The sequence below is a fragment of the Anser anser genome (assembly GCF_964211835.1).
Source record: "Anser anser genome assembly, chromosome: 1".
Classification (NCBI taxonomy): Eukaryota; Metazoa; Chordata; class Aves; order Anseriformes; family Anatidae; genus Anser; species Anser anser.
In genome coordinates, this window is record NC_139720.1 from 107,416,934 (window position 1) to 107,489,022 (window position 72,089).

The 72,089-nt window shown below is 38.0% G+C and overlaps 2 long non-coding RNA genes across 3 annotated transcripts; both read left to right on the forward strand.

Annotated features, from left to right (window-relative positions):
- The first annotated feature begins 23,416 nt into the window (after nucleotides 1–23,416).
- Nucleotides 23,417–50,573, forward strand: LOC310883688. The gene is made up of 3 exons (XR_014573650.1): nucleotides 23,417–23,561; nucleotides 46,346–46,410; nucleotides 50,233–50,573. It is a non-coding gene; the product is annotated as an uncharacterized lncRNA (long non-coding RNA).
- On the forward strand, nucleotides 30,119–40,285 carry LOC310883678. 2 transcript variants are annotated; one of them, XR_014573642.1, is made up of 4 exons: nucleotides 30,119–30,459; nucleotides 33,402–33,575; nucleotides 37,736–37,897; nucleotides 38,869–40,285. It is a non-coding gene; the product is annotated as an uncharacterized lncRNA (long non-coding RNA). The 2 variants fall into 2 exon arrangements; XR_014573643.1 differs by lacking the exon at nucleotides 30,119–30,459 and having other exon boundaries at nucleotides 32,856–33,575.
- Nucleotides 50,574–72,089: the final 21,516 nt, after the last annotated feature.

Here is a 72,089-nt window from a genome sequence, read left to right on the forward strand (position 1 = left end):
GCAGTTATAAAAATTTCAGCTTTAGGTACTTTATAAGCTGATCATATAAAATCTTATGCATCTTGGCATACCAACATAGACTAACTTTATTATCTATTATATAAAAATTTATAGAAATTTAATGCTTCTATGACTGGCTTGATTTTTATGCAGTAATATTAAATCTTCAAGTAAATGTAGGTTTCACTGTCATTTATGGTATAGGCATTACATAGAATTTTCAACCTCAGAGGCTCACACCTGGTCCTGATCATTTCTGTGCTATGGTCTGAAGAATCTGTGCAGACACCAGTGATATCAAATACCGCTAAACTCTGAAAATAATCTACTGTGACTCTAAAAGGTTTAAATTCATATGTAGGGGCTACTTAAAAGTACGCAGGTAATTCTTCACATTATGTGTGGGCTGAGCATGCTTTCTGTAGATTTTGCACACATTGGTGCCCTTAAATAAGTTTCCTTTTGGGGGGGGGGGGAGGAATTCTGTAAATTTGAGTTTTAACAAATCTTTTGCTAAATTCACCAGCACTAAAGTTACAGTGTCGTTTCCCCCCTGTCTGTACTTGATATTATTCACTAAAGTTTTATGAAGGTCTTTGAAACTGAAACTGGAACCAAGGTCTCCTTCTTTCTAAGTGATTGGTATGATATCTTTTCTAGTCTGTTTGTCCTTTCTGGTTCAATGAACCATTGATTCCTTTATGCAAAATGAATTAGGACAGGAGTAATGATACCTTGTTATAAGAATTTATAATCTGTTGGCTGGGGTATCCACATCGAATAGGAAGTTTTCAGTAATCCCCTCTGGTAGGAGTGGAGAAGAGGGAGGAATAAAAAGTCTTGGTGTGTATTAGCAATTGATTTGTCAGATAAGAAGGGATTGAGGAGGTGATAACGAGGAGAAAGGGAAGTAGCAGAACTTCTTAGAAAGGCTGAGAAAGCTGGGGATGTTCAGCCTGGAGAAGAGAAGGCTCTGGGGAGACCTCATTGCGACCTTTCAATTCTTCAAGGGGTGTTAAAAAAGGATGGAGAGCGACTCTTTACTTGGGTAGATAATGATAGGACAAGGGGGAATGGTCTTTAACTAGAAGAGGATAGATTTAGACTAGACATTAGAAGGAAATTCTTCACTGCAAGGGTAGTGAGGCACTGAAACAGGTTGTCCAGAGAAGCTGGGATGCCCCATCCCTGGAGGTGTTCAAGGCCAGGCTGGATGGGGCCTTAGCCAACCCGATCTAGTGGGTGGCATCCCTGCCCATGGCAGGGTGGTTGAAACTAGACAATCTTTAAGGTCCCTTCCAACCTGAGCCATTCTATCATTCTATGATTCTATGATTCTTTTCCTGGCTCTGTATTTTCAGGCAAGTTTTTTGTTTTGTTTTGTTTTGTTTTGTTTTGTTTTGTTTTGTTTTTCCACTGGGGTTGGGATACCTGCATATAATATATGTTGACTATTAACAAGAAGTTTGAGATTTTTTTTAACCCTTCAATCTTCATGTTTTCAAAACAAAGTTGAAATTGTAAGAGTCTTTTGTAGAAAGAGCAGAAAAAGAAGGGAGAATAGTCTACATCTGGCTCACTCACCTCATTCATGCCATAATTCCATTAAAAGCTCTACAGAGTTCAGGGATGCTGCATTTTGCACAAGACCCTAGCAAACATTAGAAATACCTCATTCAGAAGAGGATTCTTGGATCTTTCTATGAAGGGAAGAGGGATGCCTTGTGTGAACTTGACTCACAGAAAAAAAAGTCTTTTCCTGTCCCTTGAATTTATGGTACACAGTGCCCTTCACTGAGTAGGTTCACTCAGAATGCTGGCTTCTGTGGCTTGTTTCCCAAGATTCTTAATATTCACCAGATGTCTTACATGTAGCTTGGTGCTTATCTCAGGACTGTAGATTTTGCTGCAGAGATCATTTTTTTAACAACCTAAGAGTTGCCACACACTCACAGTTCTAGTGTGCAGTTTCTTTTGCAGATGTGAGCCTTTGTCATCCTTATTAAAGATTACTCAAGACTTACAATCTGGCACATATATATCCCACCTATTGACTGCACATTACAAAGCCTGTTTTCATGGAGTTGTAGATTTACAACAATATACTGACTGATGTCCTTCCATCTCACTAAGAAAGTCCATACAATGACAATACAGTCAGACCCTAACTGACCATTAAAATAGGGTTCTTAGCTAAGTGTTGTTATTGCAAGTTACATTGCTACACCACTGTATCTTTTAAAGACAGAGTATGTTAATGTTGTTAAAAATAATTTTCCCAGCCTGCGTAGAAATAGTCTTAGTTAATAAAATAGTTTAATCTTTAAACATGCAGAAGTATTACTAATGTGTTCCTGGTACCACATTTACCTTCTTTCTCTCTTTCCATGAGTCTCAACACGTTTCTACTTGAGTTGAGGTTCACAGATGCTTTAAGTTGGTGCTGCTGTAGAAAGAGTCCATGTTTGTGTGACCACTATGCCAGCCTGGGCTGCTGCTAGGTATAGCTGCATGCAGGATGAAGATCATCTACCTTAAAATAAAGCTTTTTCTAGGTTTTAAGACAGGTGAGTCCACAGAAGTTTGTGATGGCAAAAAAGGGACATTACAGAGAAGAGAAAAAATAACTAGGAAGGGGGAGACAGAAGTTTTGTTCACGTGTTTGGTTTTGGTATTGCATCATTGATAATTGACAATTACTTCTAATTTACAGGTCTTGTCCCAAAAGTGGGAAACAGGAATTTTGGATGAGGATGAGATCCCCTCTCAGTCTTCTTTTTTCTCCAGGCTGAACAGACCCAGGTCTCTCAGCCTTTCCTCACAGGAAAGATGCTCCAGGCCCCGTATCATCTTTGTGGCCCTCCACTGGACTCTTCCAGGAGATCCCTGTCTTTTTTGTACCGGGGAGCCCAGAACTGGACACAGTACTCCAGGTGAGGCCTGACCAGGGCAGAGCAGAGGGGGAGGATCACCTCCCTTGACCTGCTGGCCACGCTCCTTTTAATGCACACCAGGATCCCATTGGCCCTCTTGGCCACGAGGGCACACTGCTGGCTCATGGTCAACCTGTCATCCACCAGGACCCCCAGGTCCTTCTCCTCAGAGCTCCTCTCCAGCAGGTCGTCCCCCAGCCTGTACTGATACGTCTGGTTGTTCCTTCCCAGGTGCAGGACTCTACACTTGCTCTTATTAAACCTCATTTGGTTTCTTCCTGCCCATCTCTCCAGCCGGTCCTGGTCTTGCTGAATGGCAGCACAGCCTTCTGGCGCGTCGGCCACTCCTCTCAGCTTTGTGTCATCGGCGTACTTGCTGAGGGCAGACACTATTCCCTCATCAAGGTCGTCGATGAAGATGTTGAACAAGAGCGGACCCGGCACCGACCCCTGGGGAACGCCGCTAGTCACAGGTCTCCAGCCGGACTCTGTGCCGCCAATCACCACCCTCTGGGCTCGTCCAGTCAGCCAGTTCTCAACCCACCTTACTGTCCACTCCTCTATCCCACACTTTCTCAGCTTTGCTATCAGGATGTTATGGGAGACAGTATCGAAAGCCTTGCTAAAGTCAAGGTAGATGACATCCACTGCTCTGCCCGCATCTACCCAGCTGGTGATGCCATCATAGAAGGCAACGAGGTTGGTTGAGCACGACTTCCCCTTGGTGAGTCCATGCTGACTACTCATCATAACATTCTTCCCTTCCAATTGCTTGGAGATGGCATCCAGAACAAGCTGTTCCAACACCTTTCCAGGGACAGAGGTGAGACTGACTGGCCTGTAGTTTCCCGGATCCTCCTTCTTGCCCTTCTCGAAGACTGGAGTGACACTGGCTATCCTCCAGTCTTCAGGCACCTCTCCTGTTCTCCAGGACCTTTCAAAGATGATAGAGAGCGGTTCGGCGATCACCTCTGCCAACTCGGTTAGCGCACGTGGATGCATCCCATTGGGACCCATGGATTTGTGTGCGTTGAGCCCACTCAGACGCTTCTGAACCACTCTCTTGTCAACCAGGGGGGAGCCCTCCATTTCCCATCCCCTTTCTCCCCCCACCAGGGGGGACTTCATTATCTTTTGGCTTTTTTCCTCCCAAAATGTTTTTACTCATAAGCACAGGATATAATATTTGTAGCTCATAATAATCACAGCATTCTTTCCTTTTTCCATTTCTACCACCCTAAATTAATTCATTAATTCCTACAGTCACAAAGAAAATAAACTCATAGACACAACCCATTAACATTATTTGAAAATCTATTGAAAATTTTGGATATGTTTTGGAAAAATGAACTAAATACAATAGCATGCATTTTTCTTTTTAAGAGTGCATTTCTACTGCAACAGATACTTTGTCAGTGTTTATTAGACAAAGCAAACAAAAGTTAATTACAACTATTTTTTTCTCAAGTCAAAGTTATCATGACATATTTCACTTTGCAAGTATTTTTTCATAACCATTATCTTCTTCTCTGTCAAAATAAACAAACAACAATAAACATTTACAATGTTGATGTGGAAACCTTTTTTTATTATTTTACGCATTTATGTGTTTCCAGCACTGTAAGGTTTTTATTGTACCTCCTATCTGATGTCTGTATAGCAAGTTTTTTTTTGTTTTAATTTTATTGTAATTTCCTTCTCCTGCCTCTGCTCTGCATGATATCATGCATAGTTTTCAATCAGAATGGTAAGAGTGTTTTTTGTTTGTTTGTTTGTTTTACAAATGGAATATCCCTCTTTCTGTTTATATAAAATATGAAACAATTAAAACATTTTTTTTCTTGTTCAGGACATCTCCTTCCTGACTAGCTTCACTTACACATAATTCATCCTGCTGACTAAAGAAAAGCAGTAAAATCATTTCTTTCATCAGAGAATCACGTTGTTGTTGGTAAAATTATGCAATGCCCCTGAAGAACCAAGAATACTAACAATGAGAGAAAAAAAAAAAAAGGAATAAAATAAATTAAAAAACAAAAACAAAAACAAAAACCACTCTTCAGTATTTGGCATACATGGCAATGTGGTGCATGTGATAAGCTGCTCCCTGTGAGGCGATGCTGGGGCTGCCCCATGCCGGCCCCAGCCACCCCCAATGGCCCCAACGCAGGTCACAGCTGGGCACCGCAGGCAAGATGGCAGCGCCTTGCCTCGGGGGCAGCCTGGGGAAGGGAGGGCAAACACTGCATGGCAGGGGGCGGTGAGGGAAATGGTGTGAGGAGTGGCCCTACACAGACAGGAAGGGGAGACGAAGAGAAGGTCAAGGGGTGCTCCAGGTACCCAAGCAGAGATGCCCCTGAAGCCTCGAGTGGAGACCATGGTGGAGCAGAGAAAACTGTGCAGAGGAATGGTCTGCAGAGAGGAGGTAAGAAGCACTGACCTCAGCCCCCATTAGCCTGGGAGGGGTTTGGAGGTAATCAAGAATGAACGAGTGAAGTTGAGACTTGGAAGAAGGGGGGTGGGTGGGAGGGAAAGTGTTTTTCATTTTTGTCTTTGCTAACCGCTCTACTGTGTGTTTTAATTGGCAATAAATTACATTAGTTTTCCCCAAGTCAAGTCTGTTTTGCCTATGACAGTAATTGGTAATTGATCTCTTTTATCATGACCCAGGAGTGTTTTTCCAAATTATATCACCCCCTCCGCACCCCATCCCCATACTCTTGAGTTGTTGATGCTATATTCAAAGTGTCATGATCTCAGACTCTGAAGACATTGCAGAGGTGTACAAAAACAAACAAACAAACAAAAAACATTCAGTGAAATTCAGGCCCCATTGAAGACATTTGCTTTTTATTTTTCTTGTCTGGATTTAGTAGGGCTAATCCACATGAACACCTTCAGCTAGTGCGGTATTCGTACAATGGCATACATTCAGGCTATGGCAGTAAGGGTTCAGTACTGGAAAGAAGGAGCAAAGCTTGTGGCTCCAAAAATAAAAGCATTTATGCTATTGTTTTTGTGTAAATTGAAGAATTTTTATTTATGGTCAAATTCTAGGCTAATTGCAATTTTTTTTTTTTTTCCACAACCAAAAAGGTTTTTGCCAAACAGTCTTGTCCAGTCAGCCTTATCAAATCTCAGTTACAGTAGGATAGTACAGTTTGCTAGAAGACTGGAGCTTCATCACATACGTAAAACATCCCAGAGTTTGATATATTAAATGAAGCTTAATCAAGGATGACCTGGAAAATAGATTTAAGCTGCATACCACTCAGATCCTGAAGCCTTAATAGCTGAGACTTTGTAAATCGTAATAATAATAAAAATAAAATCCCGATACATCTTTTGAAATGAATGGCAGGTAATCAGTCTAGTGTCCAGTAATTTTTATTTATTTATTTATTTTGCATTTAGTTAATTGCTAAAGTGTAAAATAGTATCAGGATAGGCAGATGCATCAGAAAAAGCAGTAATATTTTTAAAACACCAGAGGTGTCTCCAACTTATTAATGAAGAAGCTATGCCAAGTTATCTCCTACTTCAGTGAAGATTTTCATATATTGGAAAGATTTTCAACTTTCAAATGAATTCTCTGCATAAGTAATTTTTCTGCACAGCTAATATGTATGACAGTTTCTGTGTTATATTGCCAGTAAGTCATTGATGTTTATTACATAACTGAAATTATCAACAGAATTAAAAGAGAAGTATTAAATGTCAGAATTACATGCCAGCAGTTTCTCAAATAAATTACCAGGACATAATGGCATAGCTCTGTGTTCTAAAGTTCAACAAACTGAAATGTTATTGAATTATGCATGCATTAACAGAATTGTGCATGTCGTAGACAAATTCATAGAAAACACAGGAACACCATAAAGAAGATGAAGGAGGAGGAAAAGTATAGCAGAGCTAGAAATTAACCTCAGCTGAAATTAAGTCCTCCAACTCATCCCTGAATAAAAGCAGATACCTAAAACTAATAATAATAAAAAAGCAACAGATAACAGTCAAAACTGTCTGTAGTTTACGTTTCTGAAATATAAATTATGACAGTCTTTCCCAGGTACTTTCTATATTCTCATGTGTTCACTTAACAAAGTATGAGTAGCGTATTTGTAACTCTGGTGGTCTTTTTTCTTTCTCTTTCCTTGACTGTTTGTCTGTCAGGAACTGGACTTCCCACTTAACATTTCAGAATGGCCACAGCTCATTCTGACAAGATAATTAGTTTGTCCTGTATAAGCGGCATAATTTTGGTAATAATTTCTCTGTGAAGTTTAATGTTAATTTAAGGAATTTAAGCTTCAGTGTAAAATTCAATCTTAACTCTAAAACAATTATTTCCTTCTGAAGTCTGTTAGTATTGGGGACCACTTTGTTATAGGCAGTAATGCTGTTTGAATTCACTGTCTATTTTCTTCCTCTAACTCATTGGAAAGAAGGCTTGATGCTTGCTCTGATTTCTTTTATTTCAGAGGGTATCTTTTTTTACTGTTGGATTTAATTTTGGTGAGACCTTAATGGATTAGTTCACAAAGCTGCTATAAAGAGTATTATTACTCTCAGTTTGAATATTTGCAGTATGTGGGTTTGGAGGTGGAAAGGCAGAGGTAAAAAATGCACTTACTTTTTAGAAAATTTTAGCTTTTGAGCATTTTCTGTATTTCCATGGGCTGCAAATGATGTTTAAAAAAAAAAAAAAGTTGATAATATTTCTTTTTCTGAATTTCTTAGCAATTTCATTATCTCTGCTTGTATTTGTTCGTCCATTTTTTTTTTTTTTCATTCCGTACTTTTGCAGCTGGGTAGATTTGGAAAGTAAGCCAGTAATTTAGCGTCCAAGAGCTCAAATCCCTAAAAGTCCTGTAGGAGATTTGGAGTGACTCAGCTACAGATAGATGCTTCAGTGAGCCACTTCGATAGCTGCTATCCCACACCGTACAAAACGTACATGGAAATGAAATACTGAGGGCAATAATGTCGAAATGAATTGGTAAGTTAAAGAATATTCAATTAATATTTTTGTGTTCTGATCTCTACTCAGTTATCCTTGGGAAAAGGAAAAGAAGAAGAAGAACAACAACAACAAACCACTACCTAACACGTGAATGGAAAATAGGTTGGTAAGTTTGTTTTTAAAAGGGATGGAGTAATGTAAAAAACTGACCTGTAGAGGATTATTTATTGTACATTAAAATACTAATTATATTCAGTTTGTGTTAATGATGATGCCGAAAGGGCTCAAGTCTGAATTAAACTAATTAAATATAACCTAAAGGAACGATGAAAAAAAGAAATCAAGCTTCTTTAAAGCTGAATATATATAATTAAAATGAGAAATAATGATAGAATGTAAATAGAACATTATACAAATCTGGAATGGAGAGATTGAACTGTAACACATTTAAGTATTAGATTTATATTTGACAAGGCATAATAATCTATTATATAATGCTAGGAGCATGGATTTACATACATTGGCACTTAAATACAAAAACTTAAGTGAACACTGTTAATGTAGAAAGTAAATGTAGCTACACTACACAAAATTTTAGAAAAGCAATTATTTTCCTTCTCTTGTACCCTGTTGAGAGACCCTCAGGAATAATCCTTTGTATCCTTGTTACGGGCAAACCAAAGCTAATCTCAGTTTAAACAAAACTCTCCACAGAAAACTGTACTTGTTCAAAAGGAACTGTGATTAATTCTTTGTGATAATGCTTGCCAATGATAAGACACAGTGAAGAAATTGCATGGCTGTCAAAAAGTTAAAATACTGAATATAATTTTTTTTTTTTTTTTTTTTACCTTTTAGGAAGTGCACTATATGCTATACACATGATAAGTACTACATAACTTCTAATAAATGCTAAACAGATACCAATAACGACCTTGTTTTCAACTACTGTCTTAATTTGCAGAACTTTGCAACGGAGATATGGTTCACTTCTTCTCAAAAACGTATGAAATGAAACACCAAAGAAACAGAGTAAAAATCAAATTGGAAGAAAACCACCCAACAGTAGTTTGAGGAAAATAAGATTCACAACTAGCCAAGAAAAAGAAAATAAAGCAAAGCTTGCTTTGAATGTTGGTAGTGTTCGAGTTTCATTTTTTTCACAAACGAAAGCCTGCAAAGTTTTGCTAACTGATACTTTGTGAGATGCTCTCTTTGGGGAAGAAATAATCCAAAGGCAAACACTCTCTTTGACTTCAGAGGAATTTGGTATTTCATGCTCTCTGTGCTTGCAAGTTACTATGCACCATGAGGGGCCCAAAGTGTTATCAGGCTTTGTTACAACATGGACAATTTGAGCTCAAGGGTCAGGCAGAAATATTTCAGGAAGATGCGTCCTTTTTTGTAATACTGCAGGTCCAGATGTTGCACACAGTTGGTACAACTAGGTCAGATCTGCTTTTATTTTATACACAACATTGTTAAAGGATTTCTACATTATTATATATTGTTCTGTTTGCATGCTTGGTTCAATATTTTGGGCTTAGGTTTGGGTGTTTCTTTTGGAAGAAACTATAGTTTGGTTCTTGAAAGTTTTATGCATCTGTGTGTGTAGTGAAGTAGCAAGGCAGAGAAGAGGAAAACATAGTCTTTCTATTAGAGAGTCCAACATTTTAGTTTTTAGTTTCAGAGTGTTTTTCAATTGAAGGAAGAAGAAACCCACTTCTGTTGTATACAGTTTCCAGCAACGCAGAATTGCAGTAGACACAAATCTCAGAAAGACTTGCATGCAGGAAGTCATTTGAAACTGAGAAATAATGCAGGACTTGAGTTAGGCTTTAGTTCAGACTGGAAAAAAATATATATGCTGTTCTGCTGGAATAAAACATTATTTTTATTAAAAAAAAAATTACAGCTAGACATTTGGACCTCGCATGTGCTTATATATCTGAAAATTCACCATGAAGTAATACTCTGTTGTAATATTCTGTTGTAATTGTGTGTTGCTTTTACAGTGAATATTTAACAAATAGCCTCATATTTTAAAAAACATAGAGGAAAAACAAAGCACGGCATGTGGAAAAGGTCAAATGAATTTCTAAATAACCTTGTAAAAACTCTATTAACTCTATAACCTTGTAAAAACTCTCTCTACTCTCCAAAGATTTTGGACAGTACTGTACTAAGCTTGTTAAAAGAGCCCGTAGTAAGTTTTAAGATCTTGGGATCAGGATGGACTCTCAGGATTCGCTGCCCTTACTACACGTATTTTATTGTCCTTGCCCAGCTTGTGACAGCAATGGTGATACATTAGCTGCAAAGAGGAACATTTGTCTTATTACTGAAGATTTAAGTGTTCCCACTTGCTTAATATCTGTGAAACTTTTTATGTAGAGGAATCAACAGCAGGATGAGACCATAAAAAGGGTTCCTAAGCTCTAGGACATTTACCCTCAGGATATCATGAATGGATATCTTTTTTTTACTTAAGTTTTTTTACTTTAGTTTTTTTTTACTTTACTGTTTACTTAAGTTTTCTTCTATGTGTATACTCTTATTTATAGAACTCAGAAGAAATTATTCTGAAAAAAAAAAAGATTATTTTAAAGTAAACTGCTTCAAATGAAACACTCCAAGAATAAATCACTGTATTAAATGTTTTTAAGAGTTACATGATTACTGTTTCCACATATGTCCATGCCATTTTAAGAAAAATAAGTGTAGTGCCCCCTCAGATAAGTGAGATACAGCCCATTTACACATCTTTAGGGTGTGGGAAGATGAGGAACAAGTGAATAGGGGAGAGGTAGAGAACTGGAAAACACTGAAGCAGTTGAAATACATAACAGCAGAAGCTGCCTGGAGGAAACAGTAGGGGATGTAATAAAAACTCCTTACAGGTCTATAAGTTTTCTTAAGCAGTCTTACAGCATTAGGAGGGCACATTTTGGGGGTAAAGTGGAGAAGTGATTCCTGAAGCAGGACTACAGGAAGCTCAGCTTTGTTGTATAATGTTAATTTGCTGATCATGTCCTCCTGGAGAGCCTGAACTTGAAGGAACAGCAGAGAAACATCAGCATTTGGCAGTAGGTGGTTGAGAGCCAGGAAGAACTGATCCAGAGCAGTATTTGAACATGTTTTTGTAAGTGGAGAAATGAGAAGGGGCAGTGGGAGGACTAAAGAGTCTGTTCCACAGGCAAAGGGCTAGTGTGTGTGGGGGGAACCTGTGGAGTTGCAGTTAGCTAAATCTGTCCTTTCTCTCTCCTTCCACGGATTTTTCTAATTTTAAAAAAGGCTATGTGAGTGACAGAGATTGTTCCAACAAATATTATTTTTGCTCCAAAATGAAAGAGCCAAGTGGGTTCTAGAATTGTTAAGAACAGCATCTGCAACTGTTTGTCTGCTGGTGATAGAAGCAAAAATCACCCATCTGTGTACAAATCCAGACCACAGCTAACATGGAGTTTTTAAGCAAAAATTAAGTAAACTACAGACATCATGTTGCATATCCCTAGTTCTGTGTGTCCTGCAGGCTGAGATACTTGCTTTTGTATGGTACTGCAGAGAGGAAGACGTGACAAATAATTTGATGGTCTCACTCCAGAAACAGTTGCAACAGAGTACATGGATCCTACTTTTAAGAAATAAAACGTTCTAGGAACGTTAGTATATGGCCCTAGTAATGTTGAGCCTTGGATGAACTTGACTATTGTGAAAACTGTTTCTGTCAACTGATGTGCATGTTTCTGTAATTTACACATATTTTCCACTTTATAACATTATAAAACTGGATAGAAGGATTTGTTAGGTACTGCCTTCATACCCGCTTCCACCAACCAGCAATGGCCAGCCCAGGCAGTAACATCAATTTCAGAGATTACAGCACTGTCTGCAGCAAGGGTGTCGGACTAGTGTACTCAAAATCTTGCTGTAAGCAAGGAGCACACTGTCTATGTGGAGTTAGGAATTTTGTTTTTAACCCGTTTAATGTTTTAACAGTTTAAGAGGACAAATTATTAGTCCAATTTAAGTAACATTAGCACTCACAGACTAAATTAATGCAGGAAAGCCTCATTAATAATACCTTTGAAAGTGCTGGCAAATAATACAAAATAATTTACTATTTTCTGCTCCCTTTTCTCTGGTGTTATGTTCACCATTCCAAAGTTCCTCCAAATCCCAAAGAAAGGGAGAGTGGGAAGTTATAATCAGATGGCAGCATCCTGAGGTCTTTGTGAGCAGAATGCAGAGCTTCACAGTGGGAATTTAAGTTTTTCCTCCCCTTGCTCCCCAGGCAGGGCTGAAAGCTGCCCAGCAGCCCCTCATACTGTGTGCCCCACAGGGATGGCCTGGGGCTGTCAGCCTCTTCCCCCTGGGGCACTCACAGAGCTGAAGCTCAGCCAGGCTGGACAATGGGCACTGGGCCACGGGGCGCCAGGGAAACCCAGCTCAGCCCCACGCAGGCCCAGAGCAGCACGGCCGCCCCTGGGGCCTGGCACGGCCTCCACCCTGCCTCTCCAATGCCAAATACAAGCACAGTGACTGGGTTACAAGACAGTGAGGTGCATTCACTGATGCATGAGGAAAATGGTATTTGTCTGATCCTGCCTCTCATTTTTCCAGGTCACAGTGAAAAGTGCCTAGGGCTTTTTTTAAAGATTGTTATGGCATAGATAAAGTCATTTATAACTGTTAATACTGTGCAGTGCACAAAAGAGTTTGCCCAGACCAGAAGCAAGGCGTATGAGGTAACGCATTCCTGTCATGTCTACACTGCGTTTTCAGCAAAGCACTCCAGGATTATTGCCTAAGGACCTGCAGTATGGATACAGATGGGGTTGTCAAGGTTTGAATAACAGTGTGGGGTTTCTCTAACACGGGCTTAAGTGCTTAGTAGTTGTGAATGCAACTATCCCTGCTTTTATGAATTTTCTGAATAAAGATGTTGGATAAAATGAGACCACAAGGGCATCCATGGGGGACAGTGCTGGACATTATTTCCTTATCTAGATGGAACTACTATTTATAATTACCCTCTCCTGAGTTAGGCAGACAGCTTGTGATCCATTTAATTGTATTTCTCTCTGAACCAATTTGATTTAATTTCCCCATAGGATATGGTGTGACATAGCATCAAATAAGTAATGTGAAATCCAGATAGATCTCCTGCATGCGTTTCTCATAGTTCTGCAATTGTATCAACACCAGAAGAGTGATCAAGATGGCTTGGGAAATTTGCTCTTTATGAATCCATTATTGTTTCTATTTAGCAACTGATTCCAGTCTTTTCCAATTATCAGGTCCATTCATTAACAAATAATGTTGTACACAAGATATTAGGTGATTACATCACTTTCTCATTTCTCTGTTCTATAATTGCAAGTTATTAATGCTAATGGCCCAAAAAGTTATTCCATACTCTGCAGCTAGCTCACATTAGGTTTCTGTGTTTCCTTCTCGGTTCACATACATCAGATATAACAAACAAGTCTTGATCTAAGCTAACATTTATGGCAGGGTTTTCATTTTTTGCTTTTAATCTAAATTGTGCTTTGTTCAATTCTGGTTGAGTTTCACAGCTGTGGTGGTTTCACACTGATGGGCTGCTAAGCTCCACCACACTACTCTCTAATTCACCCTCCTCAAAAGAACAGGGGGAGAAAATATGATGAAAAAAGGCTCATGGGTTGAGATAAGGACAGCGAGATCACTCAACAGTTACTGTCATGGGCAAAACAGACTCAGCACAGGGGGATAAAAATAATTTACTTACTGATAGCAGACTACAGCAGTGAGAACCAAAAGCAAACTAAAAACATCTCCCCCTACATCCACCATCTTCTATGTCCTTCTCCCAAGTGGCGCAGGGGAACAGGGAGCGGGGGCTGTGGACAGTTCCCAATGTTTCATCTCCACCGCTCCTTCACGGTCACTCTCTGCCCCTGCTCCACATGGGGTCCCTCCCACAGGATGCCGTCCTTCCCGAACCAATCCAGAGTGGGCTGCCCACAGGCAGCAGCTCTTCAAGAACTGCTCCCACATGGCTCCATACCACGGGGTCCATCCCCCAGGAGCAAACTGCTCCAGCACAGGTCCCCCATGGGCGGCAGCCCTGCTTCTGCATGGGCTCCTCTCCACGGGCTGCAGCTCCAGCCCAGGGCTTGCTCCTGAGGGGGGTCCACAGGCTCCTCCAGGCCACATCCACCTGCTCCACTGTGGGTGCCTCCATGGGCTGCAGCATGGAGATCTGCTCCGTGTGGGACCCATGGGCTGCAGGGGGACAGCCTGCTCCACCAGGGTCCTCTCCACAGGCTGCAGGGGAACTGCTGCTCCATGCCTGGAGCACCTCCTGCCCTCCTGCTGCACTGACCTTGGGGGCTGCGGGGCTGCTTCTCACCCCTCTCTCCAAGCTGCTGTTGGGCAGCAGTTTTTCCCCTTCCTTAACTCTGCTCTCCCAGAGGCCCACCCAGTGTCGCTCCCTGGCTCTGGCCAGCAGCGGGAGCTGGCTCTGATCTGACATGGGGCAGCTCACAGATGCCAACCCTGCAGCCCCTTCCCAGCTGCCAAAACCTTGCCACATAAATCCTGTACAAAAGCTAATAATTTTTACTTGGATTTTGGAATACTCAAGTGACCTCCTTGTAGTCTGACTTTCCCACTTAAGAAATCGTAACTGAAAGATGTACTGTTCAATTATCTTGCCCTTGAATGTCTTTGTATATGGTTCTTTTGTTAGTGTACTCTGTTCTGCCACATAACCCAGTTGCTTTCCTCTTTTTTCTTATTTTTTTTTTCTGTATGCTTCTTAGAGCCTTTAATAAATTCAATGTCTACCGTAAGCACTAGGAACATAAAAAATAGTTCTTACGTTAAATCAAACTGGAGATTCATCTTGTCTGGCCTACTCTTTTTGACAGAGACCAATATCTGAAACTTCAAAGAAAAATGCAAAATGATGAACCAAATTCTGCTTCCAGGAAAGCAAAATTTGAAGGATTATGAAACCGCTAATAAAATCAGCAGAAAGTAAAAATCCTTTATAATCTATCTCAGGTATTTCTCTCTCTTAAAGAAGAAGGATGAAACTGTCTTATGACTTAGAATAATGCTTCTTTCTAATAATTGATTATGCCAGGCAGATGAAGCAGTGGATTTTTAATTGACCTTTGAAAAACTTTCAGCTTTGAATTTCTGAAGAGTCAGAGGTTTTAAAAGGCAAATAATTTATCACCTGAAACAGGTATGAACATAAATGTATTTGTCGTATGCCAGAAGTTGTCAAGTTTAGGCTTAAAAACATTTAAACAACTTGTTAAGTATATATGTACATCTTTTGTGTAAGTTTGCCACTAGTTTGTCAGATTTTGAAACTGTTAAAGCAAGTATTTTGTCTATCCTTTAAATTGCTTTTATAGTACAGGAGTTGTCTAGTTTGTAATATCTATTTAAAAAAAAATAACTAAAAGTTTAACAGCATTATAAATTTTTGCTGTTCAGCAAAATTTTGGAGAACAATAGATAGGTATGTACATAAGAATAAAATTTCATGCAGCAGACTCCATCAAGTGTTTATTGTTTCTAACTCTAAAAAAAAAAAAAAAGTTTAATATCTTTTATCTTTATTACTTATTTTGGAGATAAAGATTCCTTTTCTGAAAAATTTAACCATTGTAAGATTTGGAATTGCTTATTTATGAAGAAAATTAAATTATGGGCTTTTCTGTTTTTTCAGCCACAAGCTGTGCCCTCAGAGAAATTTTAGTAATAATAATGTGTCATTTTTCAGCTTTTCATCTATAACCTAGAAACAAAATAATTTCATTTTGTAAAATATTGTTTATAGCAACCTTAAAACCTATAATGACCATTGTGTTGGGAGCAGCGTATGCCTCCCTGTACACAGTATCTAATATCTTGCATTGCAGGATTGAAGGAATAGCTGGTAAAACATCAGAGTTTTTGTCTCTATTTTATGAATTTTCTGTTCTGCAGCAGAAGCATATAAATCCAGTATTGGTCAAGAGTCTGTTCTAGGGTTAAGTCTTTTCATCAGTATACATAATGGCTCGGAATTGTTCTTAATTGTTGAAAACTTCTCTTTAGATCAGTGGGGAAGTAGTAAAAAAAAAAAAAAAAAGAAAAAAAGAAAATACCAACATTTGTTCAGATCTGAATAAAATATTCCACTTGATAGACACTTGTACTTTCAGACACTTGCAGTAGGATTAACTTTGAATTTAGAAAGGTCAACCTGGATTTATATTGCTATGGTCAGTGGCATAGTGGCTAACTGAAATTTGAAAAGTATGTTTTGTTTTTCTCTCAATCTGTAATCTGCAAGCCTTTATATTTAAAAATGGCTATATAAAACAATACAGTCTTCAGGGATTTTTTGATGTCTAGAATTGGAAAAGGACTTTACATGGTGGGATATTTACACATTCAGGTGACCTAATTAAGGCCACTTTAACTCATATGTGTATATAAAGTGATCATTCAATAATTTCACTTTTGGTAATAAAGTCCTAAAGAGTTTAATATGCTATCATAATCTACATTTCACATATTTTTAATATTAAATTAATTCATATTTTTGTATGTTTACATCTGAGTAGTAGATAAATGTCTTCTTAGAGGTGTATGAAAAATCAGACAAATCTAATACAAGTTCATTTTAGCACTGAATAACAGTTCTGGGTGGCTAATAGTAATTGTAATGATTTCTGTTCTGAAGAAAAGGGCCATTTCGCCACATTTCATTTTGCCACATTTCGTTATTCTGCAAGTATGTGTTTAATTTCATTGTGCAAGATACAAAAAAAATTACCTTTTCTCCTCCACAAACAGAGCCCTAAGGAGCAATAAAATCAAGGGCACACTTGAATAGTATATATGTAGAAATACTTTTGTGAACAATGGAGGAGATAATAAGACCTAAACTAAACAAACAAACAAAAAGCATACACAAATATATGTACAACAAAGATGTGGGCATTGGAAAAGAAGTATCAAACCATTTTAATTCTTAGTTTAAAGAATGGAAATGTAATTTGGGGGATACTTGTTACAACAGCTAGGGAGATAAGAATTAGACTAAAAATTATTTGAGATATATATAACAGTTCTTCAGGCCCAACAGTAAGAAAAAATACTAATGGTATATCAAAAGCAGCTTTATAACCGTAACATTATTGTGGCTATAAATAGAGTGACAGTTGACATGCATACAGCTCATCAGTACTTACTGCTAATCATAATTATGAAAAACTGTGCTCTTTACATAGTTTAGGGGGTTAGTTTTGCTTGTTTTTGGTGTGTGCATGTATGTGCGTGTTTTGTTGTGGTTACTTTTGCTGCTTTTGTGTTTTTTCTTTTGTTTTGTTTTGCTTGTTTGTTTTATCCTACTACATTTTCCCATTTATTTAGGCTTTTACATAAGCTGTTTTTTGTCCATAATAACGAAACAGAAAACTTCCACCTTACAGAGCTGCTGTTGCCATGGTAGAACCTACTGAAACAAAACAAAATGCAGAAACAAAAGCTTCTAGACATGGTTTAGAAGTTGTTGGAGAGATCTGACTTGCTGAAGGGTCTGCTGAATACAAAAAAGCCCCCACAAAAAAACACAACTGCGTGAGGTCAGGGGAAGTGAGAACCAAGTACATGAGGGAGCTTGTGCGAACTAGTTCTGTAATCCTCTTAAATAGTACAGTATAGCTGTCTGTGAGGGTAAAGTACAAACTCTTTTGTAAGGACACTGGGAAGAGGTTTGACTTTGGGACTAACAATGTGATTTTATGTTAATGGATTTGGAAGCCTAAGTTAATAGCTGGGAATTGCAATTATTTTTTTCTGAAACAATCTGAGCTAGTTAAATATAGTCAGTGACAGCAGGGAGATAATGTTTAAGTCCCAAGACTAGAATTCAATAATTCTTGTGTATCCAAAGCATTACCAGGTGAAAAGCAAGAATGATAAATATTTACCATTTGTTCAATAGAATAAGGACATAAACAAATAACTATTTCAAATTACGTATAGGAAATGAATAGAGGAAACTAATGAGAGGGGGAAAAAAAAAGGAGAGAATAAATACAAAAATAAAAAGGTCTTTTTCAAAATAAGAAGACTCATAAACGTAATCTCCCATTTGGGAAGATGACTAATCCACTATTGTCAAGTTCCCCCACTGTGTTTCAACCTTGCTAAATTTGATAATGATCCTGTGAAATGACTTGGAGCTCTAGCTGACAAATGTTACTGTTATAAGTGACTTTGTGACTTTCCTAGATGGCTTTCCAAATAGCTGCAAAACAAAGAATCCGGATATATTATTGTTTCTCACAGTCACATTTTAGAGACAATTTTTGCAGCTGTGATTGACTTCAGCAGCTTCAGTTCACTCACTGATTTCAGTTGAATTGTTGACTTTTTAGTTATGTCCTGAGATAATATGGCATACTAAACATATATACAGACTTTTCTCAGGGGAGGAATAATAACATTTTGCAATTCTGCTGAAGTCTTTTGTCTTTTAATCTCAGCCTTGCTTTACAACTAAAATATATGTGATTTTGCACATCTGTTTTATAACTAGAGATTTGTCACTGACGATAATCTCTTTTTCTGCTATGTCACAACTTTGTGCCTTATGTCTTCCTGGGCATTCTTTCTGTTAGATCACGATCTGAGAAGAGACAGAACAGAGCATATGTTCAGATTAGCTTCCTCTGAGGACTAAATTCCTCATTCTGACAATGTCTGTTTCTTAATCTGTATTCTTATAGTTAGACATATAAACAAGTGTTTTTCCAAGCCCCAAACTCCATTATCTTGAACATCAAAGGTGAAGACACAAGAAATACAAAAGGGTTGCATAGCTTGTGATAACTGAAGCAATTCTTTTTTTTTTTTTTCAAGTGACCTTGTGTCAACATAACCTCATAAAATTATCCAAACACCTTGCTGACATTAGAAGAAGAATTTTTTTTTTTTTTTTTCACGTAAAAGCCTTCTGGAGGGGTTTTGACATTGTTGGAAAAAAGTTTTGGAGATTACAGATGGAAAAGTTTTCCCTCTTTTAAGCTTTCACCTAAAACTATGCAAAAATATATTTTGTTGAGTTACTGTACTTGACATCATTCTAGTATTTTTAAACAAATGAAACTTTAAAGTTTTTCTCTAAATGTGGTTGCTTTGAATAACCCAGATAATCACTTTTGCATCGCACCTCCTGCAAAATCAGAAACATTTATAGGTACCTTGAGAATCATTCATCAAAACAATTACATTTTTACATGGTACATGAAAAATATGAATAGGATTGCTCCCATTAAGTTATGATGGACTACTCTATATAAAGTATAATAAATTAGGGGTTTCCATTTTATTTAGTAATGACATTAATATGTCTGACCTTACTCCAATCAGTCACAATTAGAAATATTTTTAGTAACACAGTACTTTAGTATTTTAATATTTTAGATTTTTTAGGCTAGATATTCTTTAACAGCTGTGTAAAAACATCTAGCACCTTTACTGTGTAGGATGAGTATTTTTAGCATGTCAACTTACTAAAGAGTGTAACTGTTCTGTTAGTTTAATATGGATGGATTTTTCCTTGTGCCAGTTAAAAACTCAGCACACTAATTGAAAATCTGTTAAGACTGTATGGAGTCACTTTACTGCAAAATAAAACTTCAACAAACAAAGGTTCATTAATTAACCCTATAGCAATTCAAAACAGTAATAATGAATACAGTCTTTTCCATGACCAAGGTTTTTGAAATGAATTTGTGTTTATTAATCTCATGCTTCAGGTAGTCTGCTGTCTGTTTTCAGGGACCAAAAAAGAATAATCCATGTTAAGAGGAAAAATAGTTTGACTGATGTCCTTTCATATGCTTCTGAATATAAATTAACCATACTTGAACATGAGCAGTAGAGCAGATTATACTCCTGTTTTTCTTATTGTTATTTAAGAAAAATCCACTTTTTGAGTGTAAATTTCCCCTGTCTAGCGAATACCTTGGATTGACTGATTTATTTTTCTGTAGTACACACTCTGTAGTGTACACTGATCTTTCCTACAGTACATTTTTTTTTTCCCTGTAGGATATTCAAAAAGATTGTTCTGATCTGTGTGGTGAATGAGAGTAGGTGGATGGAGTAGGTGTTCTAGAAACCTTTCCAAACTGGGCATCTGTTGAGTTCTCTGAGATGCTGAGGGTTTCAATTTGATTGCTCAAGGTTACTAAATCTTGATCTGGGCTTTTTCAGACAGGAAAAAGGCAGGACCTAGTTTTCTGCCTTTCACTATCTAACAAATGGATAAAGGAGATGTAGTCAGACAGTTCTCAGTGGTGAACAGTGAAAGGATATAATCCAACAGTCATAAACAGCTGCAAGGGAAGCCCAAAGGTAACAAAAGCTATAACAAGGGTCATTAGGCATTAGAACAGACTGGAGGTGCTGGGGAATATCAGTGTTTGGAGGTATTGAAAGCTTAAGTGGACATAGGCATGAGCACGACTAACTGCTGCTGATGAGGTGACTTCCACAAATCCCTTCCAAATAAAATTATTCTATGAATCTATTATAAAGAAATATCTAGTGAGATATACGGATTCTGCTGGAGGTTTGTTTTATTATTTGTTTGCTTTTTACAAATAATGTACTACTGTGAAATGTATTGCCTGTGTGTAGTGTTCAAACTGATATTTTTTTTTCTTGCTATGGTTGTGCAAAATTGCATGTATAATCCTAATCACATTGGATTCACTCAGAAATGTCTGGCTCAATTAATTACCTCTTTATCAGAGCTCTGATAAAGTTATAGTCACAGTGTGTTAAGCACAAAATAATTCCAGTGTAGATTGTGTTTCTGTTGTGGCTACTGTCACTGACATGCATTGACCGGTGTGCATGTATGTGTCCTAGCAGCAGGGTGAGCATTTTGATCTATGTTCAGATCACAAAATCTACTTTTTTTCTAAGCCATGTTGAAGGTGTCCATTGATGCTGAATCTCAGTTTCTTACATAGGTGCTTGTTCCATCATAGATAGTAAGCAAGAAATTTGAAATGCACATGTTTTTGTATGGGAGTCTGATGCTTATTTTCTGCAATTATTCATGTACAACAAGCTTCCAATGACAGCAGTATGATCTCAGTCTAAGTATTTGTTTTATCTGTATTTTGTAATTTGTTTTATACCTTTCAGTTGTACCCTTATCTAGAATCTAATTTTAATTACTGTTGATGACAAATGAAAATATTTTTCTAATCACATTTTATATGTGGCTTTTCCCCATTCCATAAACATGAAATCTCCAGGAATATAGAACCAAAGTAATGTTTATGGGCAAGAATGAATAGGAAATAGTGAACGAGCTAGCTATAATAATCTATTTCTCCTTTGACGTCCAGAACCCTCAGTTACACCATATATGTATGACCTCTAAACACTCACTCTCAAATTTCATTTGTCTTTTAGTAAGTAGTTTTGTCTCTTCCTTTTCAGCCTGCTTTGATATATATAAATGCTGTACTTCCAAATTCTTCTGTGATTTATGTGTATCTGTCCAGGTTTTCAGATTTCAATTTTGCTGCTGCAGGTCTGATTTGAACCTCTGAAATCAGTTCTAAAATAGATAGGTATAGCTCTATCGAGGCAGATGCAGAAATCGGTAGATAAAATTATATAAGTGGTAGACAGGTATACATTAATTTTTTTTTTCTTCATTATGCTACATGAAATATTTTCAGTTTAGCAATCAGACACTCCCAAATCTATCTAAATCCACTGTCTTCTTCTCCTACTGTTTTTGAATAGCTACTGCACACCACTCAAATTTATTTTGTGCTGCCTTGGCACTTACCTTGCCCTCTGGGCCAGGCTTCTGGAGAAGATATCATGTAAACTTGTTTCACAGTTAGTGCCATGAAACACCATGTATGCAGAAAGATAGTTTTTAAAAGCAGAAGATACTTATTTGTGAGATTGTGACCTTTAACTGTTTCTTTACAAATTTGTCCTAGAGAATACTACATAATTTAATGTCTACAGACACTGGGTGCTTGTGCTTGCAGTTTAAAAGGTTCTGATACCACAGCCGACCTGGTGCTTTGGTGCTACAAACACGTTCTTGAGTAGATTTAAGTAAGAAATGGTTGAAAGTTATGGATTAGTTTTCTGTTTTGTGTTTTAATGAATTAAATCGGATTATGGAGTGGTCTCGTGTACAACCATTCTGGCACAAGAAAGCATATCCTGGAAGTGCAGTGTTGAGGGAGTTAAAACAAGGATTCAGTAGCAGTGAACTGTTAAATTGGCTCACTTGGTGTAGTCATTATCTCATAAGTCTTATTGAACTGGTTCCTCTAAATTCCCAGCTATTGTCACCATTAGGTGAGAAAACTCATTGTCCAATGACTTGTACATACAGGCAAAGAAAATTTCAAACATTAGTATTTCATATCCTGTGTTCCAGATATATAGCATCAGCCTGTCAAGAGTAACGTTAGTAACTCTGGACTTTTGTCTGAACATTGTGCTTAATACCTTACCAGTTAAGTTTGACTCAAATTTATTCTCCTCCTGTTCTCAGTCTTAACTAAGCTACTTAATGAAATCTTCCCTGGTTATTTTCTAATGTCATGGTTTCATTAGTGCTCTCTTGCTTTCTTGCAAGCAGGCTGACAAGAACACAAAGATCAGAAAGCCTTCTATTAGAACCTCCTAGCTCTCAAATCTCAGTCTTATTCTTTTATATACTTCCCAATCATAATTAAATAAAAACACAGTATTAACTTATTCATTTTTTAAATTGATATTAAAAAAAAAAGAATAGGTAACAGTCTGCTGTTTAAATATTTTATGTGCATGCACTTTCCAGAACCACTAACGAGAAATGAATGACATGTATGATACCACAGAAGACAGAAAAAATAAAAAATAAAAAGAGGAAAAGAGGTTTTGTAAGCAATTTCTTTTCCCTTGTTGACTGTGATTGGTCAGTGTGCCCTTTGTAATCTTTTTTTTTTTTTTTAATAATGGATAATATTCAATGTCAATTGTTCGTGACTTTTGCATGACACATTTTGGTGCAAATATGCTTTTGGTATATTTTCAAAATTTGCAGGATGGAAATCTTAGGCAGTTATCATTATCATATCAGTGGCATATGTAGTCCAATCACTCATTTCCAGCAGTGGCTGATACTAGTCAGATCTGGCTCAACTCTTCTCAACAGAGTAGGCAAAACTATTCAGTGGATTCTGGAAAGATAAGAGCAAAAAGACAAGGAAATATCAACTGTAGTTTTGGAAAGCCAGAAGCTGAGAATAGGTGTAGCTTCAGCTCTGAGCAGCACAGGTTCCAGGGCTCCATGGAGTACAAGGGAGCTGTAAGTAGGCTACAAGTCATTTTCTCTGCTAAGTGAAAAGTTCAGAGGTATTGCAGAAGCACTGCTCTGTTTATAGTCACTGGTGCCTTTGTGTTTGTTTTGTGACTGGACAGGGAGGGGAGGTAGAACAAGAGAGCAGTGACAGCAGCTGACCCTGGGGAGAACAGTCTCCTTTCTACAGACCCTGGCCTTGCCTCAGGTAGCAGCAATTGAGAGCATCACTCTAAAAGGACTCCAGGCGAGACTGAAGTGAACTATTCTGGTAAAAAAATGACTCTTTTTTCTTCTTTTTTTTTCAGGTGTGAGGGGTAGGGTTATTTGATTTCCCTTTTTAATTTCCTTTGGATTTTAATCGTTTCTGGAACTCCACATTTATTAACCTATTGATTTATTGGGGATAAGCACAGGGACATGGGAAAAGGAGTTTAATTAGTCTGCAAATTTCCAAATGCATATATAGTGCATATATAGTGCACCTTCACATTTCAGGTGTTCCAGTTCTTTGGAGTTAAAATCCAAAAAGATCAGCTCTTGGTGCAGATTCCTTAAGTGTACTAGAACTATAATATTGTATACATTTTCTGAACCCATATTCACCATTCTGTTATCTGAGCTTATTTCTCCCAACTTCTTTATTTCCTGTTTCCTCCTAACCTGCTCCTTACACCATGTATCACTGATGTGAGAAACAGTTCAGTATAGAGCATGGTCCTGGCAATGGCTGAATTTCTGGAGAAATCACTAACTGGAATACTGTGGAGTAGCCATAGACATGTGTCAGCTGGCAAGTGGTAGCTTGCTCCTGTGCAAGGCAAAAACTTTTGTACTTACTTGCTTTTATATGCATGTACATTACTGTTGAACTCAAAACAGGATTGTTTCAGACTGCAGTCTGTATAACTGGTAAGTGAGCTTTACTGTGTGTGAGTTACAACTTGGCTATCTCTGTACAGAATGGTTTTCTGAGAAGTCTTCGAGCATTTTCATGAGCATCTGAAGCAAGCCCTTTTGTTCTTTGTCATCCTTTGCATAGCTCTTCCCATCAACTGAGCAGCTCTCTCTAAAATAAACTGGGCAAATCAGTCTTTTTTTTTTTTTTTTTTTTTCCTTTTTCCCTTTTGAAGTCAGTATTAGAAAGCAGAGCATGTACAGAACTGTCGTTTCAGTTGTCATTAAATAGGGTAGATTTGCTGACAAGATCTCTTCAGGCTGTTTTGTGAGTGGTTTACTGGTCAGCTGAGATAGTTTTAAGGCTATGAGCCTTGAACATGAACAATGAGAGCAGAACTGACGCTACTGATGTACTTATTTTAAACTTGGGAATTTCATTAAAGTAAGGAGTTTCATTAGGTGAATGCGTGTGTCTATGTTTGTGTGAGAAACAAATTGTTATATGAGAATTTTGAGTTCATCATTCAAAGCAATTGGAGAGGAAAAGAAACGTTGTGAAACCTTTTATTACTTCATGGCAGCAGCTTGGTTGCAGACATGCACATTAAATATTATTTCAAAAGTTGCTACTTTTATGACCTTTGTGACAGACTGGGGTCTAATTAACTCCTAAGGATTAGTTCTCTGATCATAGTTGAAGGAGAGTTGTCTTTTTTTATACCTCAGACTGACTTGTGATTTTATGAAGCACTGCATCTGGTTCTTAATAGTTGTGTCATATTGTATTAAGTCATACAATAATATCCTGAAAAGATTGATGCAATGATTTATGGCATGTCATATCTTGCTGTGTCAGCCAAGGAAGTAGAGCACATACAGATGGTTCTTATCTGTAAGTGGTTTGAATGTATGGAGTTTTAAGAAAAATGAAAATGCATTTCATGAAAAACACACAGCATAAGAAAATCGGTTTTTATACTGAACTATAATTGTTAGAATTACCTTTGTCTTACATACTTCATAACTATGAATACTGGCAAACCTGGGAGGAAGAAAAAAATAAAAAAGGTAGTAGGATATGCAGTACAAATAAAGAATCCCTGCTGTAGAAAGAACTATTACGGATCCATTTTCAGCAATGCACGACAGGAGTCTTCTTCGTAGTAACATTTGAAGCACTAATGGAGTCTAAAATCTTCAAATTCAAGAGATAAATGCAGTGATGGCACAGATGAGACTTTGAAAACTGTACTTAAGCATATTTCTTCCTATATAGTATTCCTGGTGTCAATGTCAAAAAAAAAAAAAAAAAAATCACAGATATGCGTTGAACATGACAGCAAAACCTGAAAGTTTCTTTAAAATATTCACCTATAAAAAGAGCAGACAGCCAAGTTGTCTGGCCACAAATCAGTTAACAACCACCTGTTAGGTACTAACTTCCTTAAATGCACAAAAGAATGTTTTTATAAGCAGATCATAAATGTATATGGCTAAGGACTGATTTCTTCAGTGTCCCTAAGCGTGTGAAGAACAAACAGCAGGCAATGTAGGTAAGGATATTTCGGAACTGATAGATTTGTCTTCTACTCCTTGGACGTTTTATAGTAAGTAACTCTTCAACCATATAGGTTGTGCATAATGTTCAATAGTATCCATCGCTTCCACCTCCCTTCAGAGTTTTTAAGACCAGGAGAAACAGTAACTAAATGTGTAATGCAAATATCTAAAACTGTATTTAAAACAAGAATGGATATAAGACAGAAAATCTACAATTAGCTGTTAACTTTAATGCCATGTCCTAGTTTTTTGAAGGACACTGCTCAGAATGAACTCTGATTTCTATCTTCTAGTACCATTCTTTCCAATTACACTTTAGATTTTCTGTCATATTACTGCCCTTCTTAGAGAAATAAAATAGCTGCTTGTGTTCAAGGCAAAAATATTCTCAACTGTATGGGTTTTTAGGAGATATTCTGAAGATAATAGTGGTTTTAAGGCAATGAGGATGATGGATCTCATGGCTAATGTGTCATTCTTCTAATTAATTTAACTAAATCACAGTAATTTACAATGAACTTGTTATAAATATATTAAAGATAGAATTCCTGGAATTATGAAGCAGAGACTCTTAGCAGGGTTTTAATCTTTTCTAAGAAAACAAACCGTCCTTGATGATTAGGGAAAAATTTGCACATAATGAGTGTTAATTTCTATGTACCTATGTTGGAGTAATGTGGTAGTACTACATTTTAGTATCTTCTTTTCCATCTATTTTTCTGCTCTGGATTTTATGGATATGACACAATTAGAAGATGATTACTCTTGATTCCATGTGCTATTTTTACATGAAATGGTAGGCCATTTCTTTTACTGAAGGAAATCTTAGAAGCAATGTTTTTAGAACATCTTAGCTACATTAAGAAATGTGCTTTTAAAATACATGTGTTTTTGATTTATTAATAAGTGACTGAGGTTGATTTCTTGTAGAAAAAGCACGTCCTTTTCCTATCCTCTTATATCTGCAATTTCTAATTTTTCTCAGTCTATTACAGTCAGAAAATATTAGGCAGATAAGCATGTTTAATTCAAAATAACCAATTTGTTCTGATTAATGTGTATGTTCCTGTGGTATTTCCAGAGTTAGATATATGTTTGCATTGTATTAAGATGTCCCTTCTAAAATGACCATTACATGAGATTGTTCTGAAGGGCCCTAAAGTCAAGATGCCTCCAACACAGTGGTCACTAGATAACATTAAGACCAAAAGGTCTAATAAATACTAAAATAAACTAGCACTAAACTTTTCATTTCAAGATATGCAGGTTTACAAATGCTGAATTTTAGGCTAAAATCAATTGGGGACCTTCTTAAAAATTATAGGTCCCACACATTCAGTGAAAATGGATTTAGTGTTCAAGTCAGTTAAGAATCCTGAAAACTCAGGGATCAACTTGAACAGATATAAACAGAACAAAACTTCCCTTAAGTTGTTGTGATGGTTCCACACCAACAGGCAGTTAAGCTCTACCATGCCGCTTTCTCAATCCCTGTCCTCAACAGAACAGCAGGAGAAAAATACGATGAGAAAAAAAAAGAGAAAAAAACTCATCAATTACTGTCAGAGGCAAAACAGACAGCATAGGGAAATCAAAGTAATTTCTTACTTATTGATAGCAGACTACAGCAGTAAGAACTAAAAGCAAACACCTTCTCCCCATCCACCCTCATCTACCTCCTCCCCTTAGGCAGCACAGGGCAATGGGGAATGGGTATCATGGTCAGTCCATAACACTTCATTTCTGAGCAATCTCCCCCATCATTATCTAAACACTTCAGCCCTTTGTTTATAGCAATTTCTCCTGTGGGATCCTCTCCACAGGCTGCAGCTCTGGCCTGGGGCCTGCTCCTGCGGGGGCTCTCCATGGGCCGCAGCCTCCTCCAGGCCACATCCACCTGCTCCACCGGGGGCTCCTCCACGGGCTGCAGCGTGGAGATCTGCTCCGTGTGGGACCCACGGGCTGCAGGAGGACAGCCTGCTCCACCAGGGGCCTCTCCACAGGCCTCAGGGGAACTGCTGCTCCATACCTAGAGCACCTCCTGCCCTCCTTCTTCACTGACCTTGAGGGCTGCAGGGCTAGTTCTCACTTCTCTCTCAACTTCTGTGTCTCAGCAGTTTTTTCCTTCCTTCAATCTGCTCTCCCAGAGGCCCACCCAGCATGACTCAGTGGCTCGGCTTGGCCGGCAGCAGGTCCCTTTCGGAGCCAGCTGGAGCTGGCTCTGATCTGACATGGGGCAGCTCACAGAGACCACCTGTGTTGGCTCCCAGCTGCCAAAACATTGCCATGTAAGCCCAGTACAGCTGTTCATCTTGTTCGGTATCAGAATGATGATACTAAAAATGAAGTAACTTCTCAAATTTGAATAAAAATTGTAATGATCTGTTCTGGCTTTCTGGGCCTTTATGTTTTCACACAATAAGCTTGCAAAACTTAATAAAATTATTACCACATACAGTCATTTGTCAAGTTTGTAATAACAAAATCCTAATACAGATTATCCTTATGAAATGTTATTTCTCCTTTTGACTATATGGCATGGTTTTGATAATGGAGTTTATGAACTTTATTGTCTTTTGAGATTCCTAGTTGGATAAGTCTTACTGTCATTTAGGTATATCTTATATTCTACCTTACAAGTTGTTACACGATCTAATATATATTTTTAAACAAAGATCTCAAAAAAAAAATTGATTTTGCATTTGATTTTCCATTAACCCTGCGTTATAGTTTCCTGGCCTTTACCTCAGAAGTTGTAATGTTTTATAGCTCCCTAAGTTAACCTTTTCTGACTTTGTACTTAAATACAAATATATTACAGAAGCCTATTAATTATCCACGTATCATAGACCTTTATTTATTTTTATTTTTATTTTCTATTGCATCAGTTTTCATTCCATTTCTGTCTCCCCTTTTGATAACATAGAAACAGTACCATTAGATGTGGAAAGCTGATGTTTCATAGCTTGTGGTCAATTGCACTACTTCATTTTTTAATTGCCCTTGAATGACCTTTTGGCAGCTGGTCCCTTTGATGTTTCTGCACTTTGAAACTACAGGAGGAAAAAAAAAAAAAAAAAAGGAAGAAAATACTTAGATGACTTCCACTCCTGCTCTTGCAAACCACAAGTGCTTACCCCTGCTTATGTCAGCGAGGCTAAGAAAGTTCACATACTTTCAGAACTGCATTCTGGTTCAAAAAATGGATTTTCAGAAGCTGTATGTCTCCTAGGAACTTATGTCATCATCTAGGTATTCAGAATTGACTTAAAAAACACAGGAAGCTATGATGAAAAAGACTTTTTAGAGAAAGAGAACCTTGTGACAATAGGATTCTTTCTGGAAGAATGTCAGCATAGGTTGTGGAGAACTGAAATAGCTAACTATACTGTGAAAACAGCAGCTCAACTTAAGTTCAACTTTAATGTGAAAGTTAAGCAAAATTGCAGTGGGATGCTTAAACTCATTGTCATAAGCAAGTATATCAATTAGTATCAGGAGAAAGGATTTTTATTTTATTTTATTTTTTAATAAATAGAGCAGATTTAAGAGCAATGATATAACGTATAGAAGGAAGAATAGTATGCAAAGGCAAAAGGTCTATTAGGTTGGTCATAAAGACCTCAGAAGCTGTTGCTTCCAATCAGATTATCTAAACTCAGCACAGTACTGTCAGACTAATAAAAGTGGTGTGAACATTAGAAAATTGTGAGTTGTGTGGGTGAGTTTCACAATTTAAGTTGTATGGTTATGAGTTTAAATGTGACATACATGGAAAATAAGGAATATCGGCTTAAACCTTACAGTATGTCCATGGAGAGAGACAGCCATTAGTAACTCATTAATGTAAAGTAGTCCTAAATTTAATGTTTGATGACTTATGTGGAAGGTACTACTTTATAGTTTGCTTAATTACAAAGGAAATATTTTGGAAGAAACGGAGTGTCATGGAAAGACCAAACACAGCTTTTATGCTTCTTCTTGTTTCAGTCAGTAATTCAAGTTAAGAGCAGAATTTGACCCTGCAATTGGCACTAAAATATGCTTTGATTCAGTACAGTTCAGAGTCTCTAATCTCTGAAAATACCTGATATTCACAGAGTTGTAAGCCTTTTAAGTCTGTTAGGCTAATTTATCCTGTACAAAGACAAATACATCAGAGTATTAAACTTCCTCACCTCTTTGGCATCAACAGTTGCATTATCTGGTTATTGTATTTTTACCTGACATCGCTTGAAGTTAATATTTAGGCATAGAAACCCAAATCCATCATCATTTTTATGTAATATGAACGTCAGATTAAGCCAATAGGAAGTAACCTAGATCTGAATTCTCAAAACTTTTTTTTTCACTTTTTTTTTGGGGGGGGGGGGTTGGGAAGGGTGGTGGTGGTGGTGGTGAATGTATTCAAGTGGAATAAATAGGCATCAAAGAGATAAAGATACACAAGAATTGCCTACAGGCATCCCTTAAGGCTTTTAGGTGTTATATTTAGATTTATAATGCAATCTGACTAAAATGCTAGCCAGCTTGTTTCCTGCATTATGTTAAATTTAGCCTGAAACCTCTCTGGTAAAATCTTGAAGCCATATGGTCTGGTTAGTATTTAAATAAGAGACTTCCCAAGAAAACTCAGATGCTACTGATTAAGTCTGTTTCAGCTTCCTTCCCTTCTGTTTTTCTCAGATTAATCCATCTTTTGAACAAAGGTACTGGCAGTACTTCCTTCAATAACATTCCAACAGAGCTTCAAATTTGAGATTTAGACCCACAGTAGTATTCTTAATATTATTCTTTTCTCTTCTTGAAATTTGACTGCTTTTAATAGACTGTATTTCTTAATTCTGTGAATATTTGTTTGCTAGAGACCTTATATCCATATTGATAACTGCTATATGTAGTTGTTGATAAAGAATTTCACTTTTCTGAGATAATTAGGGTTCTCTAGCAAAATATTCATCAGAACATGGAGCAGAGGAGGAAATAGAGAAGAAACTTGTATGAATTGGGTAGAAATCCAAGTAATTTTCTATAAAATAGAATAAAATGTGCTTATATTTTACAGGCCATCTTTTGTAAAAGATTAACAATTTCTTATTTATATTTAAAAGATAGAAGCTGTCCTTAACAAAATCCTAGTTCCCAACAAATTCTATATTTATTAAATATATTTTAGTAGCTTTTAGCACACTGTGGTGTGATGAAAAAAAACATATCAAAGCAGACTATGAAGTATTGGGGAGAAGGAATGAAAAGGGAGATTGCTGTGTATGTGAAATCTGTATCCAGTCTAATCTTTTGTTGATATTTATTGATAAAAGACTGGTTTGGATGTCATTTGTCTTGGAGGATTTGAGATTTGGCTTTGGGTGTGGCTTGATGTATCACTGATGATACCCCAAGAGAAGCTAAACACCTGCTCAGAGTAAAGCTGCCAAGTCCCATAGCTCCTGTAGGTTTAAGGCTCTTTTGAAATGTAGCTGAGCTGCTTGCTTCTTCAATATCTACACAAGTATTCAAAAACTGGTTTGGTTTTGTTTTAAAGTCTTTCACAGAATTATCTAGCTATAGTGGAAAAAATAACATGAGCTTTCAAAGAAGTACTAGAAATATGAAGCTTATGTAGGGGGTTTAATACTTTGCATTTTAGATACCAAGATAATAAATCAATCAAACATTAATTATTTCAGGGCATAGAAAGAAACCTGAAGGACGTGTTTTGAGCCTCCAGTTCAAAGATTTCAGATTCCTGTATGCTGATGATATTAAATATCTTAATCCCATTTTAAAATAGAAATGTATTTTTCATTCACATTGTAATCAGATTAACGGAGACTTTTTTTTTCTTTGCCAATTTCTGATGAACAAAATAGGTATTAAATGTGATCTCTAAGATTTATACTGAATATTTGCACACTGTGCAAAGAATTGAAAAATCACTGGACTTTTAAGGGATCCATTTAAAACAGTAGGTGATTCAACTTCTCAACAAGGTAAAATGAGTCTTTTTCCCTAAAAGTCAAAACACTTACGTAATCTGTCTCACTTTTATTGCCTGTATGGGATCAGATTCTTCTACACTGATTGCATTTAACAGAAGTCAACTAAATGAATAAAAGTATGTATGCATTTTTTTTAATTATTGTTACAGTATTTTTTTATTAGTACCTGTTTACTATTAGGCACAGTTATTTAACTATATTATTGAAGGTACTTTCAAAATGGACTGGAAAGGGAAGAAGGTAGTGTTCTTATGAGTCTTTAGAAGGGGTAAAAGTCATGAAGAAAGAATGGTAGTTGGAGGCAGTACTAGTATGGGGAGCAGCGGCAAGAGACAGCAGAAGTAAAACTGTCTGCTGATTACAAGGTGTAGTGGGTGACTACCCAACTCCTCTACTTCCTCACTGTCAACCCCGAGCAGTGCAGTGGCATGGAGAGTTGGGGTTGCAGTCAGTCCATTAAAGCTCCCCTCTGCCGCTCCTTTCTCCTCATCACACTGTTCCCCTGCTCCAGCATGGGTACTTCCTATGGGGTGCAGTCCTTCTGGATAAACCCATTCTAGTGTGGATCCTCTCCATGGCCTGCTGTTTCCTTAAGGATATATGCCCCTGCATCAGTGTAGGATCCTCCATGGGCTGCAGTGTGGTTGCCCGCTCCTCCCTGATCTCCACAGGCTGTAGGGGAACCTCTGCTCCAGTGCCTGGAGCACCTCTTTCTCCTTCTCCTGCTCTCCCCTTGCTGTCTGTGCAGGGCTGCTCCTCACACCATTCCCCTCACCGCCCCCTGCCATGCGGTGTTTGCCCTCCCTTCCCCAGGCTGCCCCTGAGGTGAGGCGCCGCCATCTTGGCTGCGGGGCTCGGCCGTGCCCTGTGGTGGGGCCGTTGGGAGCAGCTGGGGCTGGCACAGGGCAGCCCCGGCATCGCCTCACACAGCAGACCCCAGACCCCTGACACCACCTGGGCACCTGTACCCAGCATACAAGTTATAGTGACGCACAAATTAGAGTGAAATTTTTATTGTGACCTTGATACAGTTTTTGTGTTCTAGTTAGGCTGAGAAGTAATGCACGCTAAATGAAATAAATACGCTTAGTACATATTTTACCCTACCAAAATCCATATAGCTATATCACCAGGGAGAGATTTCATAATTTCCCATACATGTTTTTCACAACGAGCAAACAATTTCGTTGCTTTCTTTCACTGTTTTCGTGGTAAGGAAATATAGGTGTCTTGGTATGACAGTTTCTCATGCAGCTGAGATCCAGAAATTTTTGACACTAGTGGTTGCTATCTGAATAGATTTCCAGAAATTATTTTGCTGACAGAGCTCTGACAGGTGAAAAAGTGAAGCTCTGTCAATCAAATATGACATTTTATGTGATTTATTTTTAAATGACATCTCTCCATAAAAGGCATTTCCCAATTTCTATTTATGTTATGACTCCATTGTTTGTGAAAGGCATCCTCTGATCTTGGCTAATTTTTGCTAGGGTGATTGGCACAGAGGCCAGGATGTGCCTCCAGTGGTCGCTGACCTCCATGTGACTGATAAGCATTGGGAAGTTAGTATGCTGCCAGCAGACAAGTTAGCTTGGCAAAAATGTGAACAGAAAGTGGGTAAATAATGAAGCACGCTTTGATCTTTCTAGACTTCCTTCTCCTTGGAAGACAAGCACCAACTTGGTAGCAGTGTCTTGGCTTTTAAGAGTCTACTCTTCCCCTCCGCCCCAACCCAGTCCTCAGGGCTGTGTTGGTGAGTACTGTTTCTCAAACTGACTGATGGAGTCTGCCAAATGTACTGCAAATTTCTACAATTTTCTGAGGTACCTGCTCTTTCAACTTTTTCTCAAAACTGCCATGTAGATAAGAAGTCTAACCTACTGTTTAATTCTCTCAGTTGTGACAGTGAGGTTCAGTTTCTCTTAGATTAGCACTTTTACATTTCTGAGGTGTTTAAGTCATAAGTATATATATAAGCAACAAGGTTTGCCAAATTCTACTTTCCTTTAACTTATCACTAATTGTTATTAAAAACAAAGCAAAACAAAAACCTTAAAAATAAGGTTCAGTACATAGCTACATCCCAATTATTGATGCTTACTCAAGTACTGCATCTAATATTGACAGCCTCTTGGAATTAGCTTATCTAAATGAGGTATACTTCTAATTTATATCTTTCTAAATAAATGACTACTCTAAAGAAATTGGAAATTAATAATTTATTTTTCATTTGGTGTTGTTATTGTTATTTTTATTATTTGAATCTTGAAATACTTTAATTTTGTTCCTCTTTAAATATTAAAGTGAGTAAGAATGAACAACAATAGTAAACAGTGAAAAATAGCTATAGAAATTATATGGAAAATACAGAATAATAAAACAGTAAGAATAATAATCTTTGGTTCTCTTTCTGAAAAACAAAATAGTATCTTCTTAACAGCAAAAATAGAAAAATGTATACAAAGGACTTGAGACAACTTTAAGATTCCAATTAAACAGTTTAGCAGCTATAGGTCCTTTTCTCACTTTAATTTTTCCTTGTGTCAGACCCTGTGTCTGCCTCTGTATCTCTGGATGATATTCCACAATTTATCCCTCTTTTTCTGTTATGTCTCCAAATGACAATAGTGCTCTTTAGTAAGCTTATCACATCTTCAGGTCCCAAGCTGTTTGGCTGCCTTTATAGATTTCCCATTTGCTGTATCTGACCTGTTAAAATTGTGGTGACTTGGGAGATCCTCTTCAAAACAGAATACTTATCTGTCAGAACATAAATACAGAGGAAAACAGATAAAGCAACATAGCATCAATCAAAAAAGTATGTGTGTTTTCCTGACTTTCCTCCTACTAATCTTCGACAACAGTGAACTTCTAATATCTAAACTTACTTTCTTTATTCGTCCTTCTAATTAATCAGTATGTTTTAAGTCCCTTCACACTCAGTTTGTCCTACAGGAGTTGCCCAGACCTGTACCCAATTATTTGTTTAGTTTTGGCACTTAGTCTCAATTGTCAGAGTTAAGTTCTTCTGCCTCTCCCTCTGGGGCACACACAAGAGGCTCAAATGAGTACAGCGTAATCTAATAATTCTAAGACATGAGTCTTTAAATACAACATTCTTTCTCCAATTTTGAAAGAACAAAGAAGAGACCTATTGTTTGGTTCTCCCACAAACATTTTGGAAATATGTGGCAAGCCAGATTTTGATTTTGGTTTGAAATGTCCTTTTCTGTCAAGCAGACTGAACACTGAAGTTTCCACAAAGCTGTCAGGTTCAACATTCTCAGAGCTGCTGTTTGCACTGCAGTCTCGGTCATTTTGAGCAGGGTGGCTTTATGCCTGGGTATTTTGCATTTCAGTATAAGACCCAACTTGGAGTTCACCAAAAGACAAATATTCCTACCTTCTTTGTTATCAGAGTATTGAATATGCAAATTATGCTGAAATCCCTCTGCCATGCTTTTGGTGTATGCTGGAGTACCCGGTATCAGAATAGGATAAAATTCCCCAAAATATATTGTCCATTAAAAACTGGAACAGATCACATATTTGGTCACAAGTGCCTAAGGTAATAAGCTATAGTGATTCAGATCACTGAAACGCTAAAATGAGTCATGATAATGTTAGAATTACCATAATCTGTCTGTTAGAAATCAGTAGGAAGTTATCAACTTGAAGAAATAATCTGGTCACAATGACACTTTATTCTTTTGACACTTTTCTATATTACATGGCAAAATAACAGACAAATTATGTTCTTTCTCATTAACCAAATGCATTCACTATATATATAGAAAATTGTTTCAATCCTAAATGTAGTGCCTTAGTATTTTCTTTATGGAAGAGTAATTTTGGTAAAGTTTTTTATAGTAACATTGAAGAGTAGTGGCATTTTCTGCTTGCAGTACAAAATGGGACAAAGCTCATCCTAAGCAGAAACAAGCTATATTTTTTGGGAAAAAATAAAATAAAATCACTATATTTCAGTGTTCGGAATAAATGTGCACAGTTTCCAGTTCTGTTGTGCTGCCTGGCAAATACATTTTAGAATATTATCTTCCAAGTTCCTACAGCCTGATTCATTGCCTTAATTTTAGTTTTAAACTCAATGCTGAAAAAGTTCAGATCCTTTTCTCATAGGAGTTTTCAAAAGAATTAATTAAAATATAATGAAATAAAGTGAGTGGTTGAATGGGTTTCTGAGCTAGTTTCATTTTTACTAGGGAAAGAAGTCTGGCAGGGTGCGAATAGTAAGTTCCAAGGGACTGGTAGCAATGTAGGGGAGCTCTGTGAACTATGCTAATTCATTTAGCTACAGGAAGCTGTATATCAGAGGTTATAGAGCTGAAAAAAAATGCCAAAGAGCCAATTTCTTCTTCTGAGACAAGAGAATCAAAATGGCTTTATAAACTTCTCATGAGAAATTCAGCGCTGCAGGGTTTAAAAACAGTAGTTCATTATAGGCAGCAGTATCTTTTCCCCTGTGGTCGGGAGGCGGAGTGCGCTAACCTGGTGCTTGCTGTCCTGCTCCAGAGCTGCTGCTCCTTCTGCTTCATGTTTGAGATCCCAAAGGGGCATGGGAACTACAAGCAGTTTACATGCCATGTAAGGCACAATGTGTTACTGGATAAATACTTTTTCTAAGTATGACTGAATGACCTGAAAAACTAGGTTTAAAGATTTTGTATAACAAGCTACACCAGGTTTAGAACAGTTCATTTAACACTGCAGCAGGTCGTGGCCTTACATGTGTACTGGGTCGGGCTGGGATGTTAACTTTCCCTGCAGCAGCCCATACAGTGCTGTGCTCTGCACTTGTAGCTAAAACAGCAATGGTATCACACCAGTGTTGTGTCTGCTGCTGAGCAGTGCTGGCACAGCATCAGGACTCTCTCTAACCCTCCTAGGGGGTGGGCAAAAAATGCGAGAAAAGAAACATCACCAGGGCAGCTGACCTAAACCAACCAAAGGGATATTCCATACCATATGATGGTATGGAATACCTTTACTTGTTTTGTTTAGTTTTCCCTTTCCCCCTCCCTTTTCCCCTTTCTTTTTTTTTTTTTTTGAGGAAATTTTTTTTTGAAAAATGAGAGACCAACATGAAAAAAAAAAAATCAACATTTTGCTTTGATTTTCTTGTAACAGTTTCAAAAGGAAACACTATATAACCTGGAAAAGCTAGCAATGTATTGAATTACTTTAAGAAATTGTCCTTTATCATTTAAAGTACTCAATGAATTTTACTTCATGCTGCACTTAAATATTATGCCGCAAACTCCTGAGACATCTTTGAAAATCATTTATTGTTTTTGAAAATAATTTCTTGTTCCTCATGAAAAAAGGAATTAATCTTTCTCTTTCTTCTACCTTTATTTGTATGTTTTACAGTGTGATCAGACTACAGTTTGCAGAGGATCTTATTTATTTATTTATTTTGAAATAAATAAATAACAATGTAAATAAGGATATACCAAAATAACAGGTGCTTTCCTAATGTCTATTATATTGCAGTAAGGCAAATGCAGATTGGTAAAATCGAAATATCTGTTGGGGAAAGCACCTCATGGAAGAAATCACACTTCTAAGTACGGAGCGGTTTGTTCTTTCTTGTCCCTACCTGTCTTTAACCTGACCATACTGATAAATACCTCAGCTTCTAACTTCTTTGATAGTTTACTGTCTCACAAAAGACTTTGCCTTTAGTGGACTGAGATCAGTCATTTACTCTTTCATCTTTTTTACTCTGCTTTGACACTTTTTTTATGTCCTATTCCAGGTCTTTTTATTATTTTTGAGAGCAAATCCCTTGTAAATAGGGAACACAATTCTTTTTTCTCTAGTTTTCCAACATAAATTGTCAAAAAAACAAACCTTTATTAGAGAGTGCATCTTTAACTGCTCCTTAAATTACTAGTTGCTGCTGCCAGACTTGCTGAAATTATTTTTAAATCCCAGAAAGTTTTCCTCTGCTTTCTCATAGCTGTGGGTGAAAACATCCTAGCATGTGACAGAAGAAAAGAGCATCAGGAGGAAATCAGTTCAGGCCTTTCTGATTATTGGAGAAAAATCAGGGAAGTGATATATTGTGACCTCAGCTTGTGTGTGGAAAGGGAAGATCCAGTAACAAGAATAGAAATAACAGGTGGGTAGAAGATGAGAATGCAACTGATAGATGAGGTAATAAAATAGGATACAGAAGAGATTATCAGGTTCAAATTTATTCAGTATACTGCAAATTCTTAAAAGATCTGCTTTTACTGCCAACATCCCCTTAAACTAGCTGCCTTTTTAGTTGGTACCATTAATCTTCTCATTAATGTATTAACAAAAAGTCTCAATATGAAAGGAAATAAGGGAGAAGAAGAAATTTTAAAAGAAAGTATCATTCTGCCAGAAACCTTCTGTAGTAGGTATTTTCACAAGTTCATAAGTATTTCTTCATTTTATTATTTCCCTTTGCATTCACAAAATTTTGACAGTTATTAGTTACTCTTCATTTAAGGATACACCATATTTTCACTATTTTTTCTTATTTTGATAACCAAAAGTTGGCATTTGTAAAAACATCTGTAACAGATGTAGCTGCTTGACATTTCCCTAGAACACTCCCTAGAACCCTAGAAGTGGCAGATAACAGTACCATGTTTGGGAGCAGACTGCCATGAGGACAAAGTCCTGGTGTTAGCTTTCTACTAATTAGGTAAATTTACACTTGAGGTTACATTTAGACCACCCATTTGCATCAATTACCTCAATTTTAATAGTATGCTCACTATGTCCCATAGCTACTTGGGATGCAATTATTTTGACAATTATTAGCAGACATAATAAATAATTCACAGTATACTAATGCAAAATAAATCCATTAAGACTAAAGCCCTAGGGCAGAAAGCTTGGCTTTTGTAAAGTCATGAACAAAACACTTTTCCTGGAGGCCAAGTTTCCTACTGTGTGACAACATCCAAGAAGAATGGACAAAACAGGCTACAGAATGGATAAAATTATAATGCTAACATAGTAAATCCTATGCTTTACATTTTGCTAAAGCTAAAAAAGGAAACTGTTGGTTCTATCATACTTGGTAAACAGAAATATTTTCTTGAAAAATGTCAGGTAAAGTGGATGACAGGCACATGAAGGACAAGAAGATGATTGAGAACAGACAGCTGGATTTATCAAAGGCAAATTGTGTCTGCCCAACTCAGTTGCCTTCCTGATGAAACAAATACCTTGGTGGACAAGGAGAGAGCAGATGATGTTTCTTGACTTTGGTAGGATCTTTAGCAAGGCCTCTCACACTATTCTTATAGCCAAATTGGAAATACTGGGTAAGTGTACAGTAAGGTGGGTGAAAAGTGGCTGAACCATCAGGATGAAAGGTCCCACTGGCAGTTTGTGACAAGTGGTGTCTCTCAGATATTAACACTGGCAGTACTGTTCTATGGCTTATTTAATGACCTGGATGATGGGAAAGAATGCACCCTCAGCAAGTCTGTGGATGATGCCACACTGCGGGGAGGACTTCTGTTTGGAGGGATTTTGAGAGGCGGGAGAAATGGGTTGACAGGAGCATCATGAAGCTCAACAAAACGAAGGTGAAGTCCTGGGGTTGGGATGGACTAAGTTCATGCAACGGTGGTGCCAATTGGGTAGAAAAAGAATGAAGTGAGTGTTCACAGCTAATTAACATGTGAGTGTTAATTAAGATAATCACTTACCTTGATTATGAAGTAGATTAGACAGCAAAAATCTTTAGTGCCAAACTTATTGTCTATGTTGATCACCCTGCTGACCTCAAAAAGTCTTAGTACTTGATAGAGAGTTAAGAAGGATGAGTCATTTTCTGTATTGCAGGACTTGCCACAACACTCAAAAATAAGACACTGGGCTTTATTTCAGAAATGCTAAAATGTCAATCATTTTGTAATAATTTCTTAAGTTTGTTTCTCAAAATCATTCTCAAAATGTTTGTAGAAGTCATTCAATTTTTTTATTCATACGTGCCTTGTTTTACATGTAATAGTCCTCAAATCTTTATTCTTTAATCATTTGCTGTATCCAGTCAGGACTTTTCTTTGTTATTGTTAAGAATTTGGAGTCTACATGAGTTAGAACTTATCTGTTTACAAAAGGAGTTTGTTTTATGTGCTGGTATTAAATGGCCAATAATATTTTAAAATCGAGATTTAAGGTTGGCTATAAAGCCTTAACTTTGAGAATGTGTACATACAGAAATTATCATTTTTCTCATAACCAACTGACAATATTACATCTACTTGTCTATAAATTCAGTTTATTTAAAGATAAAATTCTGATTTTAAAGAAAGAAACACTGTAAAATACACTGTAAAATAAGCTAAGTAATATTGTTTATTGCGAAAATGTCTCTTCTAAAAAGTATCTGGGTAAGTGGTCTAAGATCAATGAAAATTAACAGAGTTCCTTTAGTGACCTTTTGCTCACTTAAAGTGGAATTAATCCAAATTAGATTTGATTCTGATGAGATTATAAAAAATAAATAAAATACCTTAATGCCATTTTTTGTAACCTTTGAAATTAGTTTATTACATGGCTCATATTTTGATTAAACTTTATATAGGTTTCATTTGATTTCTTATCATAATAGTTTAAGAAAAAAAAAGAAAAACATAAAAAGCAAATAAATAAATAAACAGCCTCTAAAGCTGAGAATATGTAAATACAAACAAGTCATTTTAAATTAACTAAAATAGTTAATAGTTAATTTAAATCAGAAAGGAAAAAAAATCTAGACTGAAAGAAAATTGTCTAAGTGAAAAGGTCTTACCTAATTGCTTAGTAAGAGTTTTAGGGTAATTTAGTCTTTGGCTTCTGTACTAACTCCAGGACATAGACAATGAATTCCCTACTTGCTTTTGACTTTTACAAGCCAGAGGTTAACTTCTACTTCACATTAAAATGAGATGAAGTTGCTAGGTAAAACTAATGACAAATTCATCATCATGTATAGAACTATTTTCCTAATACCGTAGCAGGTTTTAAAATGATGAATGAACATAAAGGCACGTTGTATAAAAGTGATTTTTCCAAACATGAAAAAAATTGAAGTAGAAATTAAACAGAACAACAAACTTAAACGAGACCCTGAAATAGTAGAGAAAAGACGTATGTGGTTATGTAGCACATTTGTGACTGACCGTCAGAAGTTCCCCCCTTTCTCAATACTCAGAGGGTATGAGTTATTGCACACTCCAGTGTTATGAAAGGAGAGTAAGTACATCTGAACATAATACTGCATTTCAAGGACCTTGGTATTTCTTTCCCTGTTTTTTTCAACTGTTTCTATTCAACTGTTCTATTTAAGGTCAGTGGCTGGAAGCAGGTCACACAACTCTCCTGCTGATCTGGAGAGTTAGCATAGAAGCATTAAACAGATGCTTTCATTTACATTAACAACCTGTGCTTATTCAGGTTGCTTGTTGTCAAGCACTTGTTGATCCTTAGAATTTTCTGTAGAAATGCTTTCTCAGTCAATTCGCTATAGCAAATGAGAAATAACTTTATAACTGAAAGGGGCTAAGAAAGAGCAACCTACAAAGAACTAATATTTTTAATCAAAACCATAATATTTTTAAGACAGATTCTTACTACTTTGCTAATGTTGAAAAGAACTTCAATTTTCTTACTGTATCCATATCAAAGTCTTTCTATCCCTTATAAATAAGTTTATTAATAAAATTGTTTATTTGTTTGAGGCCATAATTTATTTGGAGTTTGGGACATTTCTGTCAAATAAGTTGAGCTGAAAAGTGACTAGGGTTACAATTTTCAATTTCTTCACAAAGTGTATTGAAAAACTCTGAATTTACTGTCTTGGACAGATCTTTGAAGTGATGTACACACAGGCTTTTATAGCTGCATGTTATTCTGATGCTGAGATAGACTTCTGTATGTGTGACAGGATGGTGAACAATGCATGATCTTGGCTTCCTTTCCATGTAAATGATCACAGAATCATAGAATCATTCAGGTTCGAAAAGATGATGCATATTCTTAATACTGCTGTGGAAATAGTGAACCACTTTAATTTACATGGACATACGATGGAGAACTTGACCTCTGCAATTACTTTTTTTGCCTAATTAGGTATTAATTAAGTCAAGAGAGACATTCCCATTAACTTAAATAGGTGTTGGTCTTCAAACCCTAAATAAAGCTTTATATTTTATATAGCATTTATGCCACTATAAATCAGGAAAAAAAAAAAAAAGAAAAGAAGTGAATCAATATCATATGCATTCAAATAATAACTTAAAATAATGCTTGAAGCATTGCTTTATTTATTGTTGCTGATAAAGTATTTCAGCAAGAAACTGGCATTTATTTGCACGTTTCTTAGCAGCACAAACAAGTTCCAAAATCACAGATTAAAATTCAAGTCAACCTGTGTTCATGCATTGCAAAAGATTAAGGGAAAAACATATTCAAATTTGGCTAGACTGGGTTGAGTACTGATCTTAGTGTGTGTAATGTCATTTGCATTGCACAGTGATAAACATGTATTGGAAGTTGAAACAACTCTTCAGTCAGTTATGGCTGCAAAATTTGTATTTGCATTTCTGATTAAAAATTGTCTATGTTTGCCTGTGTTTAAAATAGGAAAAAAATGAATATTATGACAGAAAGAATCTTGTAATCACCTTACTTGAATCTTTATGAATTTTATGTGAGGGTACTTGATTTCCATGATAAAACCTAATACAAGAGCACTAACTTAGTAATTGTAGTGAGGGAAAGTAGATGACTTCTATAAGAAGAATGTAAATGCACCCGAGATCATTTTTTGATGCTGAGGGCTACTGAACTCAGTCTAGTCTGTGCTACTGTGTTTGCTGTTGCCCAGAATAAATTGAATATGTCCCAACTGCAAGCTATTGGCCCCAGCCTTAGCACAGAAAACATCATTCAAGCTTTTGCATCCTCACAGCTATGTCGTTCTGTTACTGCAGACACACAGTGTTCCTCTTTCATCTGCACTGTGCAGGGCATGTCATCATGGCTGCAGCTGATTTAAAAAACAGGTTCAGCTCCACAAGGCTTCAGGCGGTGGCACTCATTGCTTACTAGAGATTGCCACCATGCCTCTCACATTTGTTCTCCCTCTCTCCATTTCAGGATTTTTAGGCTTCTGGGGTTCCTGCCGTTTCTGCTCATGTCCATGCTGTGACATTTATCAGGCAATGTGAGGTCCAGTCCAGTTTCCTGGATTTCTGAGTCCACCAGAACCTCCAGATGCTTGAGGTTCAGCACCTTTAGGTAGAGAGTATGTTTCTGATGGGATGACGTTACGTGATAAAAGTGGCGTCCCGTGGGAGCTGGTGCTTAAGGTCCGATGCAAGAAAGCCCATCTCCCTAGACACCACTTCAGTGAACCCTTTTTTGTGGAGAAGGGAGAATAGCCATTGTGCTCCTGCGCTTTGCTATCTCTGGCTGTCACTATACAGTGTGCAGCTGGCTTCTGGTCTTCAAGGCCACAACAGTATGGTGATAGATAGAGAAATGATAGCAAGGCCATTGACACATGATTAGTGTCAGTGGTATTTCTTAGGCCTCTAGTCCTCTTGTTCCCTTCTATGAACCGCCATAGGCACAGAACACCCATAGGCACAGAACACCGACGAACAATACTCTGAGTATGTCGGTTTGTCTGCCCTTTGTGAGTAATCCGAAGGAAAATTCTTTTCCTGCCTGAAGGTGTCAGTTTGCAGGTGAGTAGAATGTCTTATGAAAGATGCCATTTCCCAGTTACAAACATGACTTTGGCCACAACCAGAAGCATCATACTTGCTTCAGCTGATCACACTGATGTCAAGAATCATGTCACTCCTTCTCAAGGGGCAGTCTTGGTGTGTGATTTCCTGCAGTGCCTTCAATTACCTGTGGAAGGCCACTGGTGAGCAGTTTCAAAATGTAGTGTCAGAGCAGAACTAGTCCTTCCACTGCTGTTTATCAGGCTGTCCTTGCAGCTATGAGGATGCAGACACAGATTATAGCCTTTCCTCTCTTTTTAGTAATGTGTCTCTCAGTTGGATCTCTTAAGTTACTTACAGGTCTCTGTGCCTTCTGTTGTCACTCTGTGGTCTCCTTTCTTTATCTCTGTAATTTAAACAAAAAAGAAGCACTGTCAGAAAATGCCTTCTGTCCTGTATTAATGTTTTGTTTGCCATTTCTCCACAGTCAAACCCATTCTTCTCCACAATATCTTGGTTATTCTGACCTCCTTCCTTCCTATACACCACCACCTCTGTAGCAGAAATATATCTAGGATATTCAAACATTTACAGGGCCTCTGTCCCATAAGTCAACAACCTTTACTATTTCCTTGACAAAGGCTAAGTAAAAAGTTGGAGCACTGTGATACGGGGTGAGTTGCTCACTCCCATAAGGAAAAGAGGCTTTCCTAGAAAATTGTTCTGAACCACAGAGCTTACCAAATCCTGGTGATTATGACAGAGTGGTGCTGATGGCAGCATGTGGGTGAGAGGAGTGCCTAGTGACTGACCAGCAGGCCTTGGAGAAAGGCTACTGTTGCAGCAGCAGAGTGGGTGGGAGGCAGGGGTAAGAATATCTTTAGTATTATATATTATATATATTATATACCTTAAGTTCCTTAAGTACCTAAGGAACAGTGGGTTCAATGGCATCTGAAGATCTGTCGGCTGACATGCAGCTGCAGTTGTGCTTCAGTACACTGAAATGATGATGTATACTTCCCTCTCAGTTATTCCATTTTGAATTTTATCACTTATCTGAGTTGCAAAATATAACTACCTTCTTCCCCCGCACATATCTCCAAATCATGGGATAAGTCAGGCACATGGTGTAAGGGAGATCCAGACAAATCTGGATCTACTTTGTTTCTTACCCCCATTTCTCTCAGACAGCAATGACAGATACCCTCTTCTGAAGACACCCGTCAAAAACACTCTGACTTGGGCATGTTTGGTGTGTCAACGGAACGAAGGCAAGTTCTGTAGCTTCCTAGAGTTAGCTTTTTGTAACATGATACTGGAACGTGTGTGGCATGTCAAAGGGACAGAAGTGTGTACTGATGTGATGCCTGTTGTGATACTACTGGAGGACAATTCTGAACAACTGTATAGCAACAATTATCGTTAATTGCTATTAATATTTAAGAACTTCCTCTAACAATCTGCTAATTTCCAACTATGTTCAGGAATTATCTGAAAGGCTGACCATTGACACAGGACAAAATTGTATCAGTTCAGTTTTGTTAAAAAAAATAATCTTGTAGAAAATGCCAGTGCCTGGGAATGCTCTTAAATACTGCCCTATTTACTAATACAGATATTGTTTGTGATGCTTCCTGAATTGGAATGTGAATTGCTTTACTTTCAAGGAGGCCTAAAGAGATTATTGGGAATTCTTGTTTCTAAATGGAGCTTTAGTTTACTATAACTTCTGATTCAGGTGTTTAAATTATGCTTCAAAATTACTGTGAGAACATCCACTCTTAATTTTCAAGCCTCAAAAAAACACCTTTTTTTAAAAAAATAAAGAAGCAGGAATACATTGAGAAAGAATAAGCTGTATGTCCATTTCTTGTAGAAGCTGATTGTAGTACGCTTCTAAAAGTTTCAGATAGGTAGGATGAAACCTTGATTTTTTTTTTTTTTTTTTATGTGACTACTGAACTAGAAAGTGATTCCAGCAGTGATGTATCTTACAGGATATGAAGAACTAATCCCCATTTCTATTTGGTATTCTCTTTCATATTCTTCCAAAGATTGAGTTATTCTTCTTTAATACCATTAGTAAAAAGAATGCTCTTTATTATGATCACTTATTGCAGCATTCAGACTTTGCATTCCGCTTGGTCTCTAAATCCTTTTCAGGATCATTTCATTTGAGAGTCACAACTTTATCTCCTAAGTGGTTTGTAAATTCTTTGTTGCTAAATATTATTTGCATTTAACTCTATTACAAGTGCATATTGAAGCCTTTTAAAAAACGCGTTACTTGGAGCAGTTTTTATAGGTTTAATGAAAAAACTGGATGGCATTATTGAATATTAAATCAGATTTTTCATATAGCATTTTCTGGTGAAGTATACTCATTGTCATAACTACTTTTTTTTTTTTTTTTTCCCCTTAAGAAACTGAGTATTACAATGACTTCACTCTGTCTTTCAACAGACAATGCAAAAATATTTTTCCTTAGTTATTTTAGCCATAAAAAAATCACAGTTTAAGGTTGTAACACTCATTAGTGTTGTCTGTTTCTTCTGTCATAGGTTTTATTTAATTTACAAACGTGTTTTTAGAATAGGAAGTTCTGTGTATTTCTTTTTTTTTCCTAGCAATCCTTTTCATTATTTTTTCCCCTTGGACATGTTCAACATTATAAGTGAAAGTCACATCTCCCATTTTCACTTTTTTTTTTTTTTTTTTGGTGTTAAGATTCTAACCTCTCTGAATCTTTGGAGGAAAAAAAAAAAAAAAACAGATATATGATATGTTTGAAAAACACTCAAACACAGAAAGGAGATTATTAACTGTCCCTTTTTTGTTGTTGTTTTGTTTTGTTTCAGGTAAACAAAGAAGGATGAAAAAAACAGATGGCATGAAATTCCTAACTTTTGACTACAGTAGAAAAGTATTTATATTTTCCATAAAATCATTACATTACTGGATCAATATAATTTTAAAATGCAGTATGAATTGAGAGTTACAAAAAATATTTATATTCATTTAGTTATCATTAGTGAGATCCTCAGATTAAAAAAAATAATTAGTAACCTACTGACTTTGAAATCTAATCTTCAGTTACTTATACCTCTCTTACAGGAAAAAAATAATTTTACTGAAAGTCTTTTATCAGTACAATATTATATGTTTTCTTTTAAAACTGTAAAATAAAATCTGATGGAAAATTAATTAATGGGATGGTATTGCTATTCAGTGGAAGAACTTGGCAATTTCTGTAGAACTTTATTTTTTCCTCCCCACTGATGGAATTAATTTACTTCTGAATTTGATGGAATTAATTCACTTGTGAGAAGTATTTTCTTTAAAATAAATGGTCCAAATCTCTTCCTATAATATGAAACATTTTCACAGATTTCTAAAGTTAAACCCACAAGAGTGGGCATTTGTCCTCAGGAAAATTGTATTAAATATGCAATACAGTTTGAGGTACTTGGGAACTTAAATGACCAGTGATGGTTTAGCTAGCCTATGAGAACAGAAAGCCGGAGGTCTAACTCATCCTAACCTTTGTCATGACTTTACATATTATGAATCACTTTTAGGAAATTATCACTGTGAATCACTGTATTTTCAGAAGGTTGTAATTCTGTATGTACTTCCAATTCTTTATGTACTTATAATGTGTATTTTTAAAAAGGGCTCAGCGCCAACTGCATTTTGAAATGAATATTAGAGACCTATAGGAAATCACTGCCAATGAACAGGATTAGAGAATCATTTGGAAGGTGTAAAAAGAAAAATCATCCAATTCCACTGTGGGCCACTTCATAAAAAGCTACTCTTTTGGCAGCAAAACTATTCAATTAAATTAAAAAAAAAAAATCTGTTATATCTCAGATCTAAAGGGAAATTTATATCCTTTCCATTCTTCTATGACTTTAAAGTGAAATGATTAGGAAAAAAAAAATCAAACCTTTGTTTAAAATATAGCTGTTAAGAGAGAGAGAACTGTAAAGAAAACATAAGGAAAACAGACACCAATGATTCCAGTTATTAAGAGATTTTTTCTCTGTGCATCTATTCTTTACAGAAGGTGAATTTTACAGCAGAACCATGCATCTTTCATTCTTAATGATCCCAGAAAATATCATTTTTGAATGAAGAGGTTTACAAATTCAGCAGGCAGCTGCTAAATTCATAACATACAGTGTCAGGTAGCCTTTTTTTTTTTCCTTAAAGATATTTCTTATGTGCATTTTTATGTTATAAAATAGGAAAAATAAATCAAAGCAGATATTTATGTTTAACTGCCAGATGAAAAACTATACATGCAGTCTTTATAGGAGAACTTGAATTTCTGAAGCTGATGTAAAGCATGTTTTAAAATGAATCCTATATTCATTTTTTCAATTTTGGACAATTAAAAGTACATAAGCATTGTTGTCTTTCTAGTGGAGGTAGAAATTCACTTACTCAAAAAAAAAAACAATTTGCATCTTCTATTGAAATGCAGAACACGCTATCAGTCTATAGTCATATATAGTTAATAAAAGAGTTGTATGAAATATTTGTCACTAGTCATTCAGTGCTTATCATGCTAAGTCATAGTTGCATATTCTGACATCTGGTCTAGCAATAGTAAATGCATTATGCTGTTTAGATAATTTGGTTTTCAATAATTGCATAAAATGCTTCAAACATAGATAGATAGATTGGTTGATTACACTATTTGCAAATCATGTTCCAAATCCTTTTGTTGTTTGGTTTGCTAGTGGTATGAGATTTTATTTATTTATTTATTTTTGTTATCTGATCTCTTTGTCATGTGTTCAGTTAAATCTTCATTCTGTATAGTTTCATTTTCTTCATTTTGCTAGCCAACTTTGGTGCATCCCTTATTACACCAGTAAAAAAATCCCCTTCAAAAGTGGGAATAGCATTTCAGTAGAAAAATTTTGGTTTTAATATAATGATAATCTTGAAGGAGTAATAATTGTTCTCTTCAGAAAACGTCTTTATGTTGGTATTGAGAAGAAGAAATGTCCTCAAAATGGTATGTCAGAATAAATGCATTTTGAATTGCATAGGCTTCCAAGGGAATTGTAATTTAATTGCCTTTATGTACTTGTTTTTTTTTTGGAGCTAGCTTCTCAACCTGGACAATGCTTCCGTTAATGTACCATTCTGATGATTCACCATGACCTTCTTTCCAGGAGAAAATATAAAAGCACCCTTTGGAAAATAGAACAATGTCAGAGAATGTGACCAGAAGAGATGTGTTAGAGCAAAACTAATCAAACTGCAATCCTCATAAGACATAGCAGGATATATATATATATATTTTAATTGGACTACTTTTGTATGTGATATTCAGCCAAAAAAATAGGTCCTTCTGAGGAAAAATCAGACAAAAGCACGATTTATTTTTAATAACAAGTTATTTCTACTTGTCTGCCAACACTAACTTTTTTTCAAGGAAGGAAATTGTTAGTACAGAGAATCCTAAACCAGTTGCACTGTAAAGCTCAGAGAAAAGGCTAAAATGTACCTTTTTACTCCACATCTGCAAAGAAAACTGAAATGGTTGGGCATTCTTCACTTCTACCTAAACTTTCCCTGGTGTGCAATGCAAGGAAGATATGTCAGTTGCAGACATTTCCCAAAGGGGATGTGAATTTAGGCAGCAAAAAGCCTGCTAGGCTAGCTCACAAGAGTTTATGTGCTGCAAGTGTACTTGAGGCCTTCCAGATTTTCCAATACACCAGATTATCAGATACTTAGTTTATTTAAATAATATTTTTTCTGACTTACTTGCTGTCTTTGAAAAGCAAAAGGAAGTTAAACATGCTTTTTTTCTTGTTCAATTTCAAGTTTTCTTTCAGACCAAATGAAGACGTATTTTTTACATCAGTTGGTATTAAAATTATTTCAAAAAAGAAAAAAATACATATTTTTGTTGACTATATTTACCAGAATAGTTTAAATTTGAGATGTAATCTTGCTGTGAAATACAGAGCACTCTGTTATAAAAATCCTACTAGAATATAGACACTAGAGTTACTCAGCCATATTTGCTGATGTCAGTGACAAAAAAATGTTATCATGACTTTTTTTCATATGAAAGCAAAGCAATTATAGATGAGTTGACAGATGTCACCTTGTTCTGTTGTTTAAGTTTGCTCTGTGTTAATCTTTAGTCTGAAGGACTGAAGGCTCAGGACATGTTGGCTCAGGTGTAAGTGCAGCCTGTCCTTGTTTATGGAGGTTTGTTTGTTTGTTTGTTTGTTTTTGTTTAGGTTGACAAATGAGAAGGTGTCCTGGTTTCAGCTAGAATAATTTTCCTCCTAGTAGCTGGTAGAGTCCCATGTTTTGGATTAGGATGAGAAGAGTGTTGATAACATGCTCATGTTTTAATTGTTGCAGAGCAGTGCTTACACTAAGCCAAGGACTTTTCAGCTTCTCACTCTGTCCTGCCAGCAGGCAGGCTAAGGGTGTAGCAGGAGCTGGGAGGGGGCAGATCAGGACAGCTGACCCAAAGTGGCCAAAGGGGTATTCCATACTATATGGCGTCATGCTAAACAATATACAGGGGTGGCTAGCCGGGGTGGGGGGGCCGGCTGCTTGGGGATAGGCTGGGCATCGGTCAGCGGGTGGTAAGCAATTGCATTTTGCATCACTTGTTTCATACACATTATTAGTAGTAGTACTATTATCACTATTATTATTATTATTTCCTGTCTTAATAAACTGTCTTTATCTCAACCCACAGGCTCCATTTTCCTGTTTCTCTCCCCCATCCCAGAGAGGGAGGGGGGAGGGTGAGTGGTGCTTAGCTGCTGGCTGGATTAAACCACAACAGAAGGAAAGACCACAGCCAGGCATGGGACAGTCAGGCTGAGTTATGCTTAACAATGCTTAACCATCCTGACCATTTTCTCTTAAATCACTGAAAACTGTTAGTATTCATCTCTGTACTGTGCTATTAATAAAATTAAATTTTCCAGGCCAGAAACATGCTTCAAGATGTTTGTAAACTGAAGTTGTGTATTTTATTACCCCGCAAATGGTGTTGCATTTTAAATAGGTTTAAAAGTGCTACATCTCTCTCTGTATGAGGTAGCCTACTATACTAATTCTATTTTATACCTTACTGAGAATTTCTAAAGAAATAGAAATAGGAGATATGACTTGATGAGCCTCTGTCTGAGTTACTATACTTGATGTTCCATTAGCTTACATTTAGTAAGAGCATACAAGAGCATACAAGAAAATAAGGTAATGTCTCAGTAAACTAAGTCTGGCTATGGATGTGATTCATCAGCTTTCAGAAGCAAGGTGCTATTATGTATAAGCTTATGTGTTCTGAAGTATATATGAAGTATGTAAGTATAAATAAGTATATTGCGTAAGCACATTTCATTGAACTTTTGACAGCAGTTTGCAGATGTTTTTGCATGGTTGCTTTTGAGAACTGGTACTTTCAACAGTCTTTGTGTCATACCAGTTTTTTTTTTCCTTCTTCTTCATGTTACTGTGCAAGTTGTATAAATTGCAGGTTATGCATATACAAGTGGTTTTGTTCAAAAACCATTGGGATTAATAAAAACTGTGGTATATTGAGACTTTTATTGAGAAGGAAACATCCTGGATTGTCACAATGAGTGATGCTATTCCTGTCCTCCGTGTTCTGTTTGGACTGGCAAACCAGGCTGCTAGAGCGATCCAAGTGAGTGCAGAGGAGACTTCCTAAATAAATGGTTGGACTGAAATTTGACATAAAATCACCCAGAATCCCAGAAAGTGTATGTTTTTAAAGAGTGTGTTCTGTTGTCTTGAGTTAATGACTTTTATTTTTTGAGGAAACTGAGCAACTTGCTATTATCCTGCTTTTTAGAGGAAACCAAGATAGGCATCTTTCACAGAGACATCAACTGCAAAGAAAATACTTAGGGCACCACAAGCAAAGTATTTTTATGCACATATGAAATACAGATTATGTACAGTCTTAGTCAAGGGACTCCTAATCTTCACTAAACTTGTACATATTGTAATGAATTCAGAGTTCATTGACTAAATTCATAAATAATATGCAATAATAAAGCAAAATTCAGACAAAGTAATATGCTTTAGAGAACACACTTTGTCTCCAAAATGATTATTTATTGTGTGATTTCTACAGAGCAGGCCTCGGTAATAAATCTTTCTGATTTTTCTCATTAAAAAAGTGTTTGTTTGGTTGGTTTTTATTGCTTTTTGCTTTTTGTGTCATTTTAATTTTGTTATTTGTACAATTGCATATCTGTATTCAGGCATTTAAGCTCTGTGGAATTATAACAGCCAAACCACCAATTTGTTTGTTTTCCCTTAATGTCACTTACTTGAACCGTTGTGCTTGCAGGAAAAAGATCAGAACTCTTTGAAGCTATGTTTGCATTATTCTAAAATACTTTATCATTTGTGCAATATGATGGTATTTTAATATTATAATAATAATAATTTTGTGTGATTTGTTATACAAATCATGAGGGAGTCTTGCAAGTAAAGCATATCATAAGGTAATAATAATATAATAATTTGGAATCAAATTTGGAGGTCATTAGGATATTAGTGAGTCTCTTATTATTTCTTTTATTTATCTATTTATCAAAACTAACTAAAATCATGATGTGAGGCAGCCTGACCTAAAAATAAGAACTTTTCCTGGAGCTGATTTAGAAATACCAACATCCGTTTTTTGTCACAACTGAAAAACATTAGGTAAGTGTTGTTCAGTGTGGGTGGTTGTTTTTTGTTTGCTTGGTTGTTGTGTTTTCCCAGGAAAATAGTGCGGTTCTTATGACACTTCATTGAGAAAACTCAAAAATTCATTCATACTGAAAAGTTCAACATTGGACTTGTAAGCATGTAAATAGTATTTTCATTTTTGAACTGTTTGCCATATATAGCTGATATCTCAATATAAAAGGTATTTCTGAGATGGCATGTGGTAACTTGCAATATAAAAAATATTGAGGCTTTTAACCCAAATTTAATGTTTTAAGATCTGTTTTAAGGATGTTTTATGGGTTCAAGAACTCTGGTTCTCTCTATATTTCTTTTAAAAAACTTCAGAATTTACTGAAAATTAATTCATAGCTTTTACATGGCAATTGCAGATAGTTAATAGCTAAATTTCCTTTTAAAATCTTAACAGCTTTTTGTGAATCTGTCCAGAAATAATTTTCAGTTTTGAGGACAACAATCCTGAACTGGAATCAAAGAGAAAAAATGGGAAACGGTAACTAGGAAAAAAATGTTTCAAAAGTCTCAATTCTTGATTCATTGTTGATACTTTTATCCTTTATATGCAATTTCAAATTGAAAATATGCAAGGGAAAAATTAGAATGTTTCCTAATCTTTTTAAAATTAAAATCTTTCAGAATTAATATTTTGATTTTCATAAATTTTAAATAAAAAATATCTCCCTGTGGAATTTTTTCTTGATAATTTTTCAGCTGGTTCTGTGCAGTTGCAAACTTCCCCCATAAGTACTTCCTAACCTACTTTAGGTTTAAGTTCTTTTGCTACTGCTACAATTAAAAAAGTAAGAACACATACTTCTCTTTTACACTCTTTGTTGTTCCCAACTTCTTAGTACCACACTTTAAGTCATTTCCGTATGTATTATCTAATCTTTTATTTCCATGAGTGAGCAGAGAACATTTACCCCCAACTGTGGAATAATTGCCTAAGGGGACTTGGAAATTAAACTGATATTCACATTTTAAAGAAAAAAAGAAGCTTCAGGGTGGAGTGTAGCTGCACTACCTGAACATTCCCCAGGCCTCCAACCGTGCTATCGCACTGGGGGAACGTGGTGTGCTGACTCTAAGGAACAGCACAGAGTGTAGAGCAGAGCAGAGACACTACAGCTAGGCTCTGTGACAAGATGGGAACTCGAGCGTTCTTGTGCACACTGAGACGAATAGGTTGCACATTTGCTACCCTGAGCCAACGACCTGTCATGTTTTTGACAAAATGCTGTACTCTAGTGAACTTTACTCATTATAATACCGTTGTAACACCAAAACACACCTCCACTCCAAAAGCTACCTACCTCCAAGGTGCGACAACCCCTCACTGAGCAGACACTCTGAATTTCTTGGAGCCCATATCTTTAAACGAAAGCGAGAAAACTTTGCACCAATCGTAACCAAGATACACATGACTAGAGTCACTCAAGCTCCACCTAAAAGATAGAAAATAATATAAATTGATTTAAGAGAGAGGGGATGTGAGGGAAGATGCTACTGTGACGCCTGGGATCAGTTGATGGGCTGAGTCTCTCTCCACCCCTCCACACTCGACCCCACCCCTCCCCATTGGGATGCCTTTGGGTAAGATTTGAACACTTGGTTATACCCAGTGTCTCTGCAGAAACTTAGAAATATCTATACAGTTTTTGTGCCTTTTAACGCGTTAATGGCCAGGCTGTGTACCTGTGTACTTTTGGCATGCTAGTGTGCTTTTGCAGATAGTGAATTTATCGCCAGCAATCCAAAGAACCTGTGTACCTATTGCTGTAGTAAGTTGCACTAGATTGCATTGTTCCTAACTGTGATGGTTCTCATCGAATGCAACCAAACTCTTTAAGTGTAGCCATGGTAGTTCATGCAACGAGACTAGAGTGAGAGTGTGCTACGTTATTTGTGAATCGATAACTGTGATAGTTCAGTACCCTGAATACAACCAGACTTAAAACGGCTAATTGGCTACACCCTTTAACGCAACACCAAGTAAATAGGGCATACATGAATAGCATACTCATGATAAATAAAGACAAAATTACAGAGCTATTTTGCCTCTTCATGAACATCTATGTTTGTTGAGACAAATATTTTTTCACAGTTTCAGTAGTTTATCTCTCTCTGTTACTGTCTCCACTTGCAAGACAAAGGAGGTGATAAATATATGGTGTTGCTTGAGGATGTTTCTTATCTGATCTTGAGAGCTGATCTAAGGGCTGACATTCTCAACTAAATTCAAAGACATTCTAAAAACCATAAAAAACCTTTTACTTAGTCACTTTTCACATAAAGGAAGAATGAGCCAATAATTAGAGCACCAGTCATGAATTTAAGAAAATAAGATTCAATTAAATATGTTGCCATTTCTATATGACCTTAGATAAATTACTTAGGTTAAATTTTCAACAGTATTCTGGTAGCCAATATGGAATTCATCTCGCTTAACTTTTAACTATCAAAATTAAAACATTTAACCTAAGTAGGTGTATCAAATCTCTTTATAGTCAATGAAGTAAGAAGATATGTCCCCCCAGAGCAAATGTCATCTCACTTATTTTTTCCTGCCTTAGAGAGAACCTATATAATTAGCTTAAACTATATGTTTTGCTCATATAACTATCCCAAATTATCTGACGATTTCTGTGACCATGTTCTCTAATTAACATACTTCTGTAATGTATGTTCTCTAAAGAACATGTTTTTCTTAGCCCAGCATTTTTCCTACATTTAGAGATTTCTGAAACGATTTAAATGACAGGTCAATTAAGGTCACTTAAAATACACTAAATTGAAGTCTCGACTGAGGACAGATGGTTATGTATGTAACACATATGTATGGTTATGTATGCATCCACATATGCATATATATGCAAGAATGCAAACTAATATGACAAATGCATAGGCAATTGTAGTCCCAAGCTGGGACAAACCTACAGATAACACAATCATTTTCCTCTTGCTGCATTTGATTTCATCTTTGTCACTGCAACAGAAAGACATTATAGGATGTTTTTCCTTAAGAATATAGCGAGAGACTGAATTTTCAGTATGAACATGTGCTTCAAGACAAGTATTTTTGAATTTCAACATGGGCATAACAGAGCTAATAACCAAATCAGGGGAAGAGAAAGAATAGGGCTGACAGAACCTTACATAACATAATGTGGCACTTGACAAATTATATGTTGAGTACTCAATTGTGCAAAAAGAAACTCTGTGAGAATCAGATCTCATGATTCCCCAGAGTGTACATTAGAAAATGAATAAAAGGACAATTAGAAATGCAATACGTACATTGTTTACTGGCAGAAATAGATCTCTTTTCTCAGCCATTTAATCATATTTCATGTTTTAGAGCCAGTAAAATTAAATTTATGAACATATTTGAGTTAGTATTATTTCATTATTGATTAACAAGACCTACTGCCATTGTGGTTCCCCCTCTGTATTCTGCTTTCTTTTGTTTGTTTGCTTCATAAGTAATTTTGGTTCACTTAAAAACAAAGTGGAAAAATCAAAACTCAAAAAAAAAAATCTTTAAACAAAACTTTCTTAGATTATTAAAACGTATTTTAAGCTCCGTTTGATTTTGGTATGTAGACTTTTTCAACTTTTATTTAAATATGCATGTAAGCAAAACATCTTACTCGTGTCTTGCAATAAATTCACCAACACCTTGCCTGACTGGGTGTTTACAATGTGATGCAAAATATGCTTAGCTGTATATTTTAACTGGGAATGGGATTCTCATCTCTAAAAGCCCTTTAATGAAAGTGTGAAAATATGCCTCTGTGAGAGGCAACTTCTTTATTTCCTCCATTTCTTCATCTTTTCAGGGGGAAAATACCACTCAAATTGTGTCAAGGATCTCTGATTTATTTATTTTTTTAATCATTTTGAGATTCTCTAACTGGTCTTTAGAGTTGCATATGTATGCTCTGAAATTTAGCTAAACCTATTATAGCAGTTAATATTCATGTCATTGCCCTTTTCCCTTTAAGCACAAAGAGAACGAAGAGGCAGATAGTGTTAGATCTAATCAAGCAACAGGATGAGGTAAAGATTATAGACTTCCCAAATGTTAATGATCAGTTCTTAATTTCAGCAGGTGAAAGTGGATAAAAAGAGTCAAGAGTGCGTAAGCCTTAAACAACTTGCAAATGCGTAGTAGCCCAGTGCCTATGGTATTGCTGTTGGAGAGGCAGGGTGGAGGCCGTGCCAGGCCCCAGGGGCGGCCGTGCTGCTCTGAGCCTGTGTGGGGCTGAGCTGGGTTTCCCTGGCACCCAGTGGCCCAGTGCCCATTGCCCGGCCTGGCTGAGCTTCAGCTCTGTGAGTGCCCCGGGGGGAAGGGGCTGACAGCCCCAGGCCATCCCTGCGGGGCACACAGCCCTGGGAGCACAGGGAGGCTGTGGGGCAGCTTTCAGCACCGCCTGGGGAGCAGGGGGAGGGCATCAGCCCGGGATGGGAAAGTGCATGAAAAAAAAGCCAAGGCTGCATCAAAAGAAGCATAGCAAGCAGGTTGATGTAGGTGATTCTCCCCCTATATTCTGTTCTTGTGAGACCCCACCTGGAGTACAGCATCTAGCTCTGGGACCCCCAGCATAAGAAAAGCATGAACCTGTTCAAGCGGGTCCAGACTAGGGAGAGCCATGAAGATGATCAGAAGGCTGGTGTACCTCTCCCGTGAAAACAGGCTGAGAGAGCTGTTGTTGTTCAGCCTGGAGAAGAGAAAGCTCCAACAAGACCTTATAGAAGCCTTCCACTACCTAACGGAGGCCTGCAGGAAATCTGGGGAGGGACTCTTTGTCAGGGAGTGTAGTGATAGGACAAGGAGTAGTGGCTTTAAACTTAAAGAAGGTAGATTTAGATTAAATATAAGGAAGAAATTCTTTACCATGAGGGTGGTGAGGCACTGGAACAGATTGCCCACAGAAATTGTGGATGTCCCATCCCTGGAGGTGTTCAAGGCCAGGCTGGATGGGGCTTTGAGCAACCTGGTCTAGTGGGAGGTGTCCCTGTCCATGGCAGGGGGGGTAGAACTGGATGGTCTTTAAGGTCCCTTCCAACCCAAATCATTCTGTAGTCCTATGATTCTGTGATCCATAACTAAGGAAGAATGACTGGCTCCCTCGCCTGGTTAATATCCTTGCTTTCCTGGAAAGGAAGGTGGGATGCTGAACATCTGCCCCTTGTTCTTCTGAAGAAGACAGAAACTGTCAAAGGAAATCATCCAAGAGGTATGATAGAAGAATATAAAACTAAAAAAAATCTGGGTAGATACAAAGTGGGCTTTTTCTGTACCCGTTATATAGAAATCTAAAACTCTACTATCGGTGAAGACTTCTGATTTAGTTAGGTGATTCTGACTATGAGTATTAAAACATTAGTCAGACTGACAGTGCTTTGTGCCTTTTTCTCATTTTCCCATAACAAGATCTTGAGTGTAATAACATTTAATTGCAAGTGTGAAAACAAGCTATATATTTTGCTATGTATTGTTACTTTTGTTGCACTTCCTATTCTAATTCTTAATTTATTCAGCATTTTACTGTAGGCAGAAAATGGACATTTCTATGGTAAAATACAAATTGAGCAGCATCCCACTCTCATGAATTCAAGATATAAATCTAGAAAGTATACATGGAATGGCTGGGTTCTCCTGTGTTGGTGATCATTTTGCAACAAAAATTAAAAAATAAAAAAATAAAATCCACACATTTTAAAATGTACTGACATGCACATCCTCCTCCAAACTTGCTTCATTCAGATACCTATGTTATAAAGCCATTGTGTTGATACCCATGTGTTATATTACCTATGTGTTGATACCATTTTCTTTATATCAAGATACATTACCTATAAATAAGACATTAATTAAATAAAATCTTACTCAGTGTCCTGGTTTCAGTTAGGACAGAGTTAATTTTCCTCCTAGTAGCTGGTAGGGTGCTCTGTTTTGGATTAGGATGAGAAGAGTGTTGATAACACACCGATGTTTTAATTGTTGCAGAGCAGTGCTTACACTAAACCAAGGACTTTTCAGCTTCTCGCTCTGTCCTGCCAGCGAGCAGGAGCTGGGAGGGGACAGATCCAGGACAGCTGACCCAAAGTGGCCAAAGGGGTATTCCATACCATCTGACGTCATGCTAAACAATATATAGGGGTGGCTAGCCAGGGTGGGGGGCCGGCTGCTTGGGGATAGGCTGGGCATTGGTCAGCGGGTGGTAAGCAATTGCATTGTGCATCACTTGTTTTGTACACATTATTATTATTATTATTATTATTATTATTATTATTATTATTATTTTCTTGTCTTAATAAACTGTCCTTATCTCAACTCACAGGCTTCACTTTCCCATTTCTCTCCCTCATCCCAGAGAGGGAGGGGGGAGGGTGAGCACATGGCTGTGTGGTGTTTAGCTGCCGACCGGGTTAAACCACAACACTCATTTTTCAAGTTCAGAAGTTCAGAAAATCATCTGATTTTTTTGATTCTGACTCCCATAGGTCCTGGAATTAAAATACATTTGTTTTTTAGTGTCTTTGAATTCCATACATATTAACATTTCTATAAAATAAACACTATCTGCAATTAAAGTATATCTGCTGTGTTTCACTGTAAACACTTCAGTCACATTTTGCTGAATTATGGAAGACTGATTTGGACCTTAACAGCTTCTACCAAACATAATAAAGTTTCAAAAGTTTTGGTTTTATTTAAATGGTATACTAAATATTTTTTTTTTTTTTTTTTTTTTTTTACTCCAGACTTTCAAATACTGAATATTTTCAAATGCAAGAAAAGAATATACAATGATTGGTAATACTTTCAAAGAAATAGGATTTCAAGAAATATAGTGCACTGCTTGCTGACCAAAGTCCTTTTCCAAGTTCACCTGAAATTCTTATGGCTGTTATTCATTAATCCTTTCTTTAAGGGCCTAAGTACTCATTAACACAGTAATCAAAGCAGCAAAGTTTTAGGATATGTCATTAATAATTAAAAAGGATTTTTTTTTGTTTTGACACATGCTGTTTCAGTTGATAGAACTGCAAGATTTCTTATTATTATTAGCCAAAATTCAGTTATTAAACAACAGGCGTTGGTTCAGTGACTAAAATAGTCTCTTTTTATCTTTTACTTGTTAGTGTGTCTATTATTATAACTCATGCTGGTTTAATGAGTGTCATATCAATAAGCGCAAGATGATGCACTGAAGAAGCCTTGAGACTGCTTTGAATTGAACACCATAGGAAAAATACAAAAGGGTTATAGCTGCAGCTTTTTACAGAGTTTATAACTACAGTCTTTTACTGTATTATTATTTATGTAGGAGTGTATACGCAGTATATTTCCTGTACTAGTGTAACCTACCAGCACACCCCCACAATGGAAGAAGGCTTAGAGGAAATGGACACAAGCAGTGTGCTCTTGAACCTCAGGGAAGATAATACGGAGTGGCCACAGCTGTTGTAAAGAAAGCTGAACTTAAGACAAAAGGGTCTGCCTGTATCACTTGGATCAGCTGTTTGTATAAATGGCCTTCCCTGAATTAATAAAAAAGGTACAATTGTCTTTCTGAGCTAGGCAGACTAGCAAGGGGGAAATGTGTATGTGGTTCAGCCCAAAAGAGTGTATAAAAATGGAGCAAACAACAAAATTAATTTTGAACAGAGCAACAGGCTAGAGCTGGCTTCAACCTACATGTTCTTTCCTGGTGACTGGGGGACACCCAGCCTTGTGATGGTGAACATGCAGAGACCAGTTATAGAAATCAACTGGAAACAGTGATTCAACTATATATTGCAATTGCTATAGTAGGCTTTTGTTGTGATTTCAGAACATTGCTGTATAACTCTGCTAAATCAAAATCTTATATAACATGAAATATCTTCAAATAAGTAAATTTAATGTTAAAAAATTAAACCATCCTCATGGGGAATACCTGCTCATAGGGTATTGTGTTCTGACAAGAAAACAGGACAGTGCAAGAAAGGAGAACTTTTTTTGGACCTAATAATTTTCTTCTAAAGAATAAAAATAAAATTTCAAATGAATGTTCATGAGATCAAGCGGTTTCTCTGGTAAAAGGCAACACCCTGTGCAGGAAAAGAGAACAGAATATTGATAAGCAGACAGTTAAAATATGGTAATGAGCTGATCTGAGGAAAGACAAAGCACTGAGTACTCTTTAAATAGTTGTTTGCTCTCAGCTGATATCAAGTCACTAAATGGATCTGCTTTAGTGGCAAACTGTATTTGATTGCTATCTGCAATTTTCAGTTATGTTGTTAACATTGTTATCCATATTCTAGTTTTATCATATTTGGAGTGTTGTTAAGCCCTTTTCTTTACCCTTGATCTGTCCTATGCTGTGCCTTCATTCAGTACAAGTACTATGCTATGCCCATGCCCATTCCCACAGGATACCAACATTAAGCTAGGATTTGTCAGTCTAGTCAGTCTAGGTGCTAGTTGTGCAAAGAAAATGTGTTTCTGAGGACAAGTTGTAACTCTGTACTTATGCCTGTACCGATTTTCAAAGAAGGCCACAAGAATATAGGTGAAGGTCCAGAGACTGACTCCAGATGCTGTATAGCTGCCATGGCAACATTTTAATCTGCTGAAACAGAGATGATGCTTCAGCTGAACAGTTGAAGCTGTCAGATCACAAGTCTGCTCAGATATTGTCCTGTCCCCTGGTGTTCCCATGCCTTCAGGGAGAAAGAAGTTTTGTCCAGGCTTGCTTTTGTACTGTAGTATCCTTTATTACACTACTTCTGTATTTTTAACCTCAACCTCAGTCTTTTTTTTTTTTTTTTTTTTTAATCTTTTGTCATTTCCCCATATTCAGTTGTTTTTCTTCCCTGATTCTTATTTAGCTATCCTTCACCACTACCCACTTTTTTAGGGGATGCCTATAAAGAGTAATTGGGTGCCTAGGGAGAGTAGGAACATAAAGCACACACCTGACATTCATTCTCTTTCAGTTGTCCCTTAGCTTGCAATGATCTCTGGATAAGGAAGGCCCTGACCTACATGTGATTTCAGTACATTAAGTAACCTTTAATTTCTCTCCTTCCAACCCCTGTAAAATCCATCTAAATCATTATTTGACAATGAGTTTCATGGGTTCATTAATTCCCATTGCTTGAAACTTGCTCCTTTCTGTCTTCTTTCTTTCAAACCTCAGAGACTAATGTTGATGTGCCTTACTTAGGGACAGTGTTAGGCATGAGTCATTCATTCGCTACCATCCACTCTCTTCATGGCATTACTGATTTTGTAGACCTTTATCATATCTCTCATAAGTTATCTCTTTTCTAAGCTGAAGAGGCATAACTTACACATTTTTTTCATCAAATGCTATTTGTCTTCTTGGGTAACCCTTTTTTCTCTCACCTGAACCTTTTCAAATTCTACCAGTTTCTTTTTGAGGTAAGGGTGACCAGTATTATTTACAGATGTAGATGAATCATGAATTTGCAACAGTATTAGGATGTTTCCAGCTTTGCTCTCTATCTTTTTCTTAACAATTCCTAATATTTTGTTCACTTTTTTATTTATTTTATTGCTGCTAGACAAAGAGATGATGCTTCCATGGAAATGTGTTTTAACCTGATTTGAATGTTAATGATCAGTTCAGAACTTCATACATGAAATAAAGGAGTGTTTTGTCCTACTTGCATCACTTCGTCTGTCTACATCAAATTACATACGCCATTTTATTGCTCAGTCACTCTGTTTTGTAAGGCTGCCAGTCTTCACAGTCATAACTCAGCCTCCTGGCTGACAGAACAAAAAACTTCCTCACTACAAGTAATGAATACATTGAGGATACTCAGGTCTTATTTCAGTAAAGATACTGATTTTCATCCTTACAGGTTCTGCCACAAGTCTCTTCAGTTCTTTCCTGATGACCACTATCCATGGCCAAAACTATCAATTTATTTGAACCCTATGTGTCCCAGCTCCCTATGTGCCGAGTATTTATCCATGCACTGACCTTACCTCCTACGCCATGGCTGCATATATTTCTTTCCAACCCTTGGTGAAGGAGTCCGAAAGCATTTTGTAAATCTAAATAATCTAAATAAAAATAATACATTACAAAACTTCACCATGTTCTTGCCTCCTCATATGTCCTCAATGACGTTGGAACTAAAATTTTTCTTAATCTCTGAGCATCTGTCCCTAAATAAATAAATAAATAATAAAAAAAATCTTTGTGATAAGGTACAGTTATTTTTATTTTTACTTTGATAATTGTCTGATTTTAATAATGACATTGTCAAATAAAAGAGATCCATTCCTAAGAAAACAAGGGTCCATAATAGGAAATGTTGTTTTATTCTCATAGTGTTCAGTGCTGTATTATAAGATTAGGGGACCGAGGATCTGGTCAAGTATTCTGTTGAGTTTACAGAAACGATTTTAATGCAAACAAAAACATCTCTTTGAATGAGGCACTGAGCACACTGGACACTAGTTTAGGTGTGCACAGCAGTGCACACAATGTTTAATTGTTGTGGTTTAACCTGGCAGGCAGCTAAGCACCACACAGCTTTTCACTCACCCCCCCCCCCCCCCCGAGTTGGGATGGGGTCAAGAATCTGAAACAGATAAAACTAGTGGGTTGAGATAAAGACAGTTTAATAGGACAGAAAAGGAAGAGAAAATAATAAAAATAATAGAACATACAAAATAAGTGATTCACAACACAATTGTTCACCATTCTCTGCTTGACTGACAGCGCCAAGCAGCATCAGGCCCCCCAGCCAACCACTCTCAGTTTTATTGTTCCACGTGATGCCATATGGTGTGGAACATCCCTTTGGCCATTTTGGGGTCAGCTGTCCTGTTTCCGTCTTCTCCCAGGTCCTTGTGCACCCCCAGCTTCCTCGCTGGCAGGGTATTGTGGTTTAACCTCAGCAGACAGCTCAGTACCTTCCCACTTCTTTACCCTAGCTCTTATTAATGAGCATGACGCCACATGGCATGGAACTTCCCTGTGGCCAGCTGGGCCAGCTGTCCTCGCTGTGTCCCCTCCCAGCTCCTGGTGGACCCCCAGCCTCCTCACTGGCAGGGCAGTGTGAGAATCAAAGAATCATGGAATCATTCAGGTTGGAAAAGACCTCTAAGATCATTGAGTCCAACCTTTAACCTAGTGCTAAAATCCACCACTAAACCACGCCATTATGTTCTAAATCTACACAGAGAAATCTTTGGCTCTATGCAAGCACTGCTCTGCAACAGCTAAAAGCATCAGTGTGTTATTACCAGTATTTTAATCATAAATCCAAAACACAGCATTGTGTGAGCCTCTACAAAGAAAATTAACTCTATCCTAGCCAAAACCATGACAGAGAACAGTATGAGAAGCTGAAAAGTCCCTGACTTTGTGCAAGCATTGCTCAGCAACAACTAAAGCATGTGTTATCAACTGTATTCTCAGCCACTATGAGAAAAATACCAGCCACTATGAAGAAAATTAACTCTATCTCAGTCCAAACCAGGACAATAATATTACACCGTACTCTTTTGAAAATCTTAATTATTATATGATTGTGTCATAGAAAGTTAATTATTCAGCTGCAGCTCTATTGTTAAATCCTCTTGAGTTGGCTTAGAAATATCAAGTCTCATATTGTATGAATAATCCAAGGTATGAAGGCATACTGCTCGGATATGAAATCCTTTACGCTTCCTGCAACTCCCTAACAATTTTTTAAAAATGCATTAATTCTTGCACCAAAAAAGGTTTGTTTTGGGATCATAAAAATGTGGAACATACTATGGGTTTATGGCATTAAAACTACATGGGATTAAGACATGACAGGGATACATTCTTACTATTTCTCCATGCATGTTGTCTTGAACACTGAGGACAAGAAAAAATGCTTATCTGATTTTTATGGTTTTTAAACATGCTGAAACTTGCAATTCCTTTAACACCAATAAGAACTTCCAGTATTCCATATCTGTACAAATTATTTATTTATTTATGGGGGGGGGGGGGCAGTTTCTTGAAACTTATGTGAATATAGATTCATATGGAGAAGTAAAACACACATCCAGAAGTACTGCTGGAATAAAGCCCTTTGCTATTTTGTACAGTTCCAATTTAACTTGTCTTAGGTACATGAACTGGATGAAAGTTTTTAGAGAGCATATAGGTTTTAAAAAAGAAAAATGGCTTTAAACTGGTTTTCATTGGCATGCGTCTTAAGTCTCAGCAATTCCACCAAGTATACAGTGCTAAACTTCCCATAGCATAATTTAACTAGAGAATATTTGAGGTACTGTGAGAATTTCTGGGATACTGTTTTGGAAGCGACCACATGGGAGAAGGTTGCTCCATTTTACAGCAGACACTATAACAGACTTGAGCCAAGTTTCCCAGCCTGACAGAGTAACTTCAAGATCACTCTGTCAGCATGAATGCATGCTTTAAATTACAGAGGACAAATAATTGGCATGGACATTAAAGGGAACAACGACAACAAAAAAAAAAGATTAATTCCCAAATACTCCACCATCCCGATGTATCTATTTTTACCTGTTTTTACCAGACAAAAATTCCTATTTTCAGAAACCTCTTTGAATGCTTGAGTCAGTTGATGCAACACATTTTTCTCCCTGTTATTTGATTTAGGTGTCTATGTCTCATGGAGAAAAGCTCATTCTGAATTGGAGAGAGCTGCAATGCCCACATATGTGACTGGTGTTGCACAGCACTCTGAACAGGTAGGAAGCTGTTGTGGTTTAACCCGGTCGGCAGCTAAACACCACACAGCCATGTGCTCACCCTCCCCCCTCCTTCTCTGGGATGGGGGAGAGAAATGGGAAAGTGAAGCCGGTGAGTTGAGATAAAGACAGTTCATTAAGACAGGAAAATACTAAATAATAATAATAATAATAATAATGTGTACGGAACAAATGATGCACAATGCAATTGCTCACCACCCGCTGACCGATGCCCAGCCTATCCCCGAGCAGCCGGCCCCCCCACATCTGGCTAGCCACCCCTATATACTGTTTAGCATGACGTCAGATGGTATGGAATACCCCTTTGGCTACTTTGGGTGAGCTGTCCTGGGTCTGTCCCCTCCCAGCTCCTGCTGCACCCCCAGCCTGCTCGCTGGCAGGACAGAGCGAGAAGCTGAAAAGTCCTTGGCTTGGTGTAAGCACTGCTCTGCAACAATTAAAACATGAGCATGTTATCAGCACTCTTCTCATCCTAATCCAAAACAGAGCACCCTACCAGCTACTAGGAGAAAGTTAACTCTATCCTAACTGAAACCAGGACAGAAGCATATATTCCTGCCCTTCCATTCCCCTCAAAACAAATTCACAGAATCACAGAATCAAAGGGGTTGGAAGGGACCTTGAAAGATCATCAGGTCCAATCCCCCTGCCAAAGCAGGTTCCTTAGAGCAGGCTGCCCAGGTAGGCGTCCAGACAGGCCTTGAATATCTCCAGAGAAGGAGACTCCACAACCTCCCTGGGCAGCCTGTTCCAGTGCTCCATTCACCCTCACCATGAAGAAGTTCTTTCGCATGTTGGTGTAAAACTTCCTGTGCTCTATCTTTTGGCCATTACCCCTTGTCTATCCCCACAAACCACTGAAAAGAGGTTGCCCAAATCCATCTGTCTCCCACACCTCAGGTATTTATACACATTGGTGAGATCCCCTCTCAGTCTTCTTTTTTCTCCAGGCTGAACAGACCCAGGTCTCTCAGCCTTTCCTCATAGGAAAGATGCTCCAGGTCCCGTATCATCTTTGTGGCCCTCCACTGGACTCTTCCAGGAGATCCCTGTCTTTTTTGTACCGGGGAGCCCAGAACTGGGCACAGTACTACAGGTGAGGCCTGACCAGGGCAGAGCAGAGGGGGAGGATCACCTCCCTTGACCTGCTGGCCACGCTCCTTTTAATGCACACCAGGATCCCATTGGCCCTCTTGGCCACGAGGGCACACTGCTGGCTCATGGTCAACCTGTCATCCACCAGGACCCCCAGGTCCTTCTCCTCAGAGCTCCTCTCCAGCAGGTCGTCCCCCAGCCTGTACTGATATGTCCGGTTGTTCCTTCCCAGGTGCAGGACTCTACACTTGCTCTTATTAAACCTCATTTGGTTTCTTCCTGCCCATCTCTCCAGCTGGTCCTGGTCTCGCTGAATGGCAGCACAGCCTTCTGGCTGTCAGCCACTCCTCTCAGCTTTGTGTCATCAGCGTACTTGCTGAGGGCAGACACTATTCCCTCATCAAGGTCGTCGATGAAGATGTTGAACAAGAGCGGACCCAGCACCGACTCCTGGGGAATGCCGCTAGTCACAGGTCTCCAGCCGGACTCTGCACCGATCACCACCCTCTGGGCTCGTCCAGTCAGCCAGTTCTCAACCCACCTTACTGTCCACTCCTGTATCCCACACTTCCTCAGCTTTGCTATCAGGATGTTATGGGAGACAGTACCGAAAGCCTTGCTAAAGTCAAGGTAGATGACATCCACTGCTCTGCCCGCATCTACCCAGCTGGTGATGCCATCATAGAAGGCAATGAGGTTGCTCAAGCACGACTTCCCCTTGGTGAATCCATGCTGACTACTCATCATAACATTCTTCTCTTCCAATTGCTTGGAGATGGCATCCAGAACGAGCTGTTCCAACACCTTTCCAGGGACAGAGGTGAGACTGACTGGCATGTAGTTTCCCGGATCCTCCTTCCTGCCCTTCTCGAAGACTGGAGTGACATTGGCTATCCTCCAGTCTTCAGGCACCTCTCCTGTTCTCCAGGACCTTTCAAAGATGATAGAGAGCGGTTCGGCGATCACCTCTGCCAACTCCCTTAGCACATGTGGATGCATCCCATTGGGACCCATGGATTTGTGTGCGTTGAGCCCACTCAGACGCTTCTGAACCACTCTCTCGTCAACCAGGGGGGAGCCCTCCATTTCCCAGCCCCTTTCTCCTCCTGCCAGGGTCAAGGAGCCCTGGGGGGGGAGTCCTTGAAGCAAAGACTGGAGCAAAGAAAGCATTCAGTATCTCCGCCTTCTCGGCGTCTCCCATTACCAGGACACCCCCCTCGTTCAGCAAGGGACCCACATTATCCCTAGTCTTCCTTTTACTGTTTACCTACTTAAAAAAAAAAACCTTCTTATTATCTTTTATCTCTTTTGCAAGCCTCATCTCTAGGTGGGCTTTAGCCTTCCTCTTCGCATCCCTGCAGGCCCTGACAACACTTCTATACTCCTTCCAAGAGGACAGGTCCTTTTTCCACATTTCATAGACCCTCCTCTTCCTTTTGATCTTATCGATGAACTCCTTGCTCATCCACACAGGTTTCCTGCCCCCCTTCCTGGATTTCCTACTCTTAGGGATGCACCGATCCTGAGCTTGGAAGAAGTGCTGTTTAAATGTAGCCCAGCTCTCACAAGCACTCTTGTCTTCTAGCAACCTAGCCCATGAGATACTCCCAAGCAAGTCCCGAAAGAGGTCAAAGTTGGCTCTTCGAAAGTCCAGGGTAGCAATCCTGCTTCTAGCCTTACTTCTTCCACCAAGTTCCATCTTGAACTCCACCATCTCATGGTCACTGCATCCCAAGCTGCCCCCAACCTTCACATTCCTAAAAAACCCATCCCTGTTGGTAAGGACAAGGTCCAGAAGCACCCCCCGCCTCATCGGCTCCTCCACCACCTGCGTCAGAAAATTGTCTTCAACGCATTGTAGGAACCGTTTGGAGTGCGCATGCCTGGCCAAGTTGCTTACCCAACAGATGTCTGGATAATTGAAGTCCCCCATGAAAACCAGCACCTATGATTGTGAGGCTACTACCAGCTGCTTGTAGAAGGCCTCATCGACCTCCTCCTCCTGATCTGGTGACCTGTAGTACACCCCCACAACAGTGTCCCCCATACCAGCCCACCCCTTAATTCTCACCCACAAGCTCTACATTTGTCCTTCACCCTCCCCCAGGTGGAGCTGGGTACACTCTAATTGCTCCCTCATATGAAGGGCAACCCCATCCCCTCGCTTCCCCAGCCTGTCTTTCCTAAAAGGGACATAGCCCTCCATGACAGCGTTCCTGTCATGCGAGCTGTCCCACCATGTCTCTGTGATCGCAAAGAGATCGTGGCCCTGCAACGGAACATAGATCTCGAGCTCATCCTGTTTATTTACCATGCTCCACGCATTGGTATACAGGCACTTTAGGGAAGCAGCAGGAGCAGTTACCCCTGGAGGGATGCAAGAAGAAGATTCCGGACGGGGTATCGGGATCATTACCTTCTCTGAGGAGCCCTCAGACAATCCTATGGGACAACTCAGAGGTTTTTCCCTACTATCTTCAACAGCGACAGCAGTGACAACTTCCCCCAGCCCTTCTCTGTCACTTTTAGCTCCCCTCCCTTCCCCCATCAAACCTAGTTTAAAGCCCTGGTAACCAGCCCAGAGAGCTTGCTCCCCAACACACTTGTGCCCCACTTGCTGAGTTGGAGTCGGTCATCAGCCCACATACCCAGCTTCTCAAAGGACTGCCCAAGATCGAAATACCCAAATCCTTGGTCCAGACACCACCCCCTCAGCCAGTCATTTACCTGTCCCATTCTCCTCCTTCTTTCTGGGTCCCGATCACCCTGCGGGAGGACAGAGGAGAACACTACCTGCACCCCTGATCCCTTCAACAACCTTCCCAGGGATGCAAAGTCCTTTTTAATATTCCTCATTTTTCTAGTTGCAGCTTCCTGGGATCCAACATGAATGACAACAAGAGGATAGTAGTCCTCCGGTTTAGTGAGCTGTGGCAGAGCCTTCCTAACATCTCTGACACATGCCCCAGGAAGACAGCACACCTCTCTGGATAGGTTATCTGGGCGACAAATGGGAGCCTCAGTGCCCCTCAGCAAGGAGTCTCTGATCACTAAGACTCTCCATTCTTTTTTTGTGGCACTAGTTGTGATGCAGTGCTCTGTCCAGCCCCGATCCCTATGCTCAGTACTTCCCCCAATCTTGACACGCTTCTCAGGGTTGCTTCCCAGGTTCGGACTACTGTCCAGACCCTCAACCTCTTCCTTTTCCTGCCTGAGAGCCTCAAATCTATTACCCGGGGACACCGTGGGGATTGGTGGCACCGTGGGTGTCGGGGGCAAACGTCTCTTTCTGCTTCAAGCTGAGACAAGGGTCCAGCTCCTTTTCTCTTGTGGGCGGTCAAGCCCTCTGTACTGCATGTGATCAGCTGGATCAACTTCTACCCCTTGCAGGGACTTAGGAGAGGGCTGCTGGGCATCAGCAGGAGCAGGTTGACACCTCCTGTCTGTCACCCTCAGAGACTCCCAGGAGCCCCTCAGGCTGCAGCTTTCTTGCTGCAGCCCAGCCACCTGCTCAAGGAGTTCCTTAAGCAGGGCACACCTGCACCCATGACAGCCCTCTCTTCCCTCAGGACACAGGTGGGTCTCCAGATTCTGGAGCTCCCCACAGTCACCTGTCTGGACTGCCACTTCCCCCCGCAGGGGATCCACCTGAGTGCCCACATGAGTTCAGAGAGGCAGCATCTCCTCCATTTGGGTTGCTGCCTCGGACCGGCCTCTGCGACAGGTGCCCACCGCATTGAACTCTAGGCGCAATGAGGCAGAGGTCGCCGAGGAGAGGAGGGGAAGAGAACGGGTGGTGGGAATGGGGGGAGAGGATCCCCCTCGCACTCCTCCCTGCCCCGCCTGAACTGCCCGCGCTAACTGCCAAGCCGTCCCTGTTAGCACATCCTGTTGGCGGCGCTCCTAGGTCACGACGCCCCCTGGGCACTGCTTTTATAGCGCCAGGGGGTGGGTGGGCTGCTGTCACCCCTGGCTCCGCCCTCAGCACGTCAACGCCCGCGGCGGCACAAGCACAGCTCCTGCCTGCTCGGGGAGAGGGGGCCGGGGCTGCGGCTCTGACCAAGCCGCTCTCTGCCGCGTTACTGGGGGGGTTTAGGGGTTGGCTCCGTTCGTCTCCTTGCCAGGAGCCCTCGCTGCAGCCGATCCGCACGAGGTCCTCGTTGAAATGGCCAAATTGATGTGGTCTTATGTCTCACACGTGAACTGTAAATAATTCAAACTAGGAAGTTTTCATGTGGTTTATTATTTTTGTCTAAGTTTTATCAGGAAAGTGTCACCATTGTCCTTGCTGCAAGGAGCAGACTCGAAAAAGATTTCGGTTTTCAAACTTGACAGAGAGCCTCTACAATGGTACTTATCAGCGAGAGTAGCCTTTGAAAATAGTCAACACTTGCAAAGGTTAAGCACACTCCTGAAGTAATTACTTTGCTAGTTTAAAAAGGAAAAATAAATAAATAAATAAATAAATAAAAACTGGTTTGTTTTCCAAACTCTTCCTTAGAATTTTTAATCTGGCAATGTCAAAGAAAAATATGTATGACTTTTATAACACTTTATGACAGAGAACAAATCAATGCAAGTTAAAGTTCTCCATGAGATTATTATACTCATCTTTGGATGAAATAGTGCTTTATGTTCCCTTTCAGCACCTCCGAATGTATCTGATTCCTAAGGTAGTACAAATTGGTTTTGGAAGTGTGTGTCTGTATGCAATCATAGGTATACAAAAATTGACTTTCACAGTAGCTGGAAAGATGATGTTAGCAAAAGGTCGGAAAAGGCCAGTACAGCAAGATGACAGAGAAGAGAACTTGTCCCTTCAGGTTAACAACGGTTTTATAATGGATGAGCATATATGATATTGAATCAATTACTTTTCCATTACTTTACTATATATTTTAGTATTTAGATTACTTGTCTTTGATTGTTATTAGGTAGTGAAAGAATACTTTCCTCCTCTGTTAAAGAAATATAATCAAAACCTGACAGTGTGTTAAGAATTATTTAAGAATATAACTAAAAAAAAAAAAAAAACCCTATTGGAAATTAAATAAATATTTATTATAATAGTGAAAATGAACAGTAAGTGTGGTGTACTTCAGGGAGACAAAATATTTCTCCAACAATGTGCAAAAATCAATGAACAAAGAGTGCTTTGAAGATTGCGTTTATGAAAGCTCAGTGTGTTTTGATATATATTATTCTTTAATTATATATCTTATTCTTTTGTCCTTACTTACTGTTCTTCAGAATGTCTCACACCATGTAAATTTATTCTCTAGACAAACAGTATCTGGGGTTTTCAGGTAATTCTACACTTTCCTGCAAAGTTACCCACTTCCTGATTCCCTCTGTAGTGTGACTGCTACTCATCAGATCAACATTCAGGTGAGCACTAGAGATGCAATACTGAAGATTTTAATCTTGTCTTCTTATCTAATATCAAATTAGGCTAGATAGGTCTTCTCTAAACAGTTTCTCTTTTGTTCTGTGTTGTCTTTCTTATCCAAGATCACAAAAAGTGTTCCACACTGTCTTACTTAATTTCATAAAATATTTGTTGAACTAAGGAAACTGCAGCAAATTTTGACTTTAAGTTGTTAATTTCTGTGGTATGGAAAGGCAGACATTGTATCCCACCTATGTCACTTGTAATTGCTCATAAATGTGTGAAAGAACACAAGCAAGAAGGCAAAGGAAAGTGTTGATGTTATGTTGACTGAAAAAAAAAATATTAAAGGCTACTTTTGAGGTAAAACAGCAACATCTGCACCCCAGAATCATTATTGGCTTTTAGTACTTATATGGTGTTCCTGTGCTTGCTATTAGACTTTAAATGGGTTTTCATTATTGGCTTTTAAATATCTTTCACATTGGGATATAGGACAAAATAGTTTGACAAACCAATTAATTTTATAATTAATTTTATTAATTTTTGATAGTAAGATATGATTCTGTTGAGATTTCAGACATAT